The sequence below is a fragment of the Monodelphis domestica genome, chromosome X (assembly GCF_027887165.1).
Source record: "Monodelphis domestica isolate mMonDom1 chromosome X, mMonDom1.pri, whole genome shotgun sequence".
In the NCBI taxonomy this organism is placed as follows: Eukaryota; Metazoa; Chordata; class Mammalia; order Didelphimorphia; family Didelphidae; genus Monodelphis; species Monodelphis domestica.
The window spans coordinates 34,245,717-34,317,805 of record NC_077235.1 but is presented as its reverse complement, the minus strand read 5'-3'; the positions used below and the strand labels follow the sequence as shown (position 1 = coordinate 34,317,805).

The window sequence follows — 72,089 nt, the reverse complement described above, 5'->3', positions numbered from 1 at the left end:
CCTCTCATTTCAATAGTCTAGAAATAAAGACCCATTTCTGACCCTGAAAAACTCAATTTACGTTCAAGGTTACTGGGCTGTGACAAAACACTGGATTTCGAGCTCCCAGGAGGCTATGCTCTGACAACCCCCAGATCATTGCGGAGGGATCCCCTTCAAAAAGAGATTAAATGTGTTTCCTGCGCATTGGTAGCTGTCTCTTTAAAATGAAAAGCTGATGCTATTTGGAACAGTGGGCACTAGGCGCTCTTCCAAATGGGTCCAATATTACTTTCTGGGCTCCAATTGCTCCCTTAGTAGTCTACTAAGTAAATGAAAATTTTTAAAATAAAAAGCCATTTGTCTAATGAGCTTGGCTGCCTGGGTATTGTAGAAATGCTGTGTATGATTCAAATTCTGGCTGAGAGAAAAAGGACCTGACAACAGAGTGCCCAGGCTACCCGCCTGCAACCTCTTTGCAGTGCTTTTCTTCTTCCTCCAAATGATGCCCCTATCCTAAAAATTAGACCAGCAGGAAGGGCCCCTGTGCTACAGGTGTGTGGATCCCATTGATCTCAATGTATTCTACTTGTGCCCGCAGTATGCTCAGGAACACCATGGCACTACTTCATTTTTACTAGGAAAGATGATTTTCCCAGGAAGGTTTCTATAGCATTTGAGGGGCATTCTCAATTGTCTGTCTCTACTCCCTAAGCCTCAGTTTCCTCATCTATAAAAAGGGGAGAATGGTCCCTGCCCTGCTATACTTTTCCAGATTTAAGGATATCCACCTTCCTCAAGAGCTAGAAATCTGTTGCCTGGACTCTAGTCTCTCCAGTCTTGGTGGCCTCCCATCCCCAAAGTAGTCTAAGAGCCAGGCAGGGTAGGGAGCCCCACCAAATCATGGCAATTGTATTCCAGTCTATGTGGCTCCTTCAAATGCTCCTGACTGAACCCCAAACCCGTACACTTCACTCCAGGAAGAAGTCTGGCAACACGGGCCATCAAGCAGAGCCTGGCTGCCCGGGTCATGGGCAGGAATGGAGGGAGCCCACCTTGCTGCAGGGTCTGTGGGCCCAGCTGGAGAAGCTGGACCCTGCAAGGGGGTCAGGCAGGAGGAGGCCCAGGCCCCATTAAAGTGACTGCTCTAGACTAATTTGCACTAACCAGCTCAAAGCTGCCTGTTGCTGCTGGCAACCTGAAATTCTAAGCGGCCTGAGAGGGACAGAAATAGTCAAATGGGTATGAGACTGCCCTAGGAGACATGACCATTAGGACGGGAGGAGCACCTGGAAATGGGTCCCAAATTACCCAGCCTGGAGATGTATGTTTAGAATGCCAAGATGGCTACTACCCCAGCGCCAGTCCCTGGGCAGTGCCCATTGCCTGTATCTGCTCTCCTTTTCCGGTTTCTCCTTCTCTCTGTGCCTATGAATTAGGTCCATCGGGGAAGGGGAAAATGCATGCAAGGGGCCTTTCGGAGAACATTTTGCCTCCATCAGTTTGATTCCCTAAGCTGAGAGGAAAGCAGATGAAATTAGACCTTCAGAGCTCTGAAGTGTTCTGCTTGATCAGGGGCGCTTTTTTCATATTTAAATAAACCTTGAGGCTCTATGGAAAAAATGGGGAGACATCACTGTGGGGCTGGAGGGCTGAAGCTGGAAGCAGAAGACTTGGGTTTAAATCTCAGCGGTGCCACCCTACCTGTGTCCTTGTGTCCGTCACTCAACTTTGTTGTGCCTCAGTTTCTTCCTCTGTCAAATGAAGGAGTTGGGTTTGGATTATTTTTAAGGTCCCTCCCAGCTCTAGAACTGGATAAAGTGAGTAATAATATTTATAGGGTTTTGTCAACAGTCATCTCAGCTGAGCCTCACCATCACCCTGGGAGGTGGGCGCTACTGTTATCCTCATTTTATAGATAAGCAACATGAGATGGAATCAACATGGGTTGTGATTTGCTCAGAGTCACAAAACTAGTAAGTAATCTGTAGCTGCATTTGAATTCAGATCTTCCCAACTTCAGGCCCAGTGCTCTAGCCACTGTACCATCCAGCTCCCACTGTACAAAAACTCATGGTTCTGGGGTTCTGGGTTCAAAAATGCCTACTCTGCCACTTATTCCTAGGGAAGGTAAAGCCACATTTCCCTTCTGTACCTGTTTTCCCCTCTGTCAAATAAGGGGGTGAGCTAGATGCCCTCTGAGGTCCCCTCCAACTCCCAATCTAGTATCCTGTGCGTTCTCCTGATTAAAAAGCAATTAGGCAAGAATGGCCGTAAGTTCTCCCTCTAGCCCGGGGGCAGCTGCCCCGGCTTTTCTGTGCCCCTAATTTCTCCCAGGGACACCAGAGAGGCCACCCAATTTGTCCTTCTATCTCTATTGTCTAAAGAAAACAAATGAAAAGACGTGAAATTAAATTCCGTTATTAGGGAGTGGAAAGGAGGCTGGCCCCCATGCTGAGCCCAAATGGAACAGGTGGGTTTGACTTCATCTCAGTCGAGTCTGTCTCGGGACGTGGAGAGAGCCAAAGCCCCTCCAGATGACAATCAGCCACCCCTCACCTCCTCCCTCTCAGCCATGCCCTTTTCACTAATTGTATTTTCAGATCAGTTTTCATATGTTCCCTTGTAAGAGGACTTAATTACACACTCCATTTGATTGGCAGCTCTGATGAATAGACGGCTTTTGAAATTTGATTAAAATTTAATTTTTAATAGCTTTTACACAATTAAGATTTTTTCCTTACCTAGCTGCTAATTCCAGGAAATGCCCCTGGAAGGCAAATCCCTGCCCAGCTCCTCGGCAAAAAGGTGAGGAGGAAAGAAGAACAAATACCTTTTAGGGATTAGCAAAGCCTGGCTAGAACAGGAAAGCCAAGGCACCTAATCAGAAATTGATCCCATAGCTTCTGAGGCTGGGGGCTACCAGATGGAACAAACCAGTGACATTTAAGCCCAGGGACAGATGACACTCCCTGGATTAGAGCTGAACAAACAGCTTATTAAGAGCAGCAGTTTGTGAGAGGCTTTTGATTAACATGAGCAAAAAAGATAAACCAGCATTAAATTAGGGCTTAAGGAGGCAGTGGGGTCTCTAGGAGGTAGAACAGGTGTCTTGAAATCATGAGACCCGAGTTTCAGGTCCGCTGCTGATGCTAACTGGCTGTGTGAACATGACTTGGCATCTCTGAGCCTTGGTTTCCCAGATTGGAGAATGGGGATTGGCAACACTTGGCCTAACTGTTTTCCCAGGAAGAACTCCGTCCACCTTGAAGGACCTGGAGAAATGATCGTGGTCTAGGCCTAGCCTGACCACCATGGTGGGATGATGAGAAAGTTGGGTGCTCTCTGAGCCTCCATTTTCCTCATCTGGAAAATAGGTACAATGATACTTGCTACTAACCCAATGGGTTGCTGAGAGGGAAGCCATCTGTAATCCTTGAGGAATTCAAGAAAACATGAGCTACTGTAGAATTTCTGTGGCAGTTGCCATTCAGCCATTACTAGCTAATCCTTGTGATGATCACAGGCTAGTTCTTCCCGTTCCCCAGACACCTTTCCTCCTTCATAAAATGAAAGGGCTGGAGTAGATGGCCTCAAAAGTCCCCTTCTAGCTCAAATAACACTAGGTGGACAGGGGCCTCCTAGAAAGCAACTACAAGGAATGCCCAATTTCATCAGTGTGAATCCCACCCAATCTCTCCAGAAGAATACTGTTACATCATTCTTCATTTTCCTAAATGCTTCTTCAGCATTAGTTGCAAGATTTCCAGTAAAAGAGAACTCACCATTTCCCATGGTCCTTTGACATAGCCCTCCTCCCATTGTTAGGACCGCTTTCCTTATGTCAACCCCAAATCCACCTCTCTGAAATTTCCACCCACAGGAAGTTGATTCCTGCGCCTTCCGACTGATCCTCCTCTAGCTGATGGTTTTGAGGCCCTCTCCAGAACACCAACACCGTTCCTCAAAAGAGGTGTCCAAAATGGAATCCAGTTGTCCGGAAGGCACAGGCTTTCTTTGGTATCTTCCACTATGTAGAAGGAACAGGGTCACTTGGGACCCAGTGACCATAAGCAGAACAATGAAGCTACCTTAACAACAGAAACCCTTTCTAGTGCTGGGTGGCCTCTTGTCTTGGACTTTCCTCTAGTCTAATTTGATTGGTGTTTTCATTATGTTTTTCTGAGTCCCCCTAATTTAACTCAGGCCCATTCTTGAGGGTTAAGAGAAGGCAGCTCTTTGCTTGCTAGAATGAAGCACCAGATAATACATCCATTCGAGTAGCAAAGGCAGCTTGAGAACCTCCCTCAGGCCCACCACGATAATAGAAACTGAAATGTAGCCATAAACAAACTTTCAAGTGTCTTGAATGACAGGATCTAATCTAGGCTGAGGAGGGGACAGAAGCCGTGAAGTGGCAATACTGAGGATGTGCTAGCTTGGGATCCTGGGCAAAAAGTCTCCATGGCAGCCAACTCTGGGTGGGGGGCTTTCATTCTGGGCCAGGGGTTGGGGGTAGGGGAGAAAAAGAACTCAGCAACCCTGGCTTTCTGCCTCCTCCTCCAAAGGCATCAGCCAGACAACACGCTCCTTTGGGGGTAGACTGTTGGCTAGATTAGACAACTCCTCATCATAAACAACCATAGAAAAATAGATTATCAGATGGAGTGATTGATCATTTCTATAACTCAAAGATGGCTGGGGCTATTAATTCCTGAGGCTCGGTTACTAATGCAGGGGAGAAGGGGCAGTCCAATTCCAATTGATGGCTGATCTCCCCCCACCATCCTTGCCCACCTCTCTGGGGCCCTGGGATGCAGGAAGCAATCCGTTTCCATCTCTACTGCTCTTTGGGGTCCCAGGACCTTGTTTACTGGCATCAAGGGCATTTCAGGAAAGAGGAGTCCTTAGGGAGAAAAAGGTTTTGATGGCCAAACAACAAGCAAAACAGATTCCAATGTGCAGCCAGACAGCCAGAGCCCGGCTTATGCTGAGGACATCATGAATAAAATATCTAAGCAGGGAGGAAAAATCCCACAAGCCCAGATTGCTCTTGAGAAGAAAATCTAAGGTCTTTAACCCCAAAAGAAAACTCAAAGGAGAGGGGTTGAGGATTCTGTGGAATACCTCATTTTACAGCTTGGGCAACCAAGGCCCAAGGTAATTTATTTAAAGAGGAAAATGCCCGAGCCAAGATACTTTCCCCTGTACCCCCAAGACTGGAAGGGATTTTGGACATCGCTTAGCCCAGTGCCCTCACTTTTTTAATGCTTAATGCATTTATTATTGGCATACATCTACTTAGGTGATTTTGTAGGCACAGTTCACAGGATCACAGGCTTGGAGCAAGCAGGCAAGGCTTCTCAGCAGAGGTTATTTAGTCCAAACCCCTCATTTTACAAAAGAAAACATGAAGATCCAGAGATGTATGGCAATTTGTCCAAGGTCATGCAGCTAATAAATGACAAGGCTGGATCCTGAGCTTAGATCCTCCAGCCCCAGCTCTTTCCAATGCATCATGGGATTTAGAGCTGAAAAAGACTAGCTGGTCTAGTCCTCTCATTTTACAACTCAGGAAACTGAGGCCCAGAGAAGGAAAATAATTTGCCTGAGGTTTACCCACGTAGTGGGTAGCCGAGCCACACTTTTAATTTTTTTTTGTCCTTATATCCAGAGCACCTGACACAGGGTCCATTTAATAAAAGCTTATCCACTTGAATGGAATGAAAGGCGCCCATCTGGACACCTCTCCACCCTCCCCACTCCACTTTTCCTTCCATTCTATCAGGGGCCAAGAAGCACAGTGGCCCTTGCCTGGAAGGGGTGAGCCACACTTCCCCTTGCCTCTTTAAATGATACAGGTGTCTTGGATCCCGATGCCGCTTCGCTGGCAGATATAAATGTCCTGTGACCAGTGGCTTGTACCAGAGACCCTGAGATTTGACAGGACACTTCTTGCTAATGCACAGGGCACTTGGGACTCGATTAGTCAAAGGTCTGAGTGATTGGACTGTGAACATGTCCAAGGACAGGAGAGGGCGGAGGGAGTATTGGGAGATTGTGTTCTTTTCCACAGCAAGCTTGAATGAGGAGAAAGCCGGCTCAGGAACAACAGGTGGAGGTAATGTTAGGGAAGAAGGCCAGGCAATCCCTGGGGTCTAAGGAGGACTAAAAAGGAAGCAATTGCAAAATGGGCCCTGATGGTTGATACCACAAAGTCCTTGGGGGCAGAACCCATCCTCTATACTTCTGTTGGGTACTTGTGGTGCTTAGTCTGAAACAAAGCATTGCACAGTACAGTGAGAGCTGGCCTTGGATCCGGGAAGACCTGTGTTCGAATCTTGCCTCTGAAACCATACTGGATGTGTGACCTTGGATAAATCACTTGACCACTTAGTACTCCAGTTGGCTACCTAAAACTTACAGATGACATGGGAGTTGCCAAACCATATTGGGCAGGGGAAATCCTATGTTAGAAGCTTCCCCCATTGATGAAATCAAACCAAAGGAAAGAAAAACCCTTAGCACAGCGTTCGGCATGTAGTAGATATTCTGTGGTCCCTTGCTGGGCAGTCAAATACAATACATCACATTCTAGCAAGTGCTTCTACTTAAAAAAACAAACTAAATCCTGTACCATGTTAGGAGAAGACCTCTGCTGATCTCCACTTAATCCTACTGTTTACCAAAAGGTGTTCTTCTCTACACCCACCAGAACATAGACAATGACCTTCACTCTCTGTTAAGTGTAGGCACCTGTCAAACCTCTGGGTGTTTACAAACCGGCCGCACATCCTTTCCGCTTGATTAGAAGTAAACTGTACCTTCCCAGTTAGCTTATAGTAAAGCGTCATCACTGGGACTGTTAAGGAACATTTCCTCCATAACACATTCTGGCTAACTCCACCGCCATTGAAATAGACTGCTTTCAGAATCCACCAGAAGCTTTAGGAAAACAAATGGAGAAGACCAACAGTTGGCTTTAGTTGGTTTTCTGTTTCGAAGAGAGAACACTGTGTCTGGGGTCCTTCACAGACACCCCTGTTCCTCAGACACCTAGTCACAACGTGGCGTGCTGCTGGGGGCTCACAGACTCTGACCAATAAGACGTAAGCTCTGTAAAGGTCTTCACTGAGCTGGAGGCCCAGAGTGATGACTAGGTGTACGTATCCTGAGGATCAGATAGACTAGGATGGCTTTTTTAGCCACAGAAATGATCAAACTTTTGACCAGCTCCCAAGTTACAGGTGTAGGGTCTATGCCCACAGAAGGAGTGCCCATCCCAATGAGACGTTAAACCCTCGAACATGGAAATATGGACCAACTGGCCATGGCATGGCTCCTCCCGTAACTTGAGCTGCCTGCCTGGAGGCAGCTGGGTGGTACCCCTGGCTGGTGCTGCTGGTGATTGCAGCTGAGTAGTGCTCTGGGGAAAGGGGCAGGGGACAAGGACAGGGTGCAGCCTGGAAGAGGGGCGGATTACCCCCCACTGGGAATGGGGAGAGAACAGGTTTACTTTCAAGAATGTGAAGTTTGAGGAGGCAGTTGGGGGAGAGCATCTAGTAAGAGGAGACATCAGCCACAATATTTGTAATACTAAATACCTTAGTCATGGTTTAAGCCTGAGAAAAGGACTTTGATTGAACAACCACAAAGACTCTATTTGCTTCAGGGCAAGCAAATTCAGTGGAGACACCCAATTAGAAGCCTGATGAATCGGAGTGGAAGAACACAGGCCTTGCTGAGACTTTTGCCAGGTACCTTCATTCAGTGGACTGTAACCCTTCATGCTGGCACGCAGAACCGTTCATTCTTTCCCCATCTCCTCCCAGACACACGTGTAGCAATCCACCATCCTACGACGCTACTGATCCATCAGTCCTGTTAAAAGGACAGCAAAGCATTATCCCCACCCATATCAGCAGCACTCTCATCATTTTCCTAAATGATGCCGGTATAATTAAATGGTTCGTATAATACCATATTCACAAGGGGCACTCGAACATGGCCAACCAACGTCATTGCATTATTTCTGGCTGGTGAGCGTGATTTATCAAAGCTTTTTGGTCTTCCACTGGTCAAAGTCACAGAAGCCCATGACTCAACAGCAAACGACCAGCCCTAAAATGATAGGCACAAGCAAATAAGCAACAAACAACAGGAAGCGGCTGCATCCACCCACACATTTAATCATTTCACAAATAACTGGTTAGGAGCCAGTTAGCAGCCCTCTGCCAATCAACTGGTTGACTGATTCCACCAAACTTGGCCTACAAGGATGCCGTCTGTCAGTTTTGAAGATGCTTCTCTCAGTTCTTAAAGGGTTGGAGCTGGTGGTGTGAAGACCGGGCTTATGGAGATGGAGTCCTCCTTTACTAGTAAGCTCACTGTGGAAGAATGTACAAACCATCCCTCTTCCTCTCTCTCTTCATGCACTCAGTAAATCTGTGGCACAGTTCCATCACCCAATCAGGCAAGAATTTTACATATGAAACAGCAAAGATAGACAACTCAATTGGGACCTAGGCCCTAACTTAATCTGGCCTTTCTTGAGTTTGCAAAATAGGGGGACTGGGGGAGATGATCTTGGAAGCTCATGGGTGATCCTAATGAGGTGGAGCCCCCTCTATCCCTCTCGGCAGCCCATTCCACAAACCAAAGCAGATCCAGAATTAGGTGGGAAAGGATGGATTTTCCATTTTTATCAATATCTTCTTATTGCATGAATTTCAATTCATTGAAATGATTTGTAAATTCCAAACAAATAAAAAGAGCATTTCCAACATATGGAGTAGAACAGTAAGACAAACACACATGAAACGGGCTATCATATTCCATTTTCTTTTTTCAGTCTTACAAAGCACTTCACATGTTATTTCATTGAAACCTTCCAATAGCTATTATCCCTATTTTGCAGATGAGAAAACTGAGCCTCGTATGTTTAAGTGACTTGCCTAAAGTCACAGTCAACTAATGTCTGAGGAAGGACCTGAGCTCAGATCTTCCTAACTCTTAAGTCCAGCACAGGTCACCCTAAGGTGCCCTAAATATAGAAATTGACCATTTAATTTTCAATGCTAACTAGCCCATCTGTAAATTTTTTCTGGTTCTCTGATTTATTTAAAAATCATTTTCAGTGACCCATCATCTCTCTCTCTCTCTTGCTTTTCCTTTTTTGGGGGAGAGTGCTAATTTGCCCCACCCTCTCTCTCTTTCCCCTCAACGTCTCCCTCCTAGAACACAGTAGGCTCACGAAGCATTTGGGGATGATCTCTGACTGTAGCACCTCAGCCTGCAGTTTGTTCCATTTCCCTGTGGCCACCACCACCGATCCCACAGTGCTTAGGTCAGGGAAGGGGGTGGGTGCTGTGCCCTTCCTCACTGGCCATCTCCTTGCTGCTGCTTCCAGAATTTCCCCAAGCCTGCCCTATCCAGCCTGCCTAGTCATAGCGCCATTAACCTTCAGCAGTCAATGTCTTGGCCTAAGAGCCTCTGGTTCCTGGCTAAAGCCTAAAGCCAGAGAGAGGAGGGGGAAAGGAGGGAGGATGTGTGTGGACTAGCTAATCGCCACACTGGGTGGGGTTCTGCAGTGGTTGCCTCCACCACACAACGGGTAACTGAGAAGCCTGGAGTGCCTGGAAGTGTGTGGCCAAGGAGCGCCACCCAGGGGACTTCTGAAGCCAGGAGGGGTGGGGGGGGGGGAAGGAGAGAGGGGGAAGAGGCCTGGATTTAATTCAGATCGCCATCTAGTGTTTGTCATTCAACACACACACACACTCACACACACACACAAAGTCTCTCTCTTGTTCCTTGGAAATGCAGTATCTTCTAGCTTGACTGCAAACTGCCTGGGAGAGGTTATGGCTGGGGTCCCCAGGGGCTCCCCCAATTACTCCTATCCATTCCAGGCTGCCGCCATCCACTACAGGTCACTGATCAGAGGCTTTCCAAAACACAGCTGAAAATCCAGAAGAAAACCAGGGACATTTTCAAAACCTCTAGCTTCTGGTCCTCAGGAGGGACCCTTTGGAGACAGGCAGAATCACTGGGTCACAGATTTAAAATTCTAAGGGACCTTTATAGGTCATTGCTACAGATGAGGAAACAAAGGTCAAGAAAGGTTAAGGGACTCATTCAAGATTACCCAGCAGACAAGAGACTTAAATGCTGTAATGGCAATATGCCCAATAAGCAGCGAAGGCCAGGCCCCAACACTGGGCAAAGTCCTCAAGGCCAGATTTAAGGGAGGCGTCTTTCAAAAAGGTGGTATTCTAGCTGGACCCTGAAGGATTTCAGGGATGGCTACATCTAAGTCTCAGCTGCAGGCTGCCATCAGGGAAGGGTAGAAGTAATGCCAGAGCTGTTCCTTTCTGTAGAGAAAGACTCCGCAGCACCTCAAAGAATGAAAACTGCACCCATTTTTCCACTGAATGCAACACAGGAATAGGAGTCAGTGGAAAGGGTTTGACCCAAAGAAATTTCACAAGAAAAAGGACAGTGGGATTTAGGGTTACCGTTGAGAAATGACGTTTGGTGCAAAGGTTCTAGAACTAATCGACGTTCCCTGATCCTGCTATGGCCTGAAGACGATCCAACTCTAGGTCCCCAGGACTGACCTGGTTGTTATCCTTTCCTTATTGTGCCCGTTTCCCCACATTCCTACCCCCTGGAGTTTCATTTCAGGTCTTGTGTTAATTAAAATGCGGTAATAAAAAGCCTACTGCTTTATACATTACTGGTCTAATTCTTTTGTGAAACCCCCTCTGAGTTCTATAACCACGGTTAAGAAGTGGGACACAAAGTGGCACAGTGTGTGACGGGGTAGGATGGACGAAAGATCATGCAGACCAACCCGTGGATGTCACTGCTTTTGCCCTAACCAACCAACCTCTAAGGGAGATCCTGACCGCATACTGGACCATATCTTCAAGTAGACTCCCATTGACCTGCTAAGAGGTGTCAGGGGGCTGTAGCCATGCAACTGCAAATAGGCTAGAGGGGAATCCTGTTTTGGAATGGGGGTCCATGTTCCTGGAGCATTTTTTAGGGTTTAGACCCATTTTTGGCATCTGAATCAGGGATGGCATTGGGATAGTGTGGAAGACACTAGACTCGAAGGCAGAAAGGCTAAGGTTTGAATCCTTCCTCTGCCACTTTGCTAGCTGTGTAATCCTGAGGAAGTCCATCGTTTCTCTAGGCATTCATTTCTTCTTTTTAATCTGTAAAACAAGAGGATGGGAGTAGGTAACTCCCAAGTACCCTTCTAGTGCTGTATCTATGATCTATTGCTTAGAACTTGATCCCAACTCCCTCTTTGGTGACTTTCATTCCCTTTCAGTATCATGACTGGGTAATATGGGGGGAGGCACTTGGCAGATAAGATACTCTCATCCTCTGTCAGCCCAAGTCCCTTTTCTCTTCTTACACGTTGGGATATTAGTTACTACTATCATTCTTTTTAATAGAACTTCCCATGGGGGCAGCTGGGTAGCTCAGTGGATTGAGAGCCAGGCCTAGAGACCGGAGGTCCTGGGTTCAAACCTGGCCTCAGCCACTTCCCAGCTGTGTGACCCTGGGCAAGTCACTTGACCCCCATTGCCTAGCCCTTACTGCTCTTTTGCCTTGGAGCCAATACACAGTATTGACTCCAAGACAGAAGGTGAGGGTTTTTAAAAAAAAAATGAAAAACTTTCCTAAAAACACAGAAAAATGTTTTCAGAGCCCTATAGAGGCTGATTGTCAACAGAACCCTTCTGTGAGGTGGCTCCTGCTTCACAGAAGTCTCTCTACTAGGACACTTAGCAGGTGGGGCCTCCTGTGTTTTGTTATATATGGGCCAGGATACAGAAGCCCTGAATGACTTGTCAGAAGGTGGTCACGGAGAGGGCCATAGCTATTTTTTTTATTTTTTTTCCCTCAATTAACTGCAAAATCAGTTTTTAACATGCACTAAAAATCTGAGTTCTGAATTCTCTCCTTCCCTCCCCAACTCCCTTGAGACAAAGTAATCCCCATAGATTTTACACGTGCCGTCACATAAACCATTTCCCCATATTAGTGGTTTTATGGAGGAAAAGCTGAACAAAGAAGAAATTTAGAAAGCAGGTGAAATATAGTAAGCTTTGGTCCGGATTAAGACTCCATTGGCACTTTCTCTGAAGGCAGATGGCATTTTTCATCTTGAGGGCCCTGGCTATTTGATAGAACTGGGGACTCACTTCACAAGTTCCGATAAGGTAGAAATAGAAATTCCTTGACCCTCCCCATCCAGAGAACAGGGCAAAGTAGTGGCAACATCCTATTTGGATTCTCTGTGTTCAAATACTGGCTATTCACTTGGTCTGAGCACATCCCCTTCTCCCTTCCGCAGCAAGTGGGGTTAGACTTGGAATTGAACAGAACACGAAGAAAATACGACCCAATGAATACTTCTGCTTTTGCTCTGTATTCACTAATCGCCTCATGAACGCTTGCCATTTGGGGGGTCTTTGCCAGCAGACTACCCTCTCAGAGAAGCCCTCAGAACTGGCCTGTCCAAGGAATGAATATATATACTTTATGCCCTTCTGGGCCACAGGAGCTTCCCCTGCTAACAAGGGGATGACAAAATGCAAACCACAGCTAGGAAGAAGCCACTCTGCAGTCCAAATATGCCCTTTCTCCGCCTCGAATGTAACCCGTGTGGAAATTTTTCTACCTCAGACTGGAGCCTTTGGCTGTGGGCCGGCTTCCTTTTGTCTCCTTCTCTATAAAACCACAAGGACCTCAACTGCCTCAAGCTTGGTCCATGTCTGGATAGAAACGACTTTTAATTGCCGGCACTCTTAGAACATCGCTTGTACTTGCCAAACTTCATCCTGAAGTTATACCAAGATTGGCAGGTGAGACACAAAGAAGCTCATCTCCTTGCATCCTTTTAGGGTGAGTCACCAGTAACCCATCAATAATTCCTGAAGTTAGCTTCATGACTACTTTGACTTCTTAATCTCTTCCCTTAAAATTATCCGGGGCTATCCCTATTTGACCTATTAAGCTCCGCTAGATTGCCATTTAGAAGCACCCACACAGGTCAATATAGTCTCTCCCTAGGGCTCCTCCCTCCGTTGACAGACCTTAGAGATTGAAGAAGCAGGTCCACAATATGCTTGGCGTGACCCGCAGGACCTTCTTCTTCACACACTAGCTCCTGTTTCAGCCACTCCCCAGGCCTTAGGAATTTCTCCTTGGTGAAAGGGCTAAGGGTAAAGGAGGCCTTCCTGATGATTCGTTTCTTCTAAATATAGTTTAGGCAGCTAGATGGCTCAGTGGGTCGAGCGCTTGGCCCAAGAATCAGGAATATCAGTTCAAATCTAGCCTCAGACACTTAGTAGGCATGCGACACTGAGCAAGTCACTTAACTTCTGTTTGCCTTGTTCCACTGGAACAGGAAATGGCAAACCACTCTAGTATCTTTGTAAAGAAAATGCCCTGGACAGTACTGGTTTATTATGGTCCACTGGGTCACATATGACTCAATGCTAACATATAGCTCTCTGTGTACTTTTTCCTTTTAATTTGAAGTGTTTATTACCTCAATGCAGTAGGAAGAACTCTGGGTCACACAGTGGGAGTCGGGAAACCTGAGTTTCAATCCTGGTTTTGGGATTGGAATTAAGTACCTGACTGGACAAATCCCTTTCTTTCTCCAGGGTTCCATTCCTGGCCTTTCTTGCCATTAGACTCACCAGAGCCCACTCTGCACCATTGGATTACCAGATCCTATGTACCTGCAAGAAACGAATCCATTTGGATGTGAACTTCCCACCCAAGGGTGACTCTCCCTGACCTGACTGGGAGGTGAGTACACATATATGACTAGCCACCCCCCAGTTGTACTGTATCATTTTGTCATCTGCCCTCCAGAAGGCATTTAGAACAATGGTTGGGTACGTAGGAGTTTTAAAATGCTTTTTCTTTCATTCATTCTCTGTGAAACAAGGAAGTTAGACTAATGATCTAAAAGAGAAAACATTCCAACTCTGACATTCCGTGGATCGAAGTTTCTGGGACACAACCAAGTACCCCAAAAAACACCATCGATCTAACAGGGTCACATGAATATCTCTTAACAGATTTCATCGTTTCAAAGAGCAATTATCAACTCTGAAGTTGCCTTCAGATTCTAGCCTTTGGAGTCTCTTAAGAGACTTCTGGTTGTCCCACTTCACTTTCTAGTCTGGGCCTGTCCTGGAAAAGAAAAGGAATTATTTTTATGGGAATCAAATATAAGTCAAGATAGCCTTAGAGAGATAGATCTTCCTGTAGGAAAGCGTCAATCCCACATTATCACTAAATATTCAGTCTAGAGAAAGCAAGTCACTGCCCCATGATGTTAAATACCAGGTTTTAGTATTTTGGAGAGATCCCAGATTAAAATGTCAAAGTGAATGATGGGCCCAACTCAGGTGAAAATGCTACATCCACAGCCCTACATTAAAGAAGGGGGACCTGGGCCAATGGAAATCAGTTTATTCTGCAATTATAAAAGGCCAAGGAGCTTCTTCTAAGAGAAAATCCCAAGGGGAATAGCCTCAACAACTCCAAAGATCAGCTGAGGGGGAGAGGAACAGACACTCGGGCACTACCTGGTTAGTCTCAGCTTACCTACTGACCTTAGGCAAGGCCATCTTCCTCTCTGGGTCTCAGGGTCCCCCCTCTGGAAAAGAAAGTGATTGCATTGTGTGACACGGTGACACAGAAGGTCCCTTCCATAGCTAAACAGTCTGATTTTAAAGCTTGCTCTTTCAGAGAACAGAAAATAAAAGGTAAATTAAATTGTCCAAGGGAGGCAGACCCGGCCTCTTTGTTAAGAAAAGCCCTAAGATTTCCTTCTGTTCAGCCTGGCCAGGTTCATATTCGGGTGATAAATACCCAAATATTTATTAGTCACTCTGGGAACCTTTATTTATTATGACCAAATGACAAATCACCACATGAGTTTTTCCAAGTTATGATGGAACTTTCTCTCTCTTCCCCCTCCTGGTGCTGGCAGGCAATTCCATCTGGGTTTCTATAAACCTATAAAGACAACATCAATGTCAGCTATTGCTGAAATGGGCAATGGCCCCATCCTAAGGGCATAAACAGTACGCCCTGCCTGGTTCCAACCAATGTGTAAGTTTGAAGAGATAGTTTACAGGCACTCTTGGAGGAGAGGCCCTTAGCTCCATTTCAAAACAGGCGTCCTTTGACTACTTCCTGTGCAGGGTTCAAAGGCCTTCTAATTGGCTACTGAGTCAGGGCCTAGGAGTGCATACAAGAGGTTCAAGTAGACAATCTTCCCTAAATTTCAAGGAGGAAGAACTTCTACAAGCCTACAGGCAGGGGAATGAAATCCTCCCTGGTTGCCATCTCTACTCCTCCGTTACCATGTGTCCATGAATCCATGGTACATCTGTTCATGGTGTGTATCTTCTTTAGGTGAATGGGTATCCTGAGATGAGAATAGCCAAGTGACTGGTGAGACTGGGAGATCCATAAAGCCATCTGAGGTCCCACTGACATTTGAAGATCTGGTAGAGTGCGCTGAGTCCAAAGAGGACACCTCACAACAGCCCTGAGGAGCTATGTGCTTGATCCAGTCCAGCAGGGAGTCAGCCCAGTTGAGCAAGGAAGCAACATAATCACTGGCTGACCCCACATTAACAAGTATATCTGGTAAGGGCTCAAGAGACTGACTCCTGGGCTCAGGAAGTACCCACTCTGGGGTGGGGCAAGAAGAGAAGCGGAACCACCACTTGAAATTGGGAGTCTGTTCTCAAAAGGGCTTGAGCGCAGTTCTAGAAGAGTTTGCTTCCTGGTGTGTGGGAGACGCTCTTGTGCTTTGGACCCTGCCATGCCTTCTCAGTAAACATCCCTTTGTCAAAGCCAATTGAGGTTAACTGACATCTTCACTGGTTAAATTACTTGGAAAGTAGTGGGAGAGAGCAATCCACTACCAGACATCACAATTCTTTAGGGTTAATCCCAGAACCCTGAGGGGAGTCAAAGCCAAACTCCAGGGCCTCAATTTGCTAATCTGGATGGGAAGGAGGCAGAATGATAGTGGTGAAAACCCCCAGTTTATATATGAAATCCAAGAGAAGGCCAATGAAGCTCTTAGCTATTTGACCTTGCTAGTCTTTTTAGCTTTGAGTCTCCCTTTCCTCATCTGCAAAATGGGGATAAAACTACTGTCACCACTACTTCCCTCACTCCCCACTGTCACAGGGACCAAAGGAGACGATGATGGAGAGTACTTTATAAAACAAAGCCATATGGATTCTGTTTCTGAGATCTGCCTAATATTTATGGCTTCTATGGACAATTACCTTGGTCTGGAATGGCTTTGGAAAAGCCTTTCTTTAGGGTCTTGCATTTTAGCACTCCTACCTGTTCTCAAACCTTAAATGAGAGAAAAAGATGCAGAGAAGCATAGGAAAGTCTCCAGTTCCAATAGGGAAAGAGGGAAACAGAAAGAAATGGAGGAAAAAATGGCTAAACAAATGACTTCTTCACATCCGAGAGTGTATATAGCCAAGACATTCATTGGGTTTTTCTTCATAAACCAAGCTAGCAAACAGGTGGTTCTTTTCAAAATTGAGAATGGAAGTTGTCATGGGAAGAGGTTACCATCACTGCCCCCAGACCCTTCATAAGCTCAACCTTCTTATTTCTCAAGTTATTCCAGAAGAAACCCAAACACAGCTTGGGAAGGGGCTGGAAAACACGACTGATCAATGTACGATTCTCAATTCCAGCATATGACAAGACTACAAATAAGAGACTACCTCTGCAGTCTGTAGGCCTTTCCAAGTGCATTCATTTTTATTAGAATGTCAGCTGCCTTCATTTGGCTGGCAACTCCTCCGCTCTACAGCTCAAAAGGAAATGAAGATGTCTTTTACACTTAGAGAGAACAATTTAATTAGGAGAAAGGGTGACAAGAATGAGAAAACTATTTCTGCAATACAATTCAATTTGACAAACATCAATTAAGGACCTCCTATGCACAAGGCACTGTGTTGATGTGAGGGGGTCCAAAAAAAGAAAGAAGGTACAATCCCTGCCATCAAGGAGCCTACAAGGCAATGAGGCAAGGGGCACAGTACATACATAGATTATTATAATATAAGGAAGAATGCAGTAAGGTCAAAGGAGAGTTCCATATCATAAAACTCTCTTCCTAGAGGGAATCACAGAAGGCTTTAATTAAGTAATCAAAGTCCCTAAAAGCACTACAGATTACCAATGGCTTTGTGAGGAGGTGGGCAATTCTGTGCCCGCAAAGATTGGCACAGCCTCCACTATCCACTGTTCTTTTGAACCATTTTTCTTGAGAAAGAACAATGGTCCCATTACTGGAATATCGCTGTTTAGAGTGACAGGACTTGAGCACTGGGAAAGATCAGCTGAACCCGGACCTTCTGGATGAAGGGATCATGCATTTATTTTATCTTAGTGGGCCTCATCTTTTTTCCAAAAGGCTGCACACTTCACTTCTGCCTAATACTGTTCCCCGAACTCCAAACCTCTTAAACATTAGGTTGGGATTTGTTTTCCCCTCTCAGATCAGACTAGCTATTTTGCTTATTTTTCTCAATCTCCTCCTGCTTCACACTTTCTGCAGTGATTTCCTAAAAGGGAGATAAATCTTTCTTGATGATAGAAAGTTCTGATTTGAAACACACACACAAACAAAACCCACCTTTGATTTCTAAGATCAGTGGAGTCAGGACTATGAAAGGTGAACTATGACACCAGACTTTGGTGTTTAAAAGGCTGGGGTTGAAGGCTGCTCAAGCCCCCTTCTCTAATCCTGGGCAGCAGATCAAGACTGTGACTACTCAGTTTTACCCTAATGATACTAGAAGAGCCTGGATGCCAAGTCCCACTCTCTAGTCAACTGCGCAGTGAGTTGGGCCTCCCTGTGTACCCCTGAAAAGAATATTATTGAACAAGTACAAATGGAAAAGGACTTGTCAAAAGTTTCCTGGTGATGGCCTGAAGACTCAGGATTTAGATCTGGGTCCTCTGACTACAAGTCTAGTACAATTCTGACCACATTAGACTTGCTGTTTATAGTTAAAGGACTTGGGGATGAGCATCGGGATGGCTCCGAGAAAGCTCGACCATTGGGAGGATGGGATAATGTGTATGTCTTATCTTAATGAGGTTGCCCTTCTTCCCCCAAAAGGCTGCACTAACATCCCACAAGAGTCAAATACTGCACCCCACCCTCCAGGTCTCTCAGACATTTCTTAAGAGTCAATGACGGGGCAATGACAGGCAGTTGGGGCCTTTTTATTAAGGTGGCACCTGAATGCCATCTGTGAAAATGTTGGTATTTCAAAGACTAACATCTCTCTCAAAAAGAAAGCATATTGTTGGGCTCTTCTGAGTCACTGTATTTAGACCTCCAAAAGTGGAAGAGATCTCAAATGCTGGCCTTTTCATCTCAGATTCTTGAAGTCAAAGAGAAGGAAGGACTACTCCCCAGTCATCCCCCACTCCCCACCAACAAGTTCTGGGAGCTTTTTCTAGTTTTTTTTTTAAAACCATCTTCCATCTAAGAATCAATATCAAGTTATTGGTTCTAGGTAGGAGAATGGTAAGGGCCAGGCAGCTGAGGTTAAGTGACTTGCTCAGGGTCACACAGCTATGAAGTGCCTGAGGCCACATTTGACCCAAGATCTCCTGTCTTCCAGGCCGGGCTTTACACCCACTGAGTCACCCAGCTGTCCTGTTACAATAGTCACCTATCCTCCTCTCACCCAATAAACTCCAAAGGCTCCTTATTACCCCAAGGATCAAATACAAAGCCATCTATTTGGCATTTAAAATTCTTCCCACTCTGCTGCAATCTGGGGGTCCTGAATGGGGACCGAGGGGTAGGATAGCACGAAGGGAGGAGAGAAACTCTCACACTGGCGGGCTTAAAACAATCTGGATTTATTCCACTATATTCCTCCGTCAACAGGCTTTAGGCTCCTAAGCTAGAGGCAGACCTTATTTTCTTTTTTTCTGTGGGAACCAAGCTTAGCTCAATAATTGGAATCTGTCAACAACACTGTTTTGACCAGACCCTGGCCTTTGGAGTCAGGGAGATTTCTCTCTGCCTTCCATATCTTTCTCACCTGTGTCCTTTTTGCCAGCTTACAGGACAGAGGAGGGGAAATTTGGGGGATTGAACCCCTTGGTCCCCCCCACCATTCTGGGGCCCTTTTCCCCCTCCTTTTTAGTCTTCTTACCCAATTTCCCTCAACATTCTCCAATCCACACTGGCCTCACCTATCACCTTTCCACATCCCTTTGCACTAGCTGTCTCCCTCCGTCTTTCTATCTCTCCCCCAGCTTTCTTCAAGACTCAGCTCAAGTCCCATTTGTGCAGGAGCTCTTTGCAGGTTTCTCCAGATGCTTGCCCATCCCTGCTGAGATTACCTTCCATCTACTCTGCATGCATCTTGTATGTGCCTGGTTATTTACATGCTGTCCACCCCCCTCATTAGAATGGGAGCTCTTTGAGGTCAAGGACTATTTTTGTCTTTCTTTGAACTGCCGCTCTTAGCTCAATGCCTAGCATATAGTAAATAATAAATGCTTGTTTCTTGAGCAAATCAAGTTTATAGCAGACCTGAGCACAGAGCAGAAATATTACCAAGCAGGACAGGTTTAAGTCCCAGAAACAGTAAGGGAACTCCAGACAGGAGTTGGCATGCAGTAGGTGACAGGCAAATGTCCTGGTGGGTGAGCAAAACCCAGCATCTGGAGAGACTGGCATGCAGGGATTTTAAGCATCGGGAGAGAAGACAGAGACCCAAGATATTAAACTGTACAAAGGTAAAGCTGATCACAGGGCAGGTAAGAGCCCAAGAACCGTTAAGCTTTTGTTACCACATCAGAGCAGATCTAGTGGCAAGGATGGCAATGTCATCCCACCAGAGCTACCAAACCCAGAAATTCCCAGATCCTTTTATTTCTCAAGCCTGAGGGGGAGGGATGCAAAGGGGTCCAAGTCTAATTGACTTTAGCGGTGGGGTCTGAAGGTGATGTTGGAGCACAATTTTATTTTATTCACTGGGCAATAATAATATATAATAATAATGCCAGTCTGCTATAAACATGCCTGTCACCACAGTAGGGGCTGTGGGGGATGCCAATGAAGCCGCAGGCAAAAATTTACAGTCTAGCTGGGAGTCCAGATTCACACTGACACACACCATTGAGCAAACAACAGAGCACTAGAGGAACAAGCACTAGATAACACAATAAACACAGGATAGCCCTTTACCAAAGGGGTCAGCAGTGGGCTGGGTGGGTGCGGAGGTTAGGAAGGACAGACTACTTAGAAGAGACTGTTTGGAAAGTAAATATTGCATTAAGCCAACTTGTAAGCAGAGAGTTGGCAAACTGAGAATCTATTATGGAGCGAGCTAGGAGGAGAACTCCACAAGGAAACATAGATCCTGAGAAATGCCCTTGGACCATGCACCAATCTTACCTCCCTGACTATTCTGTCGATTTCCCCAGGTAGCCAGAGCCAGAAGAGTCAGGGAAAACAGCATTGTTCTGCAAGAGTAAATGATAAATCCTGGTAGTGTTTAATCCAGAAGGGTATGCTAAGGTCATTCGGGATAGACTTGATCTGTTCCCGGAGTCTCCTCAGGTAAGAGTACGATCAGCTTCACAGGAAAAAGCTATGCATTCCAAACAACCCATATGTCCAACGACTGGGGAATGACTGAACAAACTGTGGTATATGAGCCTAATAGAATATTATTGCGCCATAAGGAATGATAAATAGGAATAACATAAAGAAATATGGCAAGATTTATACAAAATGACACAGAGAAGAAAGCAGAATCAAAACAATATACGGACTAGAGCTATGTAAACATTTTTTAAAGATATATATATATATATATATATATATATATATATATATATATATGTATGTATAGTCAGAAAAAAGCCATGGAAGAGAAAGGCACCTGAAAGGACCGAAGAAGTTATTTAGCGAGAGTTAATGTAGGTATTTCAAATCAATGATTGAAATCACTTGGAGTTTCCTGATTTATCATCTTTTTAGTTCATCTTTTTGTCTGGTTTTTGCGGATGGTTGCTAAGTTTAGAAGAAAAACAATTTCAGTAGAGATTTCCCATGGAGTGGAGAGAGTGGCCAATGTTTTCCACTGCAGGCCCTCATTAGCCACAATGCACAGGGTAGGGGGGGACACGTGAACATGGCTGAAGGGGGTTGGAGAAAATCTGCCAGAAACAAGAGCCATTTTTGCTCTGCGGCCCCTCATTTTTCTCTGCAAGTGTTTATCCTATGGCGTCTGCAAGGGCTGCTTTGAATATGGTCTTTCATTGTTCTCTTCTCCCTCTCTGAGGATGCTACTTAGAAAGTTCGAATGTGCTATGGCTAATGTTTTTGTATTTCTCCTAAGAAGCCCCAAGTACCTTAGAAAATGGATTTCATTAGTGTCCCCTGAAACCCGCCATTGAAGTCACTCCCCAGTACAGGCAACTCTGTGCTTCAGGCCAATTGCAAGAAACAGTGTGAATAGCAGTCCCCTCCCTTTTTTATTTGGCTTTAGAAAATATGGAATTTTCCCCCTCTCAGCCATAGCCGAGTTCCTTTTCTAATCAGCCCAGTATTAAAATGAGCTTGCATTTTCCTGGCACACAACAACAAAGCAGAAAGAAACCCAGAAGCATGAATAGCAGGGGCATTCACAGTTTATAGCAGATAACGCCCAAAGGTGGAAACCACACGTGGAGAACTAACTGACAGGTAGCGAGGGTCCCAGGGACATTGGCCTCCATCAGGGTGGCCGTTTCTTCTCCTTCAAAAGAACGATTGTGACTTTTAAGATAATGGCTAGCACTTATTTAGCACTTAAGGAGAATTTCACATACATTATCTCAACTGATCCTCACTCCAATCCTGTAAGGCAGGTGTTATTCTTGCCCTTTTTTGCAGATGGTTAAAGGGACAGAAGCTGGAGAATTCAAGGACTCACACAGCTAATAAACTTCTGAGGCCACATTTGAATTCAGGTCTGCTCCTGTGCTTTTTCCACTGATCCTCTAAGCTGCCTGATTTTTTTTTGGCTACACTGAAGAACAACACACTGAAGGAGGGAATTTAAGTCAAATTTTGGAATGCTGGATTCTATAATTCATTAAATGATGAACAAAACACCTTCACTGTTGATCACAACAGGCTTGAGATGCCTTTGTGGTATCCAGGTAGAGACAGCCAGCAGGCAGTTAGTGATGCAGGGCTAGAGCTCAACAGAGAGTAGAAAGCTGGATATATAGATCTGGGAGTCAACCGAGTGGTGATGATAATTGAACCCGTGGGAGCTGATGGAAGTCATCAAAGGAAAGAGTATTATTATAGGAAGACAAGAGAAGAGGGCTCAGGACTGGAGCTCTGGGTGCCACTCGTGCTAAGAGGTAAGCAAAGGAGAATGATCAGGAATTGTTTAAAAAAAGGTAAGAATAAATAAGGCGAGATCAGTTTCCAGAAGAGAAGTGAAGCTTGGCCACTTAGACTAGGCCCCTTTCCCCAGAGAAGTGCAGGAAAAAGGAGATAAATAGACAAACAGCTGGAATGACTGATTAGTCCATCAATTGTAGCCCCTGACACCAGAGGGATTTTATCAACCCTGAATTCCTCCATATCTGGCCTACCCATGATAGGTGTATTCAAAGGGGCTTGGGGGCTGCTTGCTCTGGATTGGCACATTTGTAAAGGGCTCCAGCTTCCTTTGTCTCTCAAATTAAAACCCCATAGACCTTCACCACCATCACACTGTTCTCTGCAGAGAGGTTTTGAACAGGAGAGATGAATGATCAGAACAGTGTCAGTGTTTTCTTGGTGAAGTTAGAGATCTGCTGAGAAAGAGGGGAATGGGGATGAAAAAGGTGGGGGGGGGGCAGTTCAGAAGAGACTTAGGCGGGGAATGAGAGAGAATTGAGGAAGAATTCAAAGGACTGGCATGCTTCAGTGAGAGCCCTGAATATTAATTTGTCATGGCTTCAGTCGACAAGGTTATGGGACTTTCTCAGGGGTATTCAGGGGCACTAGACTATGGGAAGAGAAGACAGACGATGGCGGGTGGGATCCATGATTTAAGACTGGCAGGTCAACATAAAGTAGTAGACAGACCAGAGAGTCAAAGCTTAAAAAATACAAAGTGAATCTAGTTAACTATTGGATTAAGTTCACAGAGAGAAGAAATTAAGGCTAGAGGAAAAGTGATAGATAGGTAAAGGGTGGAGAAATAGAGAAACTGGAGGTCTCAATAAGGATAAAAAAAAGATTTCAGGAGAGTGAGGCAGAAGAAAGGCTACAAAGGCAGGAGATTACTGAGGGCAGCTGCAAGACTATTATTCTTTTCATTACATAGTCCAATACCACCCTTCTATCCTGCTTGGAAATGAGAACCCAGATTCCTTTTAGATGGGAGTTCTTCTAGCATGTCAAGGCAGTGATTGTGTGGCTTCTTTGTAGACTCTTGGTCACCGTTTGTCTCCTGCCCTGAGATACTGCCTCCGAGTTGTCATAGTTTCCCTTATAAAATCATTTGACTAGCACTGCAGGATGCAAAAAAGCTCTTTGCTGCACATTATACTTGAGCAATAGAGGATACAGTTGGCCCTACTGCTCAATAGTTTTGAAGGCGTTTCTTGAGGTGTTTCCAACAATTCTATCTTCCTGTAAATCTTACTCTCACATCAGGCAGTGAGAGCCAAAGCTGTTGCCACAGGTTGTAGCATGATTGTACAAATTGAAACAGATGCTATTAGAATCAAAAAGAATAGGAACACGTAGGACTACTTTCTTCACATTTGCAACTTACTCACATAGGCCCATAGCCTGTCTGAGGTGGAAGGGACCTGGCAGATGGTTTCATCTTACTTCCATTTTATTAATTTATCTAGGGTAATTTGGCACAATCTCCTTCCTTATCTTGGGTATCAAGCTCCCCAATTAGACACTGTTTTCTTTGTCTGAATAGTCAAACCATAAGCAGCCTTCACGTCCTAAAGATGTTTCTATCGTGGAAAGTGGAACACTAAAGTATCATAATAATTTATCATAGATTCAGAGTTGGGAGGGAATCCCAGCTGGAGTCCATCTAGCCCAATATTTACCTCAGTGATAATTCCCATCTCAATATCCCGAACAAGTAGTTGTCTGGCTTCTATTTACAGATCTCTCTAATAGAAAAGTTGTTGAGGCAACCCATTTGCCTTTTACATAGGTCTAATTGTTAAGAAGTTTGTCCTCAACTTGAAATTTCCTTCCTGACAACTTCTAAAGGCTACTCTTTGTTCTTAGTTTCTTCTCTAAAAGCACTGAGAAGTAACCTGGAACCATGCTACAAGTCATACAACTATGCATATCCTTGACCCAAAACTATCAATACCAGGTCTGTAATACAGAGATTAAAAGAGGAAGCAGGGGGAAGAACCCATCTGTATGGAAATATTGGTAGCACAGAACTGGAAACTGAATCGATGTCCACCAGCTGGGGAGTGGCTAAAACAAGTGATCATGGATACTATTTGTGCCATAAGAAATGACAAACGAGATGAGAACAAAATCTGTTAAGACTTATATGAAATGATGCACAGTGAAGTGAGCAGAACCAGGAGAATGCTGGATTAGCCAAAGGAGAGGAGCAGCATCAGAGGCATAGGGCCAGATCTCTGCAGGGACTGGCATCAGTAGGAATCTGGGTATCTAACAGGTAGCCATTCTGCCTGAAGGGCAGAGGGATGGGATGGAATGCTGGCTAAGACCCACAGACACAAAGCCTGGACTAGCTCAGGTAGCTGAGAGAACCCCTGTTTGGTCCCCAAATAAAGGTAGGAAGAGACTTAGGAAAGGAAAGTAATCCTTTAGATATTGGCTGAGATAGACTTGCTTGACTGTGGCTGGACTGTCACAACTTTGTCATTACCCCCTTGTATGGTTTATATTTTGATTAAGCCTTACACCAGGGGTAGCTCTCAAGATTGTGACTCTTCCTCAGGTAAATTATCCCAGACTGTCAAAGTTGGAAAGGACCTGAGGCCCACATTTGGACAAAAATCTCCCAAGTCACACAGTCCTTAGAAGATATCTTCCACCCTTGCTTAATGACCTCCAAAGATGGAGAACTCACTACTTCTTGAGGCAGATGATCTCACTTTTTTTGATAGTTCCAAATAATGGGAAATTTTTCCTTATTTTGAGATTAAATGTTTCTCTGCCACTGAATAACCGCACTCTCTACTACTAGTTTTGTTCATTCCCTTTCCAAATGATTGCTATGCAAACACTGTCCACCATCAACCAGCCTCCCCTTCTCTGGCCTAAACCTCCCATTCTTTCAACTGTTCCTCAGATGGCATGGTGTCAAATCTCCTCACCATCCTGCCTGCCTTCCTTTGGATGGGTTCCAGCTTGCTCGTCAATATCTCTTCTCAAATGATGCTCCCACACTGAACACAATGGTCCAGATGTGAGTGGGCTGACCAAAGCAGAGTACAGCCTTCCTCATTTTGGACACTATGCTTCATCACAGTCTAAGACCACAGTAGCATTTTTGGCTATCCTTTAGACAGGCAACCAAATCCTAGGTTGAACTGCATCTGGAGGAGAGGGCAAAGAACATCCTGGAAATCTGATTTATAAAAGGCCCCATAACTTAAAAAAACACTCTTCACTTTTAGGAAGGGTCACTGAAATACCCTCTCCATTTTAAGTCTTGCTGCTAGTTCAATGATGTAGTGGTCTCTGGTCTCTCTATTTCATAAGCCACCCCTCCACACAATTGTCAGAAACACTGGGTTAATGCACAGATCTCATCATACCACTCCCTTGCTTAAAACCACAATACACCAACTTTATGGTTTTCTGTTGTTTCTGAGATAAACTATACCGTCTACCTTTTACAGCCCCCTACAATCTAGTTCCAGTCTACTGTTCCAACATTATTTACCATTAGTCTCTTTCATGTTCCAGCCATCAAACTGCATCTCTTGATTCCTTGTATCTGCAGAGGCAGTAATACTCATTCCCTGGCTGGGATAAATTCTTCCCTGATTCTTATGTAGCTCAGATGCCACCCACCTTAGCCAATAGTCTTTCCCTCTAATTTTCCTTGATCCCTCTTCTCTGGCTCTCTCCTTTGCTCCTGCCCCCATCACACTTTCCTCATTCTTACATACATTTTTCTATATACCTCTTGTAACCCCTAAGAGTATTGCATCTCTCTCAGCTTCTTGGGGGTGGGAATTAAATCTGATCATATAAAAGTGGGGGAGTTTCAGGAAAATTACTGAAAGTAAACTCTTATAATTCAAGTTTAAATGACCCAAGGGGACTCCTTAAAGCAACATTTAAGGAATATTTTTGTAAAATGAGAAGTTGGGGCTTGGGGGTTTGTGTTAGTGGTAGAATCTCCAATTTGTCTTTCAAAAATATTTCTATTTCTCAGCCTCATTTATAGCAGTATACACCCCCTCCTGTAGTCCACTTTGAAACTGATGCAAAACACATTTTCAATTAGCATTCTAGCCAGCAGTGATGTCCCTGGGGACATATGGAGAGGAGAGGGGCAACAAAGTTAGTTAAGAGGGTAAAGAGTAAAAGTTGCAAGGCCTGGACAAAGGCTATCTTTTCCCCACTAGTCAACCTTTTTTACACAGGTGAAATCTCATCATAGTGACCATTTGAACCATTTTATGGGCAAAGCAAGAGGAGACAGGAATTTAAGAAAGTTTTTTTTGGGAGAAATAAACAGAGAAGTTTGGGGCCAGGGGTATCTAGGTGAACTCACCCCTCGCATATGGCAAACTTTTCTTTCAAAGAGAGATTTTAGCTTCCATCGATAGGCATAGGTATTCAATCAAATGTATAAATTAGAGCTTAAGAATTAGAGAAGAAAAATGAACATGCAGAATGGAGGCACTGCAGACTGCAAATGATTGTTAAAAGAGTTTGTAGCCCTGGGTTATTTACTGATTGCAAACACCAACCCAAAGGATGTTTTTATCGACTTTCACTCAGGACTACCCACGTCATCCTTGATTTCTTGCTCCTTCCCTTCCCTTTTCTGACAGAGATTTGCTGTTACTTTTTTCATTAACTATATAATTCTGTTCAGTGTTTGCATTCTTTTTGGGTTTTATATTCTCCCTTCTAGCATTTAAATTCTTCATTTTGTCATATCTTACAGAGTAAGATAATATTCTGTTATGATCATATACCGTAATCTGTTCAACCATTTCCAAATCATTGGAAACATGTCTTTTGGTTATCCTTTTTTGCTAATGCAAATATATATGTACACACATGCACATTATGTATATATATGTGTATATATATATATATATATATATACACACACACACACACAGCTGGAACTTTGAATCCTACAATAACCTCCTATAAGCTATCTTGAAGCATTATTGTAAATACTTAACACTCCACATACTTGCTTGGCCTTGAAGATAAAATACAGATCTGCCCTAGAGAGTTTACAGTGCAGCAATCCTTGATTCTTCAGCATGTAATTTCAAAATTTAGTAAGTTTGAGATTAAAACTGAATTGCTTTCTTCCAAGGAGTTATACTTGTCTATTAAGGTCAATGTAAGGAAAACTAGAAACAGTAGAAAAATTTTTCTGTTTTAAAATCTGTTTTCTACCTCTCCTTTTCTGACCAGGAATTCAGGTTTAATAAACCCTTTTCTAAACCCCCTTAGGGAACCTGCTAAAATCTTCAAGCAAGGCAGCTTAACTAGTGAGTGGCTGGGTGGAGATTTCAGCTATTCCTAGCTTCTGGTCCATCTCTACATCTCCAAGTCTATTTTGTCCATTTACAATGGTTTCTTTTGGGGGGGGGGGTTGAAAAGAGGGAAAACCCTAGGAGGTATTGTTTGCATAACTAGATTTCATGCTGTCTTACATTTGCCATGTACGTGACAACTGGGATAGTTCCTTCCTCACTTCCTATCAGGAAGACCAATTAGGTAGGAAGAATTTTTGGTAGAAAATAGGCAGAATTGTAAGTCCCAAGCTATTCTTCCCACAATTTTGAATCTCTAAGATGCAAGGAAGCTTTGATTTACAGTTCTTAATCAAATAGCAAACATTTCCCAAACAAATAAAAGTTCTAAGAGGAATCAGTTGTACCCATCTCTGAAATGTGACTATTAAGCTATTTTGCTTTTGAGTCTTTGTCTATAATCAATTATTTTCTCCTTCCTCCATTTTCTGAGTTTTTTTTTATGAACCCTGTCATTTTCTCTCCCTTTCCTAAAGTAGTTCCAAATATTACTTGATAATCTAATAAAAGGAAAAAGAAAAGGTAGAAAAAGTTCAGCTTCTTTATGTTTGCTGGTAAACCAAGAATAGTTGGAGATGAGATGAGACTAGCCAGAAATAGGCTTGGTTGTACCTATTCCTGAAATGTGACTAAAGCTATTTTCTTTTTCTTGAGGTCCTTGTTTATAATAAAATATTATTTTCTTTCCTACATTTCCACTGGAAAGCTTCTAAACAAAACCCACCGCTTCTATTTCTCTTCCTTTCCCCCAAAGTTCCAAATATTAGCTGATAATCTAGAAAGAAGGAAAGACAAAATTCAGCTTCTTTAGGCTTGCTGATAAGACAAGACTAGTTAGAAATGAAACTAATCAGAAATAGACTTGGTTGTGTCTATCTCTGAAATGTGACTTATTTTCTTTTTCTTTGGGTCCTTGTTTACAATAAAATATTTTCTTTCCTCCTTTTTTTCCTTAGAAACTTCTAAATGAAAACTACCATTTCCATTTCTCTCCTTTTCCTAAAGCAGTTCCAAATGTTAGCAGATAATCTAGAAAGAAAAGGCAGAAAATTCAGCCTTTTTAGGCTTGCTGATAAGATGAGAATACTTAGAAATGAGATGAGACTAGTCAGAATAGGCTTGGTTGTACCTATTCCTGAAATTGACTATTAAGCTATTTTCCTTTTCTTCGTGTCCTTGTTTATAATAAAAATTTTTCTTCCCTCCATTTTCACTGAGAGGCTTCTAAACAAAACCCACCATTTCCATTTCTCTTCCTTTCCCCCAAAGCTCCAAATGTTAGCTGATAAACTAGAAAGAAAAGGCAGAAAATTCAGCCTTTTTAGGCTTGCTGGTAAGACCATAAGTTAGAAACGAGATGAGACTAGTCAGAAATAGGCTTGGTTGTACCTATTCCTGAAATGAGACTATTAAGCTATTTCCCTTTTCTTCAGGTCCTTGTTTATAATAAAATTTTTTCTTTCCTCCATTTTCACTGAGAGGCTTCTAAACAAAACCTGCCCTTTCTATTTCTTTTCCTTTCCCCCACAGCTCCAAATATTAGCTGATAATCTAGAAAGAAAAGGCAGAAAAATTCAACCTTTTTAGGCTTGTTGGTAAGACTGAGAATAGTTAGAAATGAGATGAGACTAGTCAGAAATAGGCTTGGTTGTGCCTATTCCTGAAATGAGACTATTAAGCCATTTTCCTTTTCTTCGTGTCCTTGTTTATAATAAAATTTTTTCTTTCCTCCATTTTCACTGAGAGGCTTCTAAACAAAACCCACCATTTCCATTTCTCTTCCTTTCCCCCAAAGCTCCAAATGTTAGCTGATAATTTTCCTTTTCTTTGCGTCCTCGTTTATAATAAAATTTTTTTCTTTCCTCCATTTTCACTGAGAGGCTTCTAAACAAACCCCACCATTTCCATTTCTCTTCCTTTCCCCCAAAACTCCAAATATTAGCTGATAATCTAGAAAGAAAAGGCAGAAAAATTCAACCTTTTTAGGCTTGTTGGTAAGCCAAGAACAGCTAGAAATGAGATGAGACGAGTCAGAAATAGGTTTGGTTGTACCTAATTCCTGAAATTGACTATTAAGCTATTTTCCATTTCTTGAGGTCCTTGTTTATAATAAAAAATTATTTTCTTTCCTCCATTCTCATTGGGAGGCTTCTAAACAAAATCCGCCATTTCCATTTTTCTTCCTTCCCCCCAAAGCTCCAAATGTTAGCTGATAATCTAGAAAGAAAAGGCAGAAAATTCAGCCTTTTTAGGCTTGCTGGTAAGACTGAGAATAGTTAGAAATGAGATGAGACTAGTCAGAAATAGGCTTGGTTGTGCCTATTCCTGAAATTGACTATTAAGCTATTTTCCCTTTCTTGAGGTCCTTTTTTATAATAAAAAAATATTTTCTTTCCTCCATTTTCACTGGGAAGCTTCTAAACAAAACCCGCCATTTCCATCTCTCCCTTCCTTAGGTAGTTTCAGATATTGGCTAATAATCTAGAAAGAAGAAAGAAAAGGCAGAAAGTTCAGCTTCTTTAGGCTTACAAGTAAAGATGAAACTGGTCAGAAATTAAATAGGGAATTGGGGTTGAGACGCAAGGAGAAAAAGAGAGCTTAAGGCCCAGCCTCTTTGATATGAGGGAAGGAAGAGGAAAGAGGAAGTGAGGCCGGCAGCCGGCATCCCGAAGCCCTGCCCACTCCGGCTGGTCTGGACTCCCAAAATAAGGGTTTCCATCACGGGCCCTGTGACTTTGGTCGAGCCACAGACCTTCTTTGAAGCCGGGTCCCCCCCAAAAAATAGCAACCTAAAAAGTAACCCAGAACGCCTCTCAAGGCTAGAGGCCGAGGAACTCAAGAAAACGCCGGCCGAACGCCTTCGCTTATAAAGACTCCAGCGCGGAGGTGTGGCCGGAGCGCACGCGCCGGACGCCTCACGTGACCTATACCCCTGCGTTCACGTGACCCCTGGACCTTCTCGCCGACCCCCGTCAGGTTTAGGGTCGGGGTGCGTGCCTCCGCCAGGGGTCAGCTGACGAGGCGCCCTCGCCGTGGGCTTCGTTTCAGTTAATTCACTTTATTCCCCTCCTCACGCACGCACGCACGCAGCACGCAGCACGCAGCCCACGGCCTCCGAGGAGTGAGCGCGGGAGCTAGTGAGCCGGAGCGCAGGTTTTGCCCGTTTGCCCCCCCCCCCCCCATTCCCATCCCTGCTGTTGGCCGAGATGGAACGGCTCGAGAAGACGACGCAGAGCGCACTGCAGCCGCCCGAGCAGAGGTAGCCAGCACGCCCGCCCTGAGTGGAGGGCCTCCACTCGCCTACTGGGGATCTGGGTGCAGCCGGGACCGGCCCGGGTGGGGTGGGGTCTAGAGGCAGCCGTGCTGCTGGTTTAGGGTCTGCCCCGGGCTTTCCCACTTCTGCCTCTTTCGGGCCTGGAAGCAAATGGGATCCCTCCCTATTCTGCCAGTTCAGACCAGCATCCCTTTAGCAATCGAACTCCGGATTTCCGGGGGCCGAGGAATGATTGTGGTGCGGTGCCCGATCTCTCTCTTTCTCTTTCTCTCCCCCCCTCTCCCCCCCCCCCCCCGCATCACAATTTGACAATAAGGTAGCACTTTGAAGAACTACACTGTGGAGGGACACACAGCTAGGAAGTCATTCAGACCCAGGTCTTGCTGCCTCCCAGGCCAGCATCAAAATACTGGGAAACGGGTGCTGGATTTGGAGTCAGAGGATCTGTGTTCAAATCTAGGCTCTGCCTAGAACCCGTATGATCTCTGCTGAGTTATCCAACTTTTCTTCTTTTGGGGCTCTTAGGTCCCAGTTACAGCTCTGAATTCCTGAACCATAAGACTCCTGAAAGGGTCCTTTGAGTACAAATAATTTTCACTGCATCTTAAGCCTAACTAGAGTTTTCGATTGAATGAAAAAGGCTTAGGAAGCCCCCTTCCAAGGGTGGGGAACTTGTTTGTTTTTTACTCTGTACGTAAGCAGAAGTGCTTTGGAAGGGAATCAACTTCTTACTGCTTGCTTTGGGGAAGTGACAATTGAACGTCGAATCTAGTCTTGTGTAAATTGATTTTTAGCATACCTCCCTCCTTAGTTCCACTAGTTTGGAGGTAGACCTAGACTTTGGAAGGCTATGGCGAAGGAGTTAGAGAGTTCTGGATTGAAGTAATTAACAATTGCACTTAAATTAGGCAGCAGTGACTCAGTAATACTTAACCCAAATTTCACAAGAAAGTACTGTAAACACCCTGTGAAAGACGAAGAAAAATTCAAACTTCTCTGGTATCAAGGGAGGGCACCATGTCTCTAATTCCTCTCCACACCACCCCATCGTGAGAGGGATATCTGTATAATCAAAGCAAGTTATATACAGATAAATAGGAAGTAAGTGACCCAGGGAAAGAATTGACATTAAGAGGGGTTGGGCAAGGTTTCCTATGGAAAGTGAGTTTTTAGTTGAGAAGCCAGGGAGGTCAGTAGTCAGAGCAGAGAAAGAAAAGAGAGCATGCTAGGCATGGGGGTCAGTCAGAGAGTGCCCAGAGCTGAGATCGACTGTTTTGTTTGTGGAACAATCAGGAAGCCCCAATCACTAGATTGAAGACTATTTAAAGACTGGGAAGGTAGGAGGAGAAAGGTTAAGAGGATTTTGAATGCTAAACAGAACATTTGTATTTATTTCTGGAGGCAATAGGGAGCCATTGGAGTTTATTGAGTGGGAGTGGGGGGCAGGAACATGGCTGGACCTGCTTTAGGAAAATTACTTTAGTGGCTGAATACAATATAGACTGGAGTTTGGAGAGGGTGATGAGGGCCTGTACTGAGTGGTGCCAGTGTCAGAGGAGAGAAGGAGACTTATTGGAGGGGTATTGCAAGGTGATAGGGGAGATGAGAGATTGTGAGAGTCCTGGATGACCCCTTAGGTTGTGAATATGATGCATTGGGAGGATGGTGATAGGGTGATAGGTGATACACACTGAGTGTAAGATGGATCCTGGTTATCTAGATCAAGGTGGCCAAAAGGCAGTTGGAGATGCAAGATTGGAGATCAGCAGAGGTTGGGGTGGAAGGAGGCAGGTTTGAGAATTATCAGAATAGAGGAGATAGTAATTAAATCCATAGGTGCTGATGAGATCATCAAGGGAGAGAAGAGGAGAGAGCCATGAGGGGCACCTTTTTAGAGTTGGAAGGGACCACACAATCATCTAATTCCACCTCTTGTTTGAAAACACATGAGGAAATGGAGCCTCAGGGAAGTAGAGTGACTTCTGCTCATGGTTATACAGATATGAAGTAGCAGAGCTAGGATTTGAACCCAAGGCTTCAGATTCAGGTCCAGAAATCTTTCTCTTGGGCACCATATAGTTCCAGCAGTGATGGGATTTATATCTCTTATCCAGGGACCAAGATAAATTTTAAAGGCTGGTTCACCAAGTTGACTGCAGGGTGATTAATCTTTTGGCCACAGCAGCTCACTAAAACTATCTAATAAGTAATGGAGAGATTGCAAAGGGGAGCAGGCATTCTACTATTGAAGTCATGGGTTCTTGAGGTATTGAAGCTAATAGCTAACCACATTTTCTAGAATAATTTTAAACTCTTATTCCCCTTCCACCCAGGTTTCCACAGAGTTCTACCAACAGTAACTTTTATAGTAAATAGAGTCAAATTTTAATTCAGCAAACCTTTTCCTCTTTTTTCTCCAGTTGGATAAGATCAAGGGCTTTATTTGAGGATAAATACTGAATACTACCTTTGAGGGTGGCAGAGGCACCAGTTGAAACAGGATGGAGTTTATAGGCATTGAGAGTAGTGTGTTCTTACCTTAGACCTTCAACTCTCTCAGTTCCATAATTACTTGGTCACAATCCAGAATGCTACTGATGGTCATTTTCAAAAATGGAAAAGTGGATAATAAAGACAGCAATTTGAAATATCTCAGAGTTATAGAAGCATCTTTATTGTTAGTGCATAAATGAAATCAGATTGTCTTGTTTTTACTCTTAACACATTATAGTAGATTTAGAATTTCAGTACTTGAAATAATTTTTTTCAGCTACCATAGATGCAGCCTTAAAACAGCAAACACAGTAAATAGTCTAGTCCATGTTAGGAAAAGTGGTCAAGATTGCTCCTTGTGAACTTCTGGACCAGACCATCTAGGAGTGCTAGCCCTTTCTGAACTAATAATTTAAGCTTTTTTTTTTTATTTTTTAAGCATGTCAAAGAGTTACAAAGTTATTCTTTGCCTATCAGAATTCTGAATTTCAGGACATCATGAACTGAATCACAGTCAACACCTGTGGTATATGGAATATTCTGTTCCACTACTTATCATTTCTAGCAGTATAGTTAAATGAACTCAGCATTTTGTGTTAGCAGATATGAATTTGAATCTCAGCTCTGCCACTTGCTAGTAATGGGTCTGTGAGCAAGTCTCTTGAACCCATTGGAGCCTCAGTTTTCCAATCTGTAAAGTGAGAGTATTGACCAAAATTATATCAACAGTTCTTTCAGCTTTTAAGATTCTTTATCTCCTGCTAGAACTAACTTGGATTTCTCCCCCCTGCCCCCCAATCCCCTAACTACCTTCAGCAGATGAGCATTTTGCTAGCGTTAGCAAACTAGCCACCTTGCTTTGTGGACAGCCATTAAAACAACTAAGTAGAGAACAATCTCCTGCAATACATACCCATTCCATCATTTTGCAGGTTACTGTAGGCGTTGGATAGTAGTCATAGGCATTTAGATGACCTTTCAGGGCCAAGTCAGGATTGGTCTCTTCAGTCTTTGTAGACTTACCTAAGTGTGTTACAGTAAGCTCCAGGAGGAGAGACAGCCTCACATTTGGATCCACAGTACCTGGCACATAGAGCTTCCCAAATGGGGACGAGATGAGGGTCTTTTCCCCTCGATAACAACAGACTAGAAGCATTTGCTCAAGATTCAAGTGACGGGACTGAGTGTTGAGGGGGAGGATGTTAAAAAACCAAGTATCAATATAAATTTACCTTGGCCCCAAATACTCTGGGTTCTCAAACACAATACTTGCTGACTACAAATTCTGACAAGCCCTTCCAGGTGGGATACAGGCCAGTCGAAGGACTGTTGACTGCAGGGTGATGACATTTTTGACACCTGAAGATCAGAAACTAAATTAAATAGGATTTCCTATTTGAATCTGTGGAGAGATTCCCCACACTTCAGAAATCACATCTTTGACAAGTTGATATATGAAGAAGTATAAGAACAATATACCCAACACTTATTAAGGGCTTAAGAGCGGGTCTTAACCTTTTTTGTGATATGGACTCCTTGAACACTCTGGTGAAGACTTGGGACCCTTTCTCCAAATGTTTTAAAATGTGTATAATAAAATACATAGCATTACAAAAAATCTGATTATTGGAATATGGTTATCAAAAGAGATTTTTTAAAGTCACAGACTTCAGGTTAAGAACCCCCTAACTTAATCCATGCAGAGCACTGCACCTTGGAGGAGGTGAAATCCAGCTTAAATAACTGTCCTACCTTTTGAGCTTAGTATGGTGGTGGGATATGACATGGAAAGATATAATCCAAGAAGGTGGTAACCCCTAGGGGAGAGAAGAAATTCCTGAGGGAAAGTTAGATTAAGTGGCTCAGGCCTCAAGAGATACCTATAGAAATGGCAAAAGTGTTCAGGCGGTCTGAGGTTGAGCAAGCAGCTTATAGCAATACCTCCACTTTGGCCAGCTAGAGTGGGAACGATGTTAAGTTGTAAAACAAGTCATTGCCAGAGCCTCTGCTACGGTGCCACAGTTGGACTTTTTGATGTCTCCAGTTTGTGCAGAGCAGGGCACAGCCAGTGAGGATGTATAATGGGAAGAGCTCCAGGTGATGGTTTCTGAATTCTGACTCTGCTACTGACTAAACAGTTATGAGTGAGTTGTGTTCCTTGCCCATGCTTCAGCATCTCCCTGTCTAATGAAGGAAGGGGTGGCATCAAATGATCTTTTTTTTTTTAACTCCTACTTTCTGTTTTAATAACAACTCTTAACATAGAAGGGTAAGAGCTAGGCAAACAGGGTTAAGTAACTTGCCCAGGGTCACACAGTTAGGAAGTGTCTAAAGGCCAGATTTGAATCCAGGTCCTCCTGACTCCAGGCCTGGCACTCTATGCTATGAGCCACCTAGGTGCCCCTGGCATCAAATGATCTTCAGAGTCCCTTCCAGCTTTGATATTTGATGGTTATAATAGTTGTGATTTTTAAAAAAATATTATTTTAAAGGCTGACTGCATTTTAAATTCAGGATTTTTTATAAATAGGAGTCGGGCCTTCCCATTCTCATCCCATCCCTTACAAGAATTTCCCCTCCCCTCAACACAAAAAAGTTCTGATTTTATAATGGAAGATGATGTTGGTGGAGCAGTTTGCATCACTAGTAATGTGTTTTATAGTAAATATTGAACGTAGCCATTTTATTGAAGGCAGACCACTTGTTTTGTACTGTAGTTATTTGTTTGAAGAAGTATTAAGGGAATGTGTTTGGGCAATTTTCTGAATGACCCCTGTCACCCCTACCTCTTTTATCCCCTCAGCACTTCATCAGGTTGCCCTGTATTGATTCGCCCTTATTGATACGTTGCTTTGTACCCCTTCATTAGTTGTTTCCTGTCCATATCCTCACCCTTAACTAGATTTTAAGTTACTTCGACACATAGAGCTCTTCTGAGTCTGTGTGTTGCTATGTGATGCCTAACCATTAGCATGGAATACTGCATTATTGACTATCTTGACTTTTATCTATATGCACTTTTGTCCATTTCAGAAATGAAGGCTCATTAACATCGACTCTGAAGACTCTTCTGGTTTTCACAGCTTTAATGATCACCTTACCTATTGGATTATATTTCTCTTCTAAATCTTATGTGTTTGAAGGTAATTCTAAACCAGACACTTTTTTCATCTTGTTCCATTTTAACTTACATACTTTTATGACCTATTTGAAAATTGCTAACTAAATACTCTTAATTTGGTTTCTTTAAGATTCTGTGGCTGTTTTCCCAAAAGTCAAATTGCTTTTAGTCCCTTCTAGAAAGGCCATTTTTTTTTGTTGTTTACTTCATTTGGAGCTTGACATCTTACTTATTGATCTTTTTCTGCAAAATGGCTTAGTTTAATCTTGTAAGTTGTCTCTGGTGTCTCACTGGGATCAGGGTCTGGCAAAGGAGGCTGGAGCCGAGGAATACACCTTTTATAGACACTGGAAAAAGAGGAGACGAGGTTCTAGAGAAAGTTATAATTGTGGTTTTCCTCCAGGATAACTGGCTTACCCCAGTGCCCCTAGTTAACTTCTCAGACCCTAGTACTAACTTGGGGAGCTGTCTCCATACATGAAACGATGAAATGTATCTTTTTTTGTTTCTCGTACAGGTTTCTTGGGGATGTCCAATGGAGACAGCTATTTTTATGCTGCAATTGTTGCTGTTATTGCTGTTCACGTGGTACTTGCGCTCTTTGTCTACGTCGCATGGAATGAAGGTTCACGCCAGTGGCGGGAAGGCAAACAAGACTGAAAGGCACATCACCTTCTGATAATGGATAGAATAATGAAAATAGGTACAGAGTCCGTTTATGATTAGGCTAATATGCAGGCAACTGCTTAAAGCTCTTGAAGGAGACCTTTTCAGAGTATAGTAGTTCGTAAAGTATACTTTTGCAAAATAAAAACTTAGAAATTCAACTAGCTGAATTGATAGAAAAAAATTTCATCTTTTTACACTGAAATATGTTTTTCAATGTTTTATTGTATTACATGTACATTTGTTCAGGACACATGCAGGTTTTGTGAAATTAAACTGTGTTTTACACTGGAAATGAGTAGAAAACTGCTCAGGCCATTAGATTGGTTTTTTGTTTTCCTTTCATGTAGATAAGTGCTCAGGTTTTAGACACTGAAATTAATCTTTCACTGAGATGTTGCACTTTTGAGATTTATTTTGTAGTCAGTATGAATTTTTCAGTACTTTATTTTGGGTGAAAACTGGAATTAATCATAGCCATTCATATTAAAGCATCTTTGGTTTTTTTGAAGGATGCATATGCTAAAGCTAGGGTCCTGTTTCTCTAGTGAATTGACTATTGAAAGATAACTTCGATTTTTTTTTACTATACTAAAATTAGTCAACAACAGTTCCATTTATTCAAAACAGTTCCATAGTTTTCATAAACATCATCTTATAAGTAAAACTTTTTTGTTATTCTGAGGCTAGGGGATTTTAGTCCCCCAAGAAATACAGCCCTTGAATTGTCCACTATTACTTGGGTCTTGTTGATGAAAACAAAGATGATCCATTCAATAATAGTTGTGTTTAAAGTACCTGCCAAGTCATATGTACTGCTTGTTGGGTCTACAAAGATTTAAAAAATGATACTGTTCTTGCTTGGGGATGGGAAGCACAGATAGTAACACTGAGATTAAGATGCCTTGGGATAGCATCCTTTCCAATCATTTGAAGTCACTAGCCTCCAGTGGTTATAGCCATTTCCTAATTTTAGAGAAATCCTTGATTTAAGCCAATGAGGATTTTACCCAACTCTGATTTCCATGTCGTTCTGGTGGACATTTACATAGGTCATTTTGTTGTAGGTCAGTCTCACTATGAATCTTTTTTTTCTAACCCATACCTTCTGTCTTAGAACCAATACTGTGTGTTGCATCCAAGACAAAAGAGCTGTAAGGGCTAGGCAATGGGGGTTCAGTGACTTGTCCAGGGTCTCACAGCTAGGAAGTGTCTGAGAACAAATTTAAACCCAGGATCTCCTATCTCTAAACCTGGCTCTCAATCCACAGAGTCACTTAGCTGCCCGCCCGCCCCCCCCCCCCCCCAATTATGGATCTTTTTACTATCAATAAACTGGTCAGTTTGCAGTATCACTGCTTCCTTGTAGTGAAAGTTTGAGATTGAGGTAAGGGGACTTGTTCATTAGCTTGCCTTTGTTCTTTGTTTTGCTATAAGGGATTTAAATTAGTTTTAAGGAATAAAAGTAGATTGAGAGAATGAGGAGAAATGAGTAAAGGTAAAAACCAGATAAAGGAATTAAAGTTTACTTGATTGAGGGGTAGGAAAATGTATAGGTATCTGAATTTATTAGACTTCTCTTCTTGGCCTTCAGTGTTGTCTTTCAGTGCAAGATCTCCTTCCAACACACAGGTTCTGAATGGAAAGTGTGGAACCTCCTGAACTTCCTGCAAAGGATCCTTATTAGGCCAAGAGTTGATAGTCTTCTGGAAGAGTCTTTGATTTCAGTTGCTTCATCTTAAGTGGAACTCTTGCTTACTACCTACATATGTTATACAATTCTTTTTACATCATTCCTAGGCTTTTCTTATTCCCTGGGCATCTTTTTTCCCTATTTTTAAGGTGAATTTCCAGTGTGAGATTCCAATATTTTTCTTCTGCAATTCCCAAGTGTTTACCCAGGGTATCGGGTTCCCACTGTTTGTCATATGTGCTTACCTAAGGAGGTAAACAGAAGCAAAGGCTCTGGTCACTACTGTTAGAATGAGGTCCTGAAAACCAATGTTGAGAAAGAACAAAATCATCTTATTTTCCAAGCAGCTGTTTTCCCAACGATGGAGCCTCCTACTGTATGACTGTTCTTCTGCATTCCATAGATGGTCGGTGACAAATGGGACTGTTTTGGAAAGTGCTTCACTGAGGAGTTCCTTTTGCACAATGTATGTGCCTCGTATAAAAAAAATAAAGATTTGTGTTTTGAACCCTTGCAAATATTTTAACATTTGTTTTGATATAGGTCTTAAGGAAGAGCCCATTGCAGATGTCTATTCTGTACCCTCTCTCTGTATTTGACCCTAATTACTGTTACTTAATTAGTTATTCACCCACCACTCCTCACCTCCCTTCCCTGAATGTCCCCACTGTGAAGGAAATGGGAAAAAATCAGCTTTTGCCACTAGATACCTTTATTGTTATTGGCGGTTTAACTGAATTGGGTTTACATCCGTAGTGCCCAGCACAAGCGCAATGCCTGGTCTATTGGCTCTTAGTAAATGATAGTTGATTTAATGGCACTGAGAGATTAGGTCAGTTGCCCAAAGTTCCTAATGACCAAGTGCCAGAAACTGGTTGGATGACCCCAGGTCTTTCATACATGATGTCACAAATCTAGTGCATAACAGTCTTTGAAATAGAAAGTATTCTTCATCAAAAGATCTCCCCATTATCTTCTTAGAAGGCTATGGCATCTCTTTTCCAACTAATTTTTTTTTTCAGGTAAGTATAGTTAGTGTCTAAGTGGACCAATGAATCAGCTATCTCGTTATGTCCAGAAAGGAAAATCCTCTAAGCAAAGGTAAAGGAAACAATAGTTTGGAACAATTACTTTTGTTCAGCACTGTTCTAGAGAGCAGTAGTTCTCCCCATTTTACAAATTGAGAAAGTAACACAATCGAAATGGCTGGCCTTACTTAGGGCAGCAGCAGCAGCAGCAGAGTTTGGACACCAAGGCCGGTGCTTCTACAGCCCACAGCCTGGCCCCCAACTCAGTAGATGCACCACCATGCCAGACACTGTTTAGAACTTGATGGTTATTATCCACTTTTCAGATAGCATAGTGAAAATGATCCATATTTTTGTTGCAGGGCCACTTTCGAGTGAAAATATTTTCTAGGACTCTAGAAGTCTCCATAATTTGATATGAATCACTTTTAAAAGATAATTACAAGTAGTTTTTTAATCTTTTCATTAAAGCAGCTTGTAGTACCTCTACTTTGCAACAAATTCCCTCCACAGCACCACCTACCCCAACCAAATTAAAACCATTTAAATTGCTCTAGGATGAATATACTGCAGTAATTATGTTTTATGAACTTTTGGGGAGTAGGAGTGATTTGTACCAAATGACTGCTCTGTCTGAAAATGTGTTTAAAACAGTAATATTGGAAGAAAAGCAGAGAATTTTAGTCTTTAAACTTTGAATCACATTTACCTTTTAAATTTGTTTTTTTCCTAACCATTATCTGAATGGAGTTTGTAATAATATAGTCCTCTATTTTATACCACTTTGATTGTCCTCCAGTAAATATTAGTAGTCTCTTATTAGTATTCCTTCCTATTCTTCTGTTTCCTGTAGAAAATGCACAGGACTATGAGGAATAATTATAAGGTAAGCCCAGATTGTTAAAAAAGCACTTTGGTGTGTTAAACTTTATTGTCAAGTGGAGGTGATGGGAATTCATGAAGGCCCTGGTGAGTCGGCCCCAGACTACATTGCCACAAAGAGGCTGTTCTCTCCTGTGTGCAGCATGCCAGGACACAGTAAGGTATGATTCAAGTGCCTAGGCTCCAATGGGCTGGCACGCACTGCATAAAATCCCATTTCTTATTTCAAATTCAGATTTTAAATCATACATTTAGAACAGGAAGAGACTTGGGATATCATCTAATCCAATCCCTTCATTTCGCAGAGGACGTAACTGGCTGGGGTGATATCTGAGGTAACAGAGCTCAGGCACACAGATAGGATTTGAACCTATGTCCTTGGAGGCCATCCCCTAACCATGGTGACAGGGTGACACTTCACGGTTTTGGGGAAATTTAAAGTGTTAACAAGCTTGTAGTTACTAGAATCTTAGGATGGGAAAATAGGAAGAGATCATTGGAAGGTGCTCATTCCTGGTTAAGATGACACTTAAAGCAAGGGTTTTTCATTCTTTTTGTGTCCTAGACTCCTTGGGGCAGGTAGTCTGTTGAAGCCTTTGGGCCCCTTCTTGGGATGAAGTTTTTAAATCAAGGGAATTCTAAATTTCATTTAGAGACTAGTGAAAATACAAAATTTATTTCCCTTCCAAGTTCATGAACTTCCCGGTTAAAACCATGCTTTGCTTCCACCCCCCACCCCCATGATTTTTTATATCGAAGCCTTTTCACTCTGAATAAAATGTAAACTCTCTGAGGGTAGGTCTTTGATTTTTTTTCTTTGTGCACATGTTGCATTGTTTGGCACACACACATTTAATCAATAAGTGTATATAAAATGGGATTTGAGGAGCAAATATCAAGTAGCTCAGACTTAAGAAATGCCTGTAATATAGACATCAAAAAAGATCCCTTTAAATACTCCAGTAGGGTAGTATGTAAAACCTTTAGTAGTTTTCCATAGTCATTCTTAATTGAAAAATTAACCAAACTTCAAAACTGCAAAAATCAAATTGGAGAATAAGTTTGTGAATAACTGCCTAACGGAAGTTCATTAGATTCTACATATAATAATAATTCAGAATTCTAGAGGGCTTTGAAATTCACTAAAGGACTTTTTTTACAAAGGACTGAGTAGGTAAGTATGCAGATTATTATCTCCATCTTTATAGATGAGGAAAAATCCTATAGACTTAGAGTTAGTTAACTACAGAGTTAGAAGGGGATCTAGAGGTCATTACCGGCCTACCTAAAAGCATCAGGAACCTGTAACATCTTTGGCAGGGCAATTTTTTTTTTCAGTTAAAAACCCCTTAATCCCCCCCCCCCAACTCATCAAGAAGACAAAAAATATGACACCCATTATATATATTAGGCCATGCAAAACATTTATGCATTATTGGCATGGCAGTCTTCAATCTTTAAGAATCCTCAATTCAGATGCTATTTCTTCAGTTCTGGAGTTTAGCATCTGGAACATACAATTTCTAAGAATCTTGGTTATCTGCTTTTAGAGACACAAGCAAATTAGAGGCAGGGCATGGTGAAAATTTTGAGGAGGGATAGTTTAGGGAGGAGGCAAAAAGCAAGGTGTTCATAATGATGACCCTGACTCATTAAGAAAAGGTCAAGTGATGTTTTATCTCTGTTTAAAGAAGGCAGAGGAGTGTCAGTTTTTAGAAAATGATATCTCCCTTGGTGGTCTCATCTGCTCCCATGGGTTCATTTATCCTATCAAGGTAGATCACACCCAGATCTATACATCAGGCTTAATCTCTTCTTTGACCTCCAGCCCTCCATTGATAACTGCCTTGCTGGATATTACCATCAGTATGTTTCACTCGCTTGTCAAACTGAACAATTCCCAAAGTGAAATCATCTCCCCTAAGCCTCCCTCAGCTGCACTGGCCCAAAGTCTGAACATCCCAGGCATTTGGGTTCATAACCTCAGGGCTATCTTGGGCTCTTTCTTTTCCTTTGCCTCCCCTTCCATGAGCTTTTTAGCTGCCAAATCCCAGTGATGCCAACTCCACAAAATCTATTGCCTCAAACTCTGTTCTCGTCCAGCCACCACCTGATCACCTTTTATTAGGGCTATTTTTTTCTACATTGTTCTTTTATTTTTTCCTCAGTAATATTTTATTGCCTTTCTCCCCAATTAAACATCAGGATTATTGAAATAGCAATTTAATTGTTTTCTTTACTGATAAAATCTTTCAAAATAATCTTTCTAAGGTTTAGGTCTGACCATTAAATGCCCCCCCCCCATCAAAAATTTTCAGTGGCTCCCTATTACCTATGCATAACAATAACAAGCATTTACATAGCACCTACTATGTGCCAGGCACTGTGCTAAGTGCTTTATAATGATCTCACTTGATCCTCACAAAAACTTTGGCATGTAGGTGCTATTATTATACCATTTTTCAGATGAGGAAGCTGAGGCAAGTACTGAGGGTAAGTGACTTGCTCTGGATCATGTAGCTAGCAAGTGTCTGAGGCCAGATTTGAATGTGATCTTCCTGACTCAAGGCCTGTGCTCTAGCCACTATGCTACCTTAACTTCCCAGTTAAGATACCATTTTGCCTGGCCTTTCAAGTTTTCCTCAATCTGGTTCCAGTTTACCTTTCCAGTTTTCTTTTACATTACTCCTTTGCACACACGGTTGCAGTTTAACTTTTATTGGTATGACCCTGAGTAAGTCAATTTACTTCCTCTGTGCTTCAATTTCCTCCTCTCTAAAAGGAAAGGATTGAACTAAATGACCTCCAAGGCTCCTTTGGTGGTCCCTAAGATTCCTTGTATGATTCTATGAGCTGGAATAAAAACTATTCTGTAACCTCAGCTTGTCAGCAGCAGCCTCTCTCATTCTCTCTAGCTGAAGTATATGCTTCCCATCTTCCCATCTCTCCAGAATCCTTAGCTCAGTGCAGCTGCCACCTCCTCTGGAAAGCCTCTCATTGACTGCCTCCTTAAATTTTCCTGGAGCATGCTATCTGGATCTCTCCTTTGGCCCCATCTCTGTCTCTCTCTGTCTCTCTCTCTCTCACACCCCTTTGCATTATGGCTCATCTCTGTGTATGTACACAGAGTTTGTGTGTGTATTGCATCTTCTCCTCCCTCTTGAGGGCACGAAGTGTGCCCTATTTATTTTTGTAGCTCCAGCACCTAGAAAAGGGTCTTGTTACAGAGGAAGCACCTACTAAATGTTTGGCAAACTTAAGGAAGTAATCTAAGTGTACCTGGCTGGAAAATTCTCTTATTTGGAGCCCCTCATTAGCTGCCAGAGCTGGATAAATGAGATGTTATTATATAGCACTTTCGGGTGATATACAGTATCTGAATTTCCATCAGCCCTCTATCTTTTTAATGCTTGATTTAAAGGCTCTTAAATAGGCACCCATTTGTTTATTTGACAATTTGTGATTGAAATTAAATTATGTTGTTTTCCTTTGCTTTTTAGAGCCACTAACTTTAGCTGATGCAGGTAGAAACCAGTTTTTAATGAATGCTGCATTGAAAATCCAGTTCAATATAAGGAGGCTATTTCCATATCCCAGATAGTCCTTATATAAACACTGCTTTGCTAATGTGGAGACAGTAAATTCGTTGAGCAAGGAAGGCAGTACAGGCAGTCCCCAAGAGTACCTTTCTCCATCCTCGTATCTGGCACTGTGGAAGTCTAAGAACTTGGGGGGCTCCAAAGTGTCCAGATTTGCCTCCTTTACCACTCTGTGTGCATTTGCCACTTAGTAAATGTTTGTTGGCTGATGAGCTGATTTATATACCTCCTATTTTCTTTCTTCTTCTTTTCTTTTTTTCTAAAAACTTTTAAACCTAAAATCTTTAGTAATCTTCTATTTCAGACAGGCAGTAACATCCTAATTAAGGGGTGCTTCCTTCCATAATTCTGTGGAAATATACCTAAATGGATTTTTCCTTTTTGCCACTTTCCCTGTATCTTCAGAAGCACAAGAGAACCCTGGCTCTCAAAAAAGATGAAAGGTGGAGGTTTTGTGAATAGAGTGAAGTTAGATGGCTTCTAAAGGGCCTTTCCACCTCTACTATTATGAACCCCTCTCGCTTTCCCCTTTCTATCCCTTCACAATGCTGATCAGCCTTGAGAAGGCAAGGTATTGGAAGTTACTGGTTTTAGAGCTCGAAGGGATGTTGGAGAGGGACTTACTGCCTGGCGGTAGATTGGACCAGAGGACCTTCAGCCCTTTCCAACTAAGATTCTTGTAAGATGGAACAATGAAATCTGAATATTTTCTTTTTCCATATAGTCAGTTTTCTTGTGGCAGAGAAGATTCATGGTGGTATTAGGGGCTCAGTTTAATGTTTCTCCATGCTTATGTTCTTCAGCTCTGTGACTTCTTACCTGGGTGACTTTGGAGAATTTTTGCAGCTTCTCTGGGCCTCATTTTCCTCATCTGTAAGATGAAGGCATTGAACTAGATGCCTTCTAAGATCCTTTTCAATCAGATTGCTTTCATTCTCATTCCTAGCTGAGACAATCAATACTTGGGGTGTGGAAAGGAAATTTTAATTGGGAGTAGAGGTAGATGATGTTGGAGTGTGGGGCACTTTGAGAGAGAGGAGCAGGTCTCAGCAAAGTGCTAAACTGAAATCTTTTTTTTTTTAATTTTGGAGGCAATTGGTGCTCCTTTTTATTAATAGATGCATCTGTTCAGGCCATCTGAATAGCTAGCAGGCCAGGTTTGCTGAATAGAGGGTATCTAGTTTATTTAACTGTGAATTGATTGACTGTAGAGGTTTAATCGATACTTTACATAATTAGCATAAAATTGGCTCTCTGCAGACAACTACTATGACAAATGAAGTTCATAGATCATTAAAACCAGAAGAGACCTTGGAGAGGTTATCTAGCCCATTTTGCATAAAAAGGATCACTGAGGTGTGGTGAGATGAGGCCCATGATTGTGATATCAAGTGCCTACTATGTGCCAGGCCCTGTGCAAAGCACTGAAGCATATAAAAGGCTAGTTAGTAGAATAGCTTACACTGGAACCCATTTTTTTTTTGCCTCTTAGTCTACTGGACTTAGGTTCATAAGTAAGGGATGGAAAGCATCAAGGAAATGATAGAGGCAGAGTACTTGAAGGCAGGCTTAGAAATATGGGATATAAACACTCAAGCAAAGAAAATGGAGGAAAGTCCCTTTCTTCTACCAGATCAGCACTTTCTATCATTCAAATAAGGAAGTGGAGGCTCCAAAAGTTGAAATGATTTGTCCAAGGTCATATCTCTTGTTAATAGAAGAGGCTGCCTACAGCCCAGAACTCCTGACTTTTTCTCCTAAGCCACACTGCTTCTCCTTCCATTGCAACTGTATTTGGTAGGACTTTTAATGTTATCTGGCATGTTTTTCAAAGCATCCTAAGAGACGTGAAGAATAAAAAACTATTCCTGCCTCTCATGGATTGTAAGAAATCCCTTCTGGATTGAGTGGTCGGCCTTGCAGTGACTGTAGAGATGGCCTCAAGAATGATTGTAGGTATGGCCTCACCTGTGATTGTAGGTACCTCAGCTGAGCTGGAGGGTGACAAGGTAGTTCAAAGATTATCAGGGTCTCACAACCTTGGAGCCCTTTCTTCATTCACACTCAGCTGAGGAAGAAAATACATTCATGCTTCTCAGGCCCCATAAGCCCTCTATCATAAAGTATCTTCTGCATCTGAGGCCTTTGAAAAATAGCTCACATTTCTATAGCACTGAGGCTCACATAGTGTCTTCCTTTTGACAACACTAAGAGGTAGGGGGTGCAATTTGCACATGATGCTATTGGGTCTCAGAGAATGGCGGTGACTTGACCAATGGCACACAGTAAATCAGGGAGATATGATTTGAATCCAGGCCTTCTGATTCTATACTTAGTTTTTTTACCTCCCTACTTCATTCTGCTACTCATTCCCCACACACCTGCCCTCTAGTTCCAATTGTCAAAAGCCTAGGATCTTTAGTCAATTTATTTAAATGCCCCAGCTTCTCCCTGCTCTCACCCTATCTCACCTTTTTCCTTTAAAGGATGATGGTATGCTCTGAGTTCGGGCCAGATGCCCTCTGCCAAAAAGAAACTCGTTTTATAACAGCATCTCCCTCCCTCAATCAATCACATTTTCCAAACCTGCCAGATTTCATTAATATTTGGCATTGTACAAGTATCAAAACGAGTGTCATTTATATAATCCATTGCTGTTTACCAAGCACTTTCTGCACACCAACCCGACATGGGAGCTAAATGAGTTTACCATGAAAATATATGCTTGCTTGTTTGTTTTGTTACTTTGCAATGACCCTTCTGAACAAGTATCTGGAGTTTATTGAATCCCAGCCTAATGGAAGCTTCAACAAAGAAAGCTTTTAAGCAATTATACAGCAGTGGTTTGTAAACAGATCATAGAATCATAGAACTTTTGAGCTGGAAGTGAAGTTAGAGCCCATCAAGGCCTACTCTTTCACTGTACAGAGGAAGCAAGAGAGGCTGGAGGGAGGGAGGAAACCTAAGGTTAGTTAGGAGCAGAATAAGGATTGGAACTCAGGTGCCAGCCATGGTATTGAGACTTTCATAATGACTGTGTCATCCTTGTGTATGTGTACATAGTTATGTGTATGTATATAGATGTATATTTTCCCCCCACAAAGCTACTGATAATTTAAAGTAAGGTTTAGCTAAGTATTAACAAAGGATAGTCTATAGAAATGAGTATTAGCCTATTTCCTAGATGCTCTCCTATTCCTGTTATAGGGGTTCAGAAATCAAGGCATAAAATCCTAGCATCTCAAAGGTACAAGAAAACAGTAACACTTTTGCCTCTACCTCCTCCAACAAAACCCCCATCGAATGATCATCCAGACTTCCCTTGAAGGCCTCCAGTGAGAGAGAAACCCATATCATTTCTTGTTGTTAGAAAGCTTTTGCATTATAACAAAGTTAAATTGGACAAACAAATTTGTTCTGCCCTCTGGGGCCAAATAGAAGAGCCTAAATTTTCTTTCACATGGCAGCCTTTCAAATATGGCTTTCATGGCCGCTCTGAGGCTAAATATCACTAGTACCTTCATCCAGAATTCATATGGTAGAGCCTCTGATCTCATTTATATCCTGGTCACCCTTAACTGGACAAACTCCAGCTTGTCCACATCCTTCCTAAAATGGAACATCTACACTTGAATGCCAAATTCCAGTTGTACTGTGCCTCTCAGGCCATGACTACAGAACTAGCTTGCTTTGGATTCTGTGCCTTTGTTAACACCTTTGAAGACCCCATTGGCTTTTTTGCTTGCTATGGAGAACTGTCTGCTCACATTGAGTCTGTTTTTTCCTGCCAGCCTTCCATACCCTCGTAGGTCTGTCTGGAGCCACATTTTCATTCCTTAACTATAATCATTCCAACTAGAAGTTAAATAAAGAGCTCAACATGTTGCCACACGGGCTTCTCTCACGTTTATTTAGAAACCTAGGTGACAGGTCAAATTAATAACAAGAAAAATGTAGGCAGCATATGGCACTAGAAAGATCACTGGATTTGGCATCAGAAGACCTAGGTTAAAATCCAAACTTTTCTACTCACTACCCATGGGCCCTTGGGCAGTTTAACACATGTTTATTAAGCAACAACTATGTGTAAATACATTGTGCACTAGGGAGGGTTATTTTTTGGCCTAACTATGATTTTACCAGTTTTGGAAACTGAAGAAATTCCCTCTTCCATTGCAAATCTGAACCTTCTTTGTAGTCTGGAACTTTAGGATCCCCAGGGGCACCAAGAGATTAAGTGACTTTGCCAAAGTCCCACAACCAGTACATGTCAGATGGAAGACTTTAACCCTGGTCATCCTAGCTCAGAGGCTGACCCTCTCACCACTATTCCATGCTGTTCCCTGGGCAGATACAGAGTTGAAATAAATTTAATTGCCCTTCAGGAGCTTACAGCATAATAAGGAAGTAAGAGACAAACACAGATATTTATAATATACACAATGCTACATGATAAGTTCTATAGAGAGGTGCACACCAAAGCCCTGTGTAAAGTTGTAGAGGGAATGGTTTTACTTAATGGGTGAATCACAAAAGGTGACATGGAGGAAGTATAATAAGCATTGAGTTTTAAAGAATAGGTTCATCTTCTCTGAGTACAGATTGTCACACTTTCACTGTATTTTTCTAGCTTTTTTTTAAACAAGGCTAATATGGAGAGATATTTTGCATGACTTCACATGGATAACTGATATCATATTGCTTGCATTCTCAATGAGTGAGAGAGAGAGAATCTGGAACTCAAAATTTCTTAAAAAATGTGAATCTGACCACTCAGTGGCAAATTCTGAGACTGCAGCAGCTCCAGTGTAGTAGCATATGCCATCCCTCATAAAAGAGGAACCATCAGTAAATAAGATCAGATCTGGATTGTCTAAGGGAGTGTCCAAGAGATTATCTTGAATACTAAATATAAATATAGAATACTAAAAGAATAAGTATAGAATACTAAAAATAAATAATTTTTTGAGGGGGGAAAAGCTAGAGAATGGGTTCACCAAGAGCAAAAGACAAGTCATTTCACCTCTCTGGCATTGGTTCCTCTTTTGTAAAATGAGTGGGTTGGAATTGGGAGATCTCTAAGGTTCTTTCCATCTCTAAACCTTAGGAACTTATTCCAACTGGCCTGGCAAAGATTTCTGGTAGCTAACTTTGTTGTTCTTTGTGTTCAATTCTGGATTAGAGGGAATAAAAGAGAACAGAGACAAGAAGAAATGAGCCATTGTACATTTAAAGGGAATATTTGATATTTACCTTAAAACTTGCTTAAGAATAATTTACTCAGCGTCTATAGACATTAATTCATTACATATAAGATGGGGTGTACAGAATATTCAGGGAGCACTATACCCTCTGGTATGAGACCTTTCTGAAGCTTTTTTAGGACTGTTAATCCATCTTTTGTGTCTGCCTTTCACATAATTCTCACCTTTGGTTCTAAGAAGCTATGTAGCTTGTGCAGTGGCCATACCCTGTAAAACTGTCCCAGTAGATGTATAAAACCAGGTTGAGGGTAACTATGGACCTTAGACTCTTTGGTGAATTTGATAGGGATGTCTACTCCAAGCATGTGAAGACTTTCCATGGCAGAATGGGTGGATGAGAATAATTTGTTCCAAAAGCCACAAAGGCAGTAGAAGCTGATGCTGTGAAGCACTTGGAACTTAGATATCAAAGATGTTATGTTTATCCACCGCATCCTGGGCCATTACCATTTGTCCTGATTTTTGGCTTGCCACTGGACTTGTATGACTCTTGGAGAGATAGTGAGGCCTACAACTCCTGTGCTACTCTGCCTCACCATATGATGTTATTGGCCCTCTTCAAAAACAAAGAACTAATCACAACAAGTATGTCATTCATCAGTCTTCCTTGGTCTATCTAGCTTTGGAGGAAAATCTATCATAAAACAGCTTTCATTTCGACAGTGCTTTAAGGTCCTCAGAGCAACCATGGAAGGTAGGTAGTATCTACTCTCTTTTTCTTGATGGGGAAACCAGTTAAGAAGGCTGAGACTTTGCTGGTATCATGCACTTATGTGGGATATCAGTTTAGAGCTTCTTGACTCCTAGTCCAACACTCTATCCACTATGACACACTGCTTCTTGAGCCCTTTGGCAATGTATGATTTGGCCTTCTTATTTATATTTATTTTAAGAGTTGTATGAATATCTTTTATTTTTCCATCACCTACTTTTCCCTATATATCTCTCACCATGCCCACAACCATACATTATAACAAAAACTAAAAAGAAAAAAAATTGTACAACAAAACTAATCAATACATTAACTAAGCCTACCATTCTGTGTGGTGTTCCACACCCGTTATCTCCCATTTTTGCAGAGAATGCAGAGAGGTCCATTAAAAAAAAAAACCCTCACCTTCTGTCTTAGAATCAATACTTTGTATTGGTTCTAAGACAGAAGAGCGGTAAGAGTGAGACAATGGGGGTGAAGTGACTTGCCCAGGGTCATACAGCTGGGAAGTGTCTGAGTTCAGATTTGAACCCAGGACCTCCTGTCTCTGGGCCTGACTCAGCTATCCCAAGAGGTCCATTTTCAATCCCATCTTTGGACCAACTTTGGTCATTGTAACTCCATAGTATTCAGATTGGGCTTTGTTGTCGCTATTCCTCCCAGTTTGTGTTGTCGTAGTCACATACATTGCTTTCCTGGTTCTGTTTATTTCACCTTGCATTTGTTTGCTCAAGTCTTCCCATGCTCCTTCAGTAGCCATGTTAAAAAATGTACTCCTCATATTTCTCAAAACAGTAATATTTTGTTCCACAGATGTAGCATAACTTCTTTAACCCTTTTGAGGCTGCTAGATGATGTGATAACCATTGGACATGGAGTATGTGACCCTGTGTAAGTCAGTTAACCTCTTTTTACCTCAGTTTTCTCAACTGTAAAATAGGTAAAATAACAGCACCTACCGCCTAGAATTGCTGTGAGGAACACTTGAGATAAGTGTTTACCGCAGGGCCTGCTGTGTAGTAGGCACTTTATGAATGGTTATATTTGCATCTTCTTACCTTTCCTTTCTCAGTCAATGGCATCAGTTTTGTTTCCAGTTTTTGGTTACTACAAAAATTGTCCTCATAAATATTTCGGAGATGGGACTTTCCTTGGCTCCTCGACCTCCTTGGGGCATACACCACACAATGCGATCTTTAGGTTGGAAATTTTAGTCACTTTCTTAAAATAAATCCTTTAAAAATTAATTTCTATTTTTAAAAATTCTGAATTTAAAACACCAAAAAGAAACCATATTTCCATAAACACAGCAGGATACAAAAAGAGCATTATATATATGAAATCATGAATCTCCATTTCATACCACTTGCTTTAAAAAAAGTATGTAATAAATTCCACACATTACTTACAAAACTGCCCTGCTTGTCTGGTTTCCTTCTGAACTTCCTTCTGTTCTCTTCTGTGCATTTCTAAAAATGTTTCAATGGCCCTCTTTTTTTGGCATCACTATTGCTTACCTCCCCCTCTCCTCACAGCCCTACCTCCCAATTAAAAAACCCAGAGAAAGAAAAAGAAAACCCTTGTAATGAATTAGCACAGTTAAGCAAAACAAACCCACACAGTGGCCCATGTTCAAGAATGTACCTCTCTTTCTGCCCCTTATGTCTATAACCTTTCTGTCAAGAAGTGGGTTACATATTTCATCACAGGTACTCTGGAGACCTGATCAATCATTATATTGATTAAAGCTCTTAAACCTTTCTGTGTTTTTTCCCCTTTACAATGTCCTTGTATAAATTGTTCTCCTTGTTTTGCCCACTTCACTCTGTCTTAGTCTGTTCTATTCAGAATTTTTTGAAATCATCTCTTTTGTAATTTCTAATAGCACAGTAATGTTCCATGATATTCATATACCACACATTTTTCAGGTATTCCTCTAGTTTTTTCTAATTCCCCATTTTGAAAAAACAGATTTTTATTGTTATCTTTTGTTTTAAATATAGTCTAGATCTCTTTACATATTTCTCTTCCTGATTCTCCCAGTCATCCCATACAATAAAGAATTTTAATTTTAAATAAGAAGCAAAAGGAAAAAGAGAAAATAATTTAGTAAAACCTATTAACACAATGAAAAGATCTTCTCTCATATGCATTGTTCTACATCCTTGGTCCCTGACCTCTACAAGGAGTAAAGAAGAAAAAACTTCTCTTATTTTTGTTCTTTGCAACTTCACAATTTTTGTTTTTGATTATTTTGTGTTGAAGTTATTATGTAGATTTTTCTTCATTTACTTCACTTTGCATCACTTTATCTGAACCTTACCACGTTTCTCTGTATTCATTGTTTGTCGTGACACAGCAATACTCCATTACATTCATGTAAAATAATTTGTTTCTCACAGTTCCCCCAACGATAGGCATTGACTTTGCTTCTACTTCTTACTACCATAAAATGTGCTGCTATAAATATTTTATAATAATATAATAATAAATAAATAAATATGAGGATTTTCTCTTTGTCAGTGACTTCCTTGGGCTATATCATGCCTAACAGTGAAATGTCTGTGTCAAAGGGAATAGCCATTTTAGTTACTCTATTTGCATAATTCCAAATTCTTATTATAATTAATAATTAAATTTCCATAATGCTTGGACTAATTCATAGCTACCCCAACAGGATATTAGTATGCCTGTTTTTCTGCAGTCTCTGCAACATTGATTATTGCCATCTTTTATTGTTTTTGTTGATTTGCTGGGGGGGAAATGGAACCTCAGAGTTGTTTTGACTTGTGTTCTTATTATTAGTAATTTGTAGCATTTTTATGGTTGCAATAATTTTTTTATCTTTAAAAATAAATTTTGTTGCTCTTTCTTGTTTTCCCTCTACTGTTTCACCTTCTTTTTTTTTAATTTTCTCTTCTAGAGAGCCATTTTTAAAATGTAAAATTTAATTTTCATTGTCATGCAAAACACACTTCCATATTGATCACTGTTGTAAGAACACACCAAAACCCCAAAATAAAACCATAAATACATTGATGTTAAAGATGACTCAAACAGTTCTTTCTCTGGAGATAGCATTCCCCATCATGCCTTTCAGGATGATCCCAGATTTTTGCATTGCTAAGAGTAGCAAGTCTTTCATAGTTGATCATTGTGAAGTATTGCTGTTAGTGTGTACAATGTTCTCTGGGTTCTGCTTATCTCACTCTGCATCAGTTCCTGCAGATCTTTCCAGTTTTTCCTGAAATCATCCTGTTTATCATTTCTTACAGCACAACAGTATTCCATCACCAACACATACCACAATTTGTTCAGCCATTCCCTAATTGATGGACATTCCCTCAATTTCCAATTTCTTGCTATTATAAAAAAGAGCTGCTATAATATTTTTATACAAGTATGTCCTTTCCCCCATTTTATTAGGGAGCCATTTTTAAAAGATAGAGTGAAAACGAATGGGGAAAACCCCCCCACTAATAACCACAGTCAAAAAAGACCAATTATATATATAATCTACTTTTGCAACAGAAGGGAGGTAACTTCCTGTAGCTTTATGCTGTAATTTTATGGCATTCACTTTTTTTTAAACCCTTACCTCCCATCTTGGAATCAATATTGTGTATTGATTCCAAGGCAGAAGAGTGGTAAGGGGTAGACAATGGGGGTCAAGTGACTTGCCCAGGGTCACACAGCTGGTAACTGTCTGAGGTCAGATTTGAACCTAGGACCTCCCATCTCTAGGTCTAGCTCTCAACCCACTGAATACCCAGCTGCCCCCAGCATTCACTTTTAATTATCTTTGCCATTGTTCTATTTCCACGGTCACAGTTATTATCTATGTTGTTGTCCTTGCTCTGTATCATTTTGTATCAGTCTCCGTCTTTCTTTGTAGTCATCAGTTCATATAACCCAATTATCTGCTATTATATTGCTACACCACAATGTATTATTTAGGAGTTCCTCAGTCAATGGACAAAAACTTTTATTTCTATCCCTTTGTTACTATTTAAAGTCTTTTTATATGTAATTTGGAACATAAGATATTTTCTTTTTGTCATTGACCTCCTTGGGTACTTGACCAGCTGCAGTAATTTTAAGATCTATTTGTTCATATCCTTTGACTACTTATCTCTTGAGGAATAGTTTTTGATTTTCCATAATTGTGTTAGTTTCCTATAAAGCTTGGATAGCAGAAACCTTATTATAGTTATTCTGTGTCCCTTCTTATTCTACTTGTGTAAAAAATGTTCAATTTCATATTATTGAAATTATCTATATTATCTTCTGTGATCACTCTTCTGCCTTATTAAGTTCAGAATTTACCCCCAGTCAGAGCTGCTAAAAGTATCTAATATGATTCTTTTCTTATTTATAGTTTGATCCTTAATAGTCAAGTCACGTATTCATTTTGAGCTTTTTGTGGTATATGACATAAGATGCTGGTCTGAATCTAATTTCTGCCAATTTGCTTTCCAGTTTACTGCAATTGTTGTCAAGCAGGGCACTCTTGCACAGATAATTTATTTTCTCCCATTTCTGAAAGACTGTTACTGAATTCAATTGTTTATTTCTTCCTTTTGTAGTCTACTCCACTGACCTACTTTTCTATTTCTTAATCAGTACTAAATAATTTTGATGATTTCTGCTTTAGAATATAATTTGAAGTATGGAAATGATGACTTTCCTTCATTCTTATTCCCCTCCCCCCATTATTTCCTTTAAGATTATAGATCTTATATTCTTCCAGATAAATTTTGTTGTTATTTAATCTAGCTCCATTATGTATCCTGTTGTTTGTTTACTCATTTAGCATTAAATCTACAAACTAATTGGGTAATATTGACGTTTATATTGGCATGACCCAACCATGAGCACTGAATCTCTCTAGTTATTTAAATCATTAAAAAAAAAAACCTCACCTTCTATCTTAGAATCAATACTGTGTATTGGTTTCAAGAAAGAAGAGTGGTAAGGGCTAGGCAATGAGGGTTAAGTGACTTTCCCAGAGTCACGCAGCCTGGAAGTGTCTGAGGCCAGATTTGAACCTTGGACCCCCCACCTCTAGGCCTGGCTTTCAATCCACTGAGCCACCCACCTGCCCCCTATTTAATTCATTCTTAAAAATATAAAGAAGTGTTTTATAAACATATTTATATAGCCTCTGAGTGTCCCATGGTTGATTGACACCAAAATATTTTATGTATTTTGTAGTTATTATAAATAAAATTTTCATTCCTGTTATGTCTTCTAGGCTTATCTCATTGCTATATAAAAATACTATTGATTTTCATGAGTTTACTTAAATCTTGCTTCTTTAGAAAGTGTTTTATTTTTTATTTTAAAATATTTTTCCATATTTACATGATTTATTTTCTTCCCCCCCCTTCCCTCCCCCCTCCCAGAGCCAACAAGCAATTCCACTGGGTTATACAAATCTCATCACTTGATACCTATTTCCATATTATTCATTTTTGTTATAGAGCGATCTTTTAAAGCCTAAACCCTAAATCACATACTCATATATACATGTGATAAGTGATGTCATATGTTTTGCTTTTGCATTTCAACTCCCATAGTTCTTTCTCTTAATGTGGGTAGCATTCTTATCTCATTTGATCCTTGCAACAACTTTGTGAAATATGTGTTATTATGCCCAATTTATATTTGAGGAAACCGAGGCAAACAAAGGTTAAGTGACTTGCCCAGGATCACCCAGCTAGTAAGTGTCTGAGGATGGATTTGAAGTCAGATCTTCATGATTCTTGGTCCAGCACTCTCTCCACTGTAATACCAACTGCCTCAGCCTTGAGTCCATACCATATGAGGATCAGTTGAAGGAATTGGGTACCTTTAAAATGCCCAGGGGAATATTGTTCTCATCTTAAGTCCTTGAAAGTCTGCTGTGTGGAAGAGGGATCATAAGATCATAGATTTAGAGCTGGAAGGGACCTCAGAGGCCACCTAGCCCAAACCCTTCATTTTACAATTGAGGACACTGTGGCCCACTTTTTCATCTTGGTTCCAGAAGGTAGAACTAAGACCAGGGTGTGGTGGAAGTTACAAAGAGGCAAATTTAGGCCCAATGTCAGGAAAATCTTCCTATGAATTAGAGATGTCCAAAAATAAATGGTTCAATTGGAAAGATTGTGAGTTATTTCTCTCATTGGAGATTTTGACACCAAGGTTGGATGACCCTTTGTAGAGATTCTCTTGGATATGGGTTGGATTGGATGGCCCTGAAGTTCCAACTTTATAATTCTGTGAAGTTTTACAAAATGATTTCCTCACAACTCTGAGATTTAAGTAGTACCAGGATTATTATTCCAATTTTGCACATAGGAAATTGAGGCTCAGAGAAGTTCCCCAAGGTCACATGGAGTGGCAGAGATGGACATAAACCCTGATCTCCTGATCCAAGCTCCTTTCTTTGTCCAGTACCTCAGCTTCCACTCACAATGGTCCTATCTGAATGTCAGATCATTTTCCAGATGATCATTACCTTCTGGCAGATTAAATGACACATCATATTCAAAGCTACTTTTTGCACTCCTATTCTGACATCATCCTAGGCATTTCTAGTTATTTGAGGACAAAGATTGTGCCCAGGTGTCTAAATGCCTCTGATGTTTGTTGTAGATACTCCTTATCTGGATCATTTGATTTTGTAGTATGGAAGTATTTCAACATAACACAAGGGGGCTCTCTTAGTAAAGAATGATTATATAGAAAATTGTAGCTCATTAGAGCTGGAAGGACACTTGGAGATCATCTAGTTCAATCCCTTCATTTTTCAGAGGAGGAAACCAAGGTCCAGAGAAGTGATGGACTTGCCCAAGGCCACACCACCAGTTTAGCAGCAAAACCGGGACCAGAACCGAGGTCTCAAGGCTCCAAGCTTACTTCATTGTTTCACTGCCATTAGTATATCTTATGCTTTTTTGGGGGGGAGGTGTAATGTAGACCCTTGAGATAAGTTGGTAGTTATTTTATTTTGCTTATTTGCAAGACTAATAAAGAGGAAAGAAAATTATGTCAACTAAAATTATTCTCTAATGACTGCTGTTAATTGATAGGAAGCTTAGGATCATAGTAACAAGCTCACCAAATCTTTGGGTCATCTATAAATTGAAGAGACTCCCTTATTACCTCCATTACCAAGATACTATATACCTCATAGAATGGTTGTGAGGAATACAGTTTGTAAAGTGCTATAGAAAAGTGAACTATTATTATAATCTCAATCTCAGAATCTCAGCATTGGAAGAGAACTCAGATTCTAACTTGTACCTGAACAGATATCCTTCTTCATATAAGATCCTTTGCAATTGGACATTGAAACATAGCTTGAAGGCTAAGAAGTAGTAGGATTCAATAAAACAGTGTTCCTTAAATCCCCAAACATAAATTACATAAGAACAAGTTCCCTATTTAATAAGAATTTCTGGGAAAATTGTAAAGAAATTTGGCAGAAATTAGGTTTAGACCAACATCTTATACCACATTCCATAATAATTCCCAAATAGATATTTGACCTGAATACGTGAGTTTATCCCATCTATACTCAAAGTTATGATTACCATCTGTGTATTCTCCTCCATCTTGATTTTTTAAATCCTGCCCTTTCTCCTTTCATTCTTTCCCTCCACACCAGTGTTTTGCTTTTAATCATTCCCCTCTTCCCCCTCCCTTATATTACTCCCCTTCTCACCACCTCCTTTCTTATTCCCCTCCTAACTTCTCTATAGGCTCTTTTAATCACCTCCCCACTTCTCCCTCCCTTATATTACTCCCCTACCCACCATTCTCTTTCTTATTCTCATTCTACTTCTCTGTAGGGTATGATAGGATTCTATACCCCAATGAGCCTGGATGTTCTTCTCTCTCTGAGCCAATTCCAATGAAAGTAAAGTTTAAGCATTATCTGTCACCACCTTCATCCTACTTTACACTCTAATAGTAGTGCCCCCTTACCACATACCTCTTTATGTGATATAACTTACCCCATTTTACTTTCTCTCTTTACATTTCTCTTAGTACAATTCTCTTTTCACCACAGATTAAAAAATATATATCTTCCTAAACCGTATACTACCAACACACTCTGTCTATTTATATTTCTTCTAACTGCTATGATAATGATAATTTTAAGAGTTATAGATATCTTTCCATATAGAAATATAAACAATCTGATATTATTGAAGCCCTTAAGTTTTTTCTCTTATTAACCTTTTTTTTATGATTCTCTTGAATTTTGGATTTTGAAATCAAATTTTCTGTTTAAGTCCTGTCTTTTCTTCAGGAATGCTTGAAATCTTCTATTTTACTAAAAGACCATACTTTCTCCAGAAAGAATATAGTTAGTTTTGATGGGTAGGTGATTCTTGGTTGTAAACCCTTGCCCTCCAGAATATCATATTCTAAGCCTTCCAGTCCTTCTTTGTGGAAGCTGCCAGATCCTCTGCAATTCTGACTGGGGCTCCGTGATATTTGAATTGTTTCTTTCTGGCTACTTGCTGTATTTTCTCCTTGGCCTGGGAGCTCTTGAATTTGGCTATAACAATCCTGGGAATTGTTATTTGTGGGGATTTATTGTAGGAAGTGATCTGTGGATTCTTTCAATTTCTATTTTTACCCTCTTGTTCAATAATATCAGGGAAGTTTTCTTGAACAATTTCTTGTAATATGATGTCTATGTTTTTTTTTTAATCATGATTTTTAGGTAGTCCTATAATTTCTAAATTGTCTCTCCTGGCTCTATTTTCCCTGTTAGTTGTTTTTTCAATGAAATATTTCCCATTTTCTTCTATTTTTTTATCCTTTTGATTTTGTTTTATTGTTTCTTGATGTCTTGTGAAGGCATTAGATTCTATTTGCCCAATTCTAATTTCAAAAAATAATTTCTCCCATGACCTTTAGATCCTCCTTTCCCATTTGATCCATTCTACTATTCATGGAACTCTTTTCTTCACTGAATTTTTTGTGCCTCTTTTTTTCCAGTTGACCAATTTTGCTTTTTCAGCTATTTTTTTGCATTACTTTCATTTCTTTCCCCCATTTTTTCAAACTGTCTTATTTGATTTTTAAAATTCCTTTTTGAGTTCTTCTAATGCTTGAGACCAGTTTCCATTCTTCTTTGAAGTTTTTCATGTGGTTGCTTGGATCTCACGATCCCTGATTGATTCTGTGCTTTGTTGTTTGTTGCCATAGAAATTTTCTCGGGTTAGGAGTTTCTTTTGCTATTTGCTCATTTTCCCAGCCTTTTTTTTGCCTGTGGACTTGGAATTCTGAAAACCGATTATTCTGTCTCTTCTGATCCTGGATTGCAGGGCTTGGCACTGTGAGCTATTTTGCCCTAGGACTAGGTCTTTACCACAGTAGTGCAGGCTTGAAAGGACCTAGCATTATGGACTTCTGGGCCTCACTGTGGGCTGGTGCCAGGGCTTGGGACTTCAAGGGGTGGGTCTAAGATGCTCTTTTGTTGGTGTAGTCTGAGTTCTGGGATGCCAAAGTCGGCCTATGGCAAGTCATGGAACCTGGTGCACTGGGGGGGGGGGGTGGGGAGTGGCCAGCACTCCTCTGTGTGTAGTTTTGCTTCTGGTTCCCTATTATCTGGTGAAAATCAATTCTTTCTGCCTATCTTTCAAGTGGTGTTCAGCAAGAGACACCCCCACCCCACCTCCATTTTGCTGTTGGTTTTTGACTCCTGTCATTTTGAGGTGCATTTTAAAGAATGTTTTGGAAAAAATTGTCGGAAAGGTTTCATCTTTCACTGCTACTGAGCTTCCATCTTGGCTTTGCTCCCTGTGACCTGAATAGAAGAGAAGCAAATACTGTACTTTTCACAGCTAAGAGAGATGAACTCTTAACCATAAAAAGGATAGAGGCAATCACTAAAAATAAAGTAGATAATTTTTATTCTACAAAATTAAAATAAAACTTTTTCACAAACATAATTAATCAGGAATAAGGGAAGATCAAAAGATATGAAGTTGACTAGGGGAAAAATCTTTCTATCAAGTATCTCTGAAAAAAGTCTTATATCCAAGATATGTAGACAATGAGTAGAAATATTTAAGACCAAAAGTCATTCTCCAGTAGACAAATGGTCAAAGAATATAAACAAATAATAATAAAAAGAATAATTGTAAACAATTAACAATCATAAGAAAGAATACTCTCACTAATAATAACAGAAATATAAATCAAAATGACCTTGAGGTTTTATTTCATATCTAGGAAATTATCAAAGACAGCAGTAGATGGAATAATCAATGTCATAGGGTTTTTGGAAAGATGGGCACACCAATGCAATTTTGATACAACTGTTAGAGTGATCGTTCTGGAAAGCGATTTGGAATCATATAAATAATGGCTAAAATGTCCATTCTCTTTGACCCAGAGATTCTACTGCTAAGCCTATATCCCAAAGAGGTCATTGACCAAAAAAAGAGAGAAAAAATGCTCCAGATATATCATGTCATGTAGTATAGCAGTTTTCATAGTAGCAAAGAACTGAAAACAAAGCAGATGTGTCCCACTAATTAGAGAATGATTAAACTGTGTTACATGAATGAAATTGAATATCATTGTGCTGTAAGAAAGGATGAACATGATTCATACAGAGAAGCATGGAAGGACTTAGATAAACTGATGCACGGTGAAGTAATCAGATTCTAGGAAACAATATACACAACAACTCTAACAATGTAAAGAGGAAAGAATAGTCACAAAAAATCAAAAATGAACATTGCGAATTTGCAAAGAATAAGAATGATCCCAAAGAAGAGAGATGAGAGGATACTTCACCCCCTCCTTTGCAGAAGTGTGGGTGTGGGTGTTTTTGTATGTGGGTGGGAGAGGAGTAACACAGGAATAGAACACTGTATATGATGTGAGGTTTTTTTCTAATGTATTGATCAGTTTTGCTTAAAATTTTTTCTTTTTAAAAAAATCAATCTTTGTTATACGGAATGGCTCTCTGGAAGAGGATAGAGGAAACTATAGGGAGAAATCTAGATTATGTAAAAATAAAATATATCAACAAGAACCTATTTTTTTTTTTTACGTCACCAGGAAATCGGTCTTTGAGACTTAGCTTGAAGAGCTTCAGTAAGGAGGAAAAACTACTATTCTCCTTTTGGTTGGAAGCTTTTCTTTATATTGAGTTTAAATCTGCCTCTCTTCAGCTTATAGCCCTTGGTCCTAGTTTGCCCTCAGGGACCAAGCAGATGTGTACCTCAGGGAATATATGGATTCTTGTCTAGATGACTCTTTAGGCTGAGCAGTGGACCAATAGAAAAAGGGCCAAGGCCTACTACATCTAAACTTTCCATAGATAGTAAAACTTGCCTAATTTAGACCATCAAGGGATAGATAGTGAGAATTAGGGGAAAAATCTGAACTTTAAAAAGAAATGCAATTTGATTACTTTAAAATACATATTACAGAAGTGAAACCTCATTTTTCCAGAGATCTATCAGCCTGCACTAGTCAGTTACCTGAATTCCTCCTCACTCTGTTAACCCTGCCCCAGAATTCCACATTTTTTGGTGTTTTTAAACATTTAAAAAATTTTAATTTTAGAAATATTTTTCCATGTTTACATGATTCATTTTCTTTCCTCCCACTTAACTCCTCCCTCCCAGAGCTGACAATCAATTCCACTGGGTTGTACAAATGCTATCACTTGATACCTATTTCCATATTATTCATTTTTGCTATAGAGCGATTTTTAAAAGTCTAAACCCCAAATCACATCCCCATATATACATGTGATAAGTGATGTTATATGTTCTGCTTTTGCATTTCTACTCCCATAGTTCTTTCTCTCAATGTGACTAGCATTCTTTCCCATAAGTCCTTCAGGAGTGTCCTGGATTATTGTATTGCTACTAGTAGCAAAGTCATTACATTGAATTGTTCCACAATGTTTCACTTTCTGTGTACGATGTTCTTCTGGTTCTGCTCATTTCACTCTGCGTCAGTTCACTGAGGTTCTCCCAGTTCATATAGAAATCCTCCAGATCATTATTCCCTTCAGCACAATAGTATTCCATCACCATCAGATACCACAATTTGTGCAGCCATTCCCCAGTCAAGGAATAACCCTTCATTTTCCAGTTTTTTTGCCACCACAAAGAGTGGTGCTACAGCATTCCACATTTTGAAAAGAGCAAGCAAAGAAGGATGGGAGGGGCAGGGTAGCTCAATCCTAATAATTCTCAAGTTTAGCCCCACCCTCCCTGGCACAGCTCTCCTTGTTAGGAAGTCTTTTCTTACATCAAGCCTAAATCTACCTTTTTATTTATTCATTAAATTTTTTTTTACCAAATACATATAATAACTAACAAATTTCCACACAAGTTTTCCTAAGTTATATGATTGAACTTATCTCCCTCCCTCCCTTCCTTTCTCCCTCCCAGTGCTGGCAGGCACTAAATCTGCCTTTTGTGACTTCTACCAACTGCTCCTAGTTCTGCCCTCTGGGGCCAAGAAGAACAAAGGGAGTCTCTCTTCCATATGGCATTCTCTCCATTACTGAGGATAGACTTCATGTGTTCCTGGTCTCTACATCCACAGTTCTTTCATTCTTCTTCTAAAAATGTGACATCTAGAACTAGACTCAGTACTTCCAATACAGTTTGTCCAGAGCAGAATACCATAGGGCTGTTACATCCTTAGTCTTGGACACTTAAGGCAGCTTCAGATCATATTAGCTTTTGTGGTTGTCATGTTACTCTGTTAGCTCCTACTGGGCTTGCAGCCTACTAAAACACTTCGATCTTTTCACAGGAACTGTTGTCTAGACACTTCTCTCCCACCCTGTTCTTGTAAAGTGCCTCTTCTAAACCCATGTGTAGGTCTTGGGGCAAGGGTGACAGATTCTGCAAAGAAATTTAATAATTCAAATGTGAGAATTTCAGTGTTTCTTTGCCATGATGAAAGGGCAACCATATGCTGAAATCTAGAAGTTGGCTCTCTAGAATGCCAAGCTCCATAGCTGAGGGTGGTGGTGAAGTATATAGAACACTAGAGAACATACAACAAAAATGGTAGCTAGAGTTAAGTGTTATTTTTACTTGGTGACTCACCTCTACTTTTACCAGAAGATAATATTGATCTAAATGGTGACCTTTTCCTTTCCTTCATATCATCAGAATCATGTCAGGAAAAGGGCAATGAGTCACCATTGGAATAAATTATCTTTTGAGAAAAAATTAGCGTTTTATTGCCTTAGAAATCTTAACTGAGGATTTTTTATTTATTTCATCTGGTAAGTCCATATCATTCTCCGTTAGTGCCTCTTATGTCCAGTTCTTACTGTGATAGAATCATCAAATGTCAGACCTGGAAGGTATCTCAGAGATCTTCCAGCCAAGCCTATTTAAAAATATTTAAAAATTAATTTTGTTAAATATTTTCCAATTGCATTTAAAATAATTTTTAACATTCATTAAATATTTTTTGAGTTCCAAATCCTTTTTCTTCCTCTTGCCCCTCTTCTACCTCTTGAGATGAGCAATATGATGTTGATTATACAGTGATGTCATGCAAAACATATTTCTGTATTAACCATGTTGAAAAAGAAAACATAAAAAATCCCAAGAAAATAAAGAAAATGGAAAAAGTTTGCTTTGATATGCACACAGAATTTATCAGTTCTTCTCTGCAGGTGGACAGCAGTTTTCATCACAGGCTCTTTCAGTCTCCTTATTTTAGAAGAGGTATCTGAGCCCCAAAGATGCTAAATGAATTGTTCAAGGCCACACATAAATAATGACAGGGCCAGAATTTGAACCCAGGTCCTCAGACCCCAAATCTAACAATCTTTCCACTGTATTACTCTGCCTCCCAATTGTGATTTGGGAAGGTTATTTTTATTTTATTTGGAATTTTCTCTCATTCTGGAAATACTTATAGAGAGGCAGCATAGCATTATGGGCTTAGGCTTAGAGTTTGAATGAGCTGAATTTGAATCCTACCCCTGACATTCTTAGGCTATTATTTAGCATAAAGGAACCTCAGTATCCTCATCTGTAAATTCATCTGTAAAATGGGGATAATAATACAAGTAGACCCTGAATCACAAAGTTTTTGTGAGGCTCAATGAGATCATGGATATCATGCTTTGTAAACAAATGCTTTACTAATTTTAGGTTCAATATCAATGCTTATTATTGTTATTGTTACTTTGCATATGTTATCTCATTTGATCCTCATAACAGCCGGGGGGGGGGGTTAAGAACTGTTATTGTTCCCATTTTAAAGATGGAGAAACTGAGATTGAGAGAAGTTAAGTAACCTCTCCAGGGTCACACAGCTAAGTGATTATCTGAGACAGGATTTAAATTCAACTCTTTCTGTCTCTAAGTCCAGTGCTTTATCCACTGTGCCACCTAGCTGCCCCTGGAATAACCTTCTCATTGGTCTCCCTGCCTCACGTCTCTGCCTATTCCAGTGATAGGGAACCTTTTAGAGACCACTTGCTGTGCCCTGTTTCCCCACCCCAACCCAATGTCACATACCAGATAGGGGAGGGAGGAAGCACTCCTATTGGGCTGCTGGGCAGAGGGGTGGATTATGTGAGGAATATCCTTTGGGAACGTGGAGAGGGGGAAGGGAAAAGCTTGGCCCCAAGTCTCTCTGGCTTTCTTGTACCAAATTCTAGAGGGTGATATTACATGTACCCACAGAGAGGACTTTGCATGCCCACTCTGACAATTGTGCCATAGGTTCACCACCACAAGCCAATTCCATTTCATTGTTTACTTGGTTGCCAAAGTGATCTTCCCAAAGCATAGGTTTGACTATGGCACTCCCTTACTCAATAAACTCCAGTGGCTGCCTTTTACTACCTGGATCAAATATAAAGTCCTCTGTTTAGAGTTGAAAGTACTTCATAAGCTTCTTTCCTTTCCAGTCTTCTCCTACTTACTCCCTACAGTGCACTTTGTGACCTAGAGCCATCGATCCCGATGCTGTTCTCCACTCTCTTATGGTATTCCATTTTTCATAACCATGTTTTCACATTGGCTGTTGCCCATGCTTCCATTTCTTTGTCCTCTCACCAGCCTTTATTCATTTCCTGGGCTTCCTGCAAGGCTCAGATCAAATCTCCCTTTCTGCAGAGCACCTTTCTTTCCCCATTTCTCTAACATAGCTAGTAATGCCTTCTTCTTGCAGATTATTTTCATAATGCCCTGTGTATACCTTATGTGAGCCTGATTATTTATGTGTTCTCCCCTCCACTGGAACTAGTTTATATCTCCCATGCTTTCTTAGCACAGTGTCTGGCACATAGTAGGTGCTTTAGAAATGTAGTTACTATTATTCTTACTATCTCCTTACTACTACAAATAATAATAATACTCACTTAACTGTGCCCAGAACTTTACAGATATATACATTCCATTTGAGCTTTCTAAGAGTCTTTTAGGGAGTTTAGACAGATGATATTATTCCCTTTTTGCAGCTGATGAAGTTGCAGCCCACAAAGAATAAGGTCCCATAACTATTAATCATTGGTGTCAGAAATGGAGCCAAGATTTCTCAAAATGTATAGCTTATTGGTGCCTTTTTTCTTCCTATCACCATCACTTCCCACCCACCTCCTCCAGAGAAAACTTTCCCTTACAACAAAGAAAAACAATTTAGCCAAAACAACAGATATAGGTAGTTATGGGCTCTGACAGTATATACCATATTCTGTCCTAGTAGCTCCCCACTTTTCTCTCATGAGGAAAGGGCATTTTTCATTATCCCTTTCCTCAGATTGTCATTGGTTTTTCTATTACTTGAAGTTCAGCTCCCTTGAGTGTGTGCATTTTTTCTCTCAGTTGGGGTTATTTTTCACTCTGCATCAATAAGTTCTTACACATCTCCTTACATTCCTCTGACTCCTCAGATCTATCATTTCTTATTACACCATGGTTATATCCTATCATATCCATATGCCATCATTTCCTCCACTTGATGGGTACGTACTTTATTGCCAGGGCTTTGTTACCAGAAAGAGCACTGCTGTGAATATTTTGGCACATATCATAACTTTGTTTCTGTCTTTGTCTTTCTTGAGGTACATGAGGCCCAATGGTGAGACCACTGGGTCAGAAGATATTAACAATTTAGTGCCTTTTCTTGCATAGTTCCTGATAAAAATTCAGACAAGTTGTCTCACGGCTCCATCAACATTACAGTAGTCAACTGTCCCCTCTCAGCCCCTCCAACACTGCCTATGGCTGTTTTTCATCATTGCCAGTTTTTAAGGTATGAGAAGAAACATCCGAGTGTTCTTTTCTTATTATTAGTGGTTTGGGAGCATTTTTTTCATGAGACTTTAGAGTTTGCAATTCCTCTTTTGAAAAATTTTCCCTTTCTCATGTTGAGTCCACGTTGTCCAACATCCAGTCCAGTATTCTTTCTAAATCACTCCTCTTGCCTCTGTGGACAAGGCTTTTAATTATAATGGAATGCCCATTCATATATTTTGTTTTGACTAATTTCTAATTCATGCATAACTAGCATTCCTGCTTTGTTTTTTCCTCTTAACATACTGCGTTCATGCTTTATTTTTGATTTTAAATGTCTTCTTCCAACCAGGCCTGTACCCAGAAAAGCAAATAATAATTTACATTTTCATGTATTTTTAGACAATTACATGTAACTGTTTTTATTCATCTTTAAAAGCCCATTTACATGGCATACAATAGAATTAATTGAATTGATTTTTGAGGCAGGGCTGCTTTTTATCCCATTGAAAAACCATGACTCACAAGATCCATTTGAGCCTCATTTCTATTCCTCCTTCAACTCATAAGCTAAATGTGATTTATATAAAAAACAGCAACCTTTACTTACCTCTGTAAGGAGCTTGGTTGGTAGGAAATAAGGGGCCAGTAGTGAGCTCCTCATCACAAAACTCATAGAATCATAGAATAGGTTTTGACTTGGAAGGAAGCTGCTTGTTTTTAAGTCATTTCAATATCTGTCTTTTTGTGACCCCATAGACCATGGCTATCCATGGGATTTTCTTGGCAAGGCTTGTGAAGTGGTTTGCCATTCTTTCTGCGATGAATCCTTTTGTCAGGCAATGAAAAGTTAAGTGATTTGCCCAAAATTACACATGTAGGAAGTGTCTGAGGCTATATTTGAACTTAGGTCTCCCTGTCTCTAGATCCCAATGCACTTAATCATCTAGTTAAGTCCTCTCATTTTACATAAAAATGTTCAGATGGAGAATGAAATATTCCACGGGTACCTACTAAGGATGATATAGAAGGCATTTCAGCATGGAATGGATTGGATCAGATTTAATTCTGAGTCTATGAGTTTCACGGCCCGAATAGCAAGGCTGTGGAACCAGCTCCAAAATAATTTTAAAGAAAAAGGATTTGTGGTGAATAATTTGTATTGATGTGGGAAAAGTGGAATTTGGAGTCAAAGGAACTGGATTTGAATCCTGATGACCACTTAATAATCTGTGGGACTTTGGACAAATCGTCTCGCTTCACTGACGAATGAAGTTGGATTGGATGACCTCTAGAGTCTCTTTCCAGTTCTAAGTCTATGACACTAAGTGCTGCTGAGAATTGTTTCCAGCCAACAAGTATTTGTTGGTTAGCTCCTTTGAACCTAGCACTGTCCTCAACTCAATGTGAGAGTTACAGAAGCGGTAGGTGTTGTCCCCATCTTTCAGATGCTTACAATTTTATCATGGTGACAAGTTGGGCAAATCAGGATCGAAAATGGAAAATAGTGTGTGATTAAGGGAGATCATGTAGATAAGGTTGTAGTAGTTTCATGTTCCTGAATTGTACTACGAAGCAGTAATCGTTTGGTACTGGTTCATTGGAATAGAGAAGCTAATCAATGAAATACAGCACATAGAAGCAAAAAAACTAGTAGACTACTATTTCATAAGTCCAAAGGCCCCAAGTACTTTAAAAACTGTTCATAGTGGATAAATCATTGGGCCTGGAGTCAGGAAGATCTGAGTTTGTGCCAGGCACTTGATCTTGACCTGCCTCAGTTTCTCCATCTGGACAAAAACTGCTGGGAAAAACTGGAAAGCAGTCTTGAAGGAATTGAATTGAGATCAACTCCAAAAGGACACAAGATTTAGATAATTTAAAAACACCTCATGAACAATATGGATAATCAAGGAAGAAATTTTCTTTCAGATCAAGACCAAACAAAGGATAGAGAGGATCACAGAAAATAAAGTGGACAATTTTTATTACATAAAATGTAACAGTTTTTGCATAAAGAAAACCAATTCATTTAAAACTAGAAGAGAAACAGGTAAGTGGGGAAAAACTTTGTAATAACTTTTTCTAATAAGGATTTCATATATATATATATATATATATGAGCATATAAGCAACTTTTTCAAATTTATGAGAATAAAGGTCATTCCCCAACAGATGTGAATGACAAGAACTAGCATTTCTATATCACTTAAAGGTTTGCAAAACACTTTACAAATATTATCTCATTTGATCCTCACAGCAATTAAATGCTATTATTATCCTCATTTTTGGGATGACGAAACTGAGGCTGGTCTAGGTCAAGTGCCTGGCACAAAATAGGTGCTTAAAAGATATTTACTGATTGATTTGCCCAAGGCTATATTGCTAGTAAAGCTAGATTTGAACTCAGGTCTTACTGACTCCAAGCCCAGTGATTTATTCACCATGAATAGATTGTTTTCAGATAGAAATCTAAAATATCAATCTAAGCTCTCTCTAATACTTAGAAAAATACAAATTAAAGCAACTTTGAAGTTTAACCTCACAACCATCAGACTGACAAAAAAGTTCAATTACAGTTTTTACAGGGGCTTCAGGGAAACAGGCATATTAACATATAGTTAGTGGCGTTATGAATTGTTCCAACCATTCTGGAAAACAATTTGCCTACAAAATCACTAAACTACATACCCTTTGAACTAACTTTGCCCATACATCCAAAGAATTTTCATCAAAGAAAAAAACCCCATATGTGCAAAAGTATTTATAGCAGAGTTTTTTGTTTTCCAATAGAAAATAACTAGGACCTTCAAGTATACTCATCTACTGGGGAATAACTAGACACATTTTGGAATATGAGTGTAATGGAGAATTATTGTGCATAAAAAGGATGAAATGGATGGTTTCAAAGAATCTTAGAAGATCTGTTTAGCTGATTCATAGGGAAATGACAGAATCGGGAGAATGATTTATACAATAACATTGTAAAGAAAAACATTTTTGAAAGGCTTGTAAACTCCGATCAATCATTGTTGAATAGGACTGATGAGGAAGTGTGCTTTCTGACTCGACAGAGAAGTGGAAGATTCAAGATGCTGAATAAGATGTATATTTTTGAATTCAACCTGTGTGGAAATTTGTTTGGACTCAAAATGTATATTTTTGTTTTGGTACTTGTTTATTGATAAGAATGTTTGACAGGACAAGGGAGAATAGGGATAGAATGAGAAAGGAAGAAAGAAGGAAAGAGAGAGAGAAAGAGAGAGAGAAAGTCATTATGACATTTTTAATGAAAGGAAAAGAACAAAATAAAGGCCAGAAACAAGGTCAGACAAGCAGGATGGTTTTGAAAGCTATAAGTTGATTTTATTATATATTAAAAAAGAAAATCAAGTTGTCCATAATAGAAATCTGTACTTTCATGTATAACCCCCTTTTTTCTTTTCTACTGCATATATATATATATATATATGCAAATACCCATTCTATTTGGTGTTGATCAAGTTCAGAATAAAATTAATCTTAAAAAGCAAACCTCACTGAGAAGCTATATACTATATTCATGGAAGACTTTGAAAAATGAATTGTTCATCAATGTTATCCTTAATATTCAACGTGATGTGTGATTTAATGATGAAGGAATTAAAGAATGTGTCAAAAATCTTGTGAACTCAGTATCAAATCACATAAAAGATGTGATGACCGCAAAAAGAACACATTTCCTATTAAAAGTTTATAAAGGTGTTTCTTAGAAATTGCAAAGTTGATCATATTAGTGATATTTGTTAATAAATTGAATTATTTCATTTTGTGCTAGCAAATTCACCCACTACTACTAATCTTCATATTTCTTCATGAAGTTGTTCATAGTATCAAATGAGATAATGTTCTCTATGTGTTTTGTAATTCATGAAGCCTGTAGAAATGTCAGCTATTGTTAGTATTATGATCCATTTAAATTTCTCTTTCACTAGTCACATGTACACATGCACTACTCTATTCAAGAGTTTCATTATCTTCTGAATATACTGCCATCATTTCTTCCATTGCTCCTTCCCTAACATACCTATCAATATCTTCAACTTTCAGTCAATTTAAGTTCTCCCAGATCCATGAGGCCTTCTTCAAGCGTTCTAGCCCATAAGGATGTCTATCACCTCTGATTTCCTAGATTATAACAATGAGTGTCTGTATCCCATATTTGGGCACTTCATTATCATCATAGTTGATGCTCAATCAATAATAATCAATGTATATTGTGTAAATGAATGGTAGAGACACTGCAACACATCACTTCAGACTGTAAACATTTAGCGTCTACCAAAATCCCAATAAGACCAGACTTAATGACTAAAATTATACACCAAAAGTTCATTATTTTTGTGGACTAACAGATTAAACATTCCCATGCTCTAGAAATAAATGTAGCTATGTCCTAGGGAGCTGAACCAGTAAACTGTACTAAAACTGGAGCACCATCTAAGAGGTCACCATCACAGAGCATCCCCAGTGGTACCTTCGTTTTGGTTCTATTTACTCCTCCAGTAGTACTTGTTTTCTTTCCACCCAGCCTCCCACCCCCCATCTCCCATCCCTAGCGATCTCTTTCCTAGGTTTTTCTCTCCTTATAAGTGGTTTATTCCTTTTGTTTTTTCTCTCCTTTCCAGTATGCTCTTCCAACTGTGTCTCCCTCTCCCACCACCCTTAGTGGTCCATTCCTTCTATTGCTCCCTGCCTTGCCACCCCCCTTCACCAACAGTAGTCTTTCCCTTATCTGCCTCTCTCCAATAACATTCCTAGTGCCTCTGATTTTCTCCTCTCCCAGCACATTTGTAATCGTCTCTTCTCTCTGTCTGCCATTCTATCTCCCACCTCACCCATATCCCCTGTGATCCTTTCCTTCTGTTTCTCCCTCTTGCTTCAGTGGTCCCTTCTCTTTCTCTCCTCCCTATCCTCAGGTGTTATCTTCTCTCTGTCCCTCCTCCCTTCAAGTGGTTTCTTGTCTGTGGGTCTCTGTCACCTAAACTCAATGTTTTCTTCACTCTTCTCTCTTCCCCCAGAACCTTGCTTGTCCATTTCTTCTCATTCCCCCCCCCCAACCTGAATGGTTTTTTCTTTTTTTCCTAATTCTTCCCCTTCCATTAGTCCTTTCCCTCCATCTCCCTTTCTCCTTGCCCATCACATTCTTAATGGTCTCTCCTTTTCCCAACACATCCACATCCTCTCCCTCTGTCTCTCTCTCCTCCCCTACCAATCTC

At 40.8% G+C, this 72,089-nt stretch overlaps 1 protein-coding gene across 3 annotated transcripts; it reads left to right on the top strand.

Moving 5' to 3' along the window:
- Positions 1 to 30,780: 30,780 nt before the first annotated feature.
- VMA21 (vacuolar ATPase assembly factor VMA21) lies at positions 30,781 to 39,614 on the top strand. 3 transcript variants are annotated; one of them, XM_007507291.3, is made up of 4 exons: positions 30,781 to 31,108; positions 36,650 to 36,759; positions 37,255 to 37,440; positions 39,036 to 39,614. In XM_007507291.3, exons 1-3 carry the CDS (start codon positions 31,056 to 31,058, stop codon positions 37,395 to 37,397), a joined length of 306 nt encoding a protein of 101 aa, XP_007507353.1. In that variant the 5' UTR covers positions 30,781 to 31,055; the 3' UTR covers positions 37,398 to 37,440; positions 39,036 to 39,614. The 3 variants fall into 3 exon arrangements, with proteins under 3 accessions (XP_007507353.1, XP_001376735.1, XP_007507352.1); XM_001376698.4 differs by having other exon boundaries at positions 30,787 to 31,108; positions 39,444 to 39,614; XM_007507290.3 differs by having other exon boundaries at positions 30,788 to 31,108; positions 38,998 to 39,614.
- Positions 39,615 to 72,089: the final 32,475 nt, after the last annotated feature.

What these genes read in the sequence shown, in the direction of transcription:
- VMA21 (XM_007507291.3), top strand. Translation starts at nt 31,056, where the DNA reads ATGGAACGGCTCGAGAAGACGACGCAGAGCGCACTGCAGCCGCCCGAG. An exon ending in CTGCAGCCGCCCGAGCAGAG is followed by an intron (nt 31,109 to 36,649) that starts GTAGCCAGCACG and finishes TGTCCATTTCAG; the next exon opens with AAATGAAGGCTCATTAACAT. An exon ending in TAAATCTTATGTGTTTGAAG is followed by an intron (nt 36,760 to 37,254) that starts GTAATTCTAAAC and finishes TTTCTCGTACAG; the next exon opens with GTTTCTTGGGGATGTCCAAT.